Genomic DNA, 72,089 nt, shown 5'->3' with positions numbered 1-72,089 from the left:
AAGTGTTCAAGTGTTAATAGTTGATGTTTAAAAGTGTTCAAGTGTTAATAGTTGATGTTTAAAAGTGTTCAAGTGTTAATAGTTGATGTTTAAAAGTGTTCAAGTGTTTATAGTTGATGTTTAAAAGTGTTCAAGTGTTTATAGTTGATGTTTAAAAGTGTTCAAGTGTTTATAGTTGATGTTTAGAAGTGTTCAAGTGTTAATAGTTGATGTTTAAAAGTGTTCAAGTGTTAATAGTTGATGTTTAAAAGTGTTCAAGTGTTTATAGTTGATGTTTAAAAGTGTTCAAGTGTTAATAGTTGATGTTTAAAAGTGTTCAAGTGTTAATAGTTGATGTTTAAAAGTGTTCAAGTGTTAATAGTTGATGTTTAAAAGTGTTCAAGTGTTAATAGTTGATGCTTAAAAGTGTTCAAGTGTTAATAGTTGATGTTTAAAAGTGTTCAAGTGTTTATAGTTGATGTTTAAAGTGTTCAAGTGTTTATAGCTTGATGTTTAAAAGTGTTCAAGTGTTAATAGTTGATGTTTAAAAGTGTTCAAGAGTTTATAGTTGATGTTTAAAAGTGTTCAAGTGTTTATAGTTGATGTTTAAAGTGTCCGAAGTGTTAATAGTTGATGTTTAAAAGTGTTCAAGTGTTTATAGTTGATGTTTAAAAGTGTTCCGAGTGTTTATAGTTGATGTTTAAAAGTGTCAGTGTTTATAGTTGATGTTTAAAAGTGTTCAAGTGTTTATAGTTGATGTTTAAAAGTGTCCAAGTGTTTATAGTTGATGTTTAAAAGCGTTCAAGTGTTTATAGTTGATGTTTAAAGTGTTCAAGTGTTTATAGTTGATGTTTAGAAGTGTCCAAGTGTTAATAGTTGATGTTTAAAAGTGTTCAAGTGTTAATAGTTGATGTTTAAAAGTGTTCAAGTGTTTATAGTTGATGTTTAAAAGTGTTCAAGTGTTAATAGTTGATGTTTAAAAGTGTTCAAGTGTTAATAGTTGATGTTTAAAAGTGTTCAAGTGTTTATAGTTGATGTTTAAAAGTGTTCAAGTGTTTATAGTTGATGTTTAGAAGTGTTCCAAGTGTTTATAGTTGATGTTTAAAAGTGTTCAAGAGTTTATAGTTGATGTTTAAAAGTGTTCAAGAGTTTATAGTTGATGTTTAAAAGTGTTCAAGTGTTTATAGTTGATGTTTAAAAGTGTTCAAGTGTTTATAGTTGATGTTTAAAAGTGTTCAAGTGTTTATAGTTGATGTTTAAAAGTGTTCAAGTGTTTATAGTTGATGTTTAAAGTGTCCAAGTGTTAATAGTTGATGTTTAAAAGTGTCAAGTGTTAATAGTTGATGTTTAAAAGTGTTCAAGTGTTTATAGTTGATGTTTAAAAGTGTTCAAGTGTTTATAGTTGATGTTTAGAAGTGTTCAAGTGTTAATAGTTGATGTTTAAAAGTGTTCAAGAGTTTATAGTTGATGTTTAAAAGTGTTCAAGAGTTTATAGTTGATGTTTAAAAGTGTTCAAGTGTTAATAGTTGATGTTTAAAAGTGTTCAAGAGTTTATAGTTGATGTTTAAAAGTGTTCAAGAGTTTATAGTTGATCTTTAAAAGTGTTCAAGTGTTTATAGTTGATGTTTAAAAGTGTTCAAGTGTTAATAGTTGATGTTTAAAAGTGTTCAAGTGTTTATAGTTGATGTTTAAAAGTGTTCAAGTGTTAATAGTTGATGTTTAAAAGTGTTCAAGTGTTTATAGCCTGCTAAACTGTTAAAATCTTGAGTTCGAAAGGAGTGTATAAAAATAAAAATAAAGCCATATGTTCATAATGATTATACTTTTTAAAACTGGCTTTTTAGAGGCACCTGTAAGGTTATTTATTTTAGCTAAGAAAGTTTGGACGGAGGTCGAGACGTTTTTATTCTGAACTATATTTGATTTTTATTTTTTCTCCTAAAACAATGCAGGGTTCGTGTTTTTGAATAAAGTGTTTTGCGAGTTTTGCGAGAATTAGTTGGCTGTTGTCTAGAACAGTTTGTATTTTGTTGAATTTCGCGACAGACCAAATTTCACGCAAAGCTACTCGAGGGCTATATGCACTAGCCGTCTCTAATTTAGCAGTGTAAGACTAGAGGGAAGACAGCTAGTCATCACCACCCCGACAACTCTTGGGCAATTTTTTTACCAACGAATAGTGGGATTCACCATCACATTATAACGCTCCCACAGCTGAAAGGGCGAGCATGTTTGTTGTGAATCGGATTATGTCGAATGTCTTAACCAACTGGCTAAGTCATGTCTAGACTATACGAAACTGGATGGAACGTAGCTAGTCAACACCATCTATCGTTAAATGTTGGGCTATTAGAGGACAACGAATAACCGGATTGGTCGTTTACATTATAACACCTTCACAGTTTGAAGGGTGAGCACGTTCGGGAAACCCGCAAGTAGAATGCTCTAACCACCAGACCGTGCCAAGACCGTCAGGAATAAATCATGCTTGCAATACCTACGTTTATATCTAGACTTGATATGACAAGTAAGGGTTTCAGAAAGCATGTCTACCATCTTCCGTAACGGTTTCATATCCAAACATTTTGGAATAAAACTTACAAGTATTTCCTTTCCTTCTGAGACAAGCAGTTTCTAGGATATTGTTATTTATATAAATGTTTTAAGCAATTTTGCATTAGAAATGTTAACTGTCATCGAAGAAATAGCGTATCTGATGATCAAATATTCACCAGCACAACAAATTAAAATTTCGGAATATGAACACAAGTGAGCGAAATGACAGTTAAACCTGCTTTTGTAAAGAAACGATTTACAAAAATAAAAAAATCCACTTAATTGACCGAATTTGTAGTTTAAAATAACAAAAACATCGCAGCTGTAAAAGCTAACTGTGTATAATATTTAAACTATTGAATTTTTCCCAGTTGTTAAAAAAATTATATATATTTCCTATAGTTTAATGTGTTTAGTCCACCGCTGGTACAGCGGTAAGTCGATAGATTTACAACGCTAAAATTAGGCGTTCAGTTACCATCGGCAGACTCAGCAGATAGCCCAATGTGGCTTTGTTCTAAGAAACACACACAGTTATAATACACGAAGTGGTTTTAAATTAATAGTTTGTAAGGAGTCATTTACCTGAGTTATAGAACAGTTAGAATACGCGAACTGGTAGTAAATTAGTACTTTCATAAGGAGTCATTTACCTGAGTTATATAACAGTTAGAATACGCGAACTGGTAGTAAATTAATACTTTCATAAGGAGTCATTTACCTGAGTTATACAACAGTTAGAATACGCGAACTGGTAGTAAATTAGTACTTTCATAAGGAGTCATTTACCTGAGTTATACAACAGTTAGAATACGCGAACTGGTAGTAAATTAGTACTTTCATAAGAAGTCATTTACCTGAGTTATAGAACAGTTAGAATACGCCAACTGGTAGTAAATTAATACTTTCATAAGGAGTCATTTACCTGGGTTATACAACAGTTAGAATACGCGAACTGGTATTAAAATAATAACTTCATAAGGAGTCATTTACCTGAGTTATAGAACAGTTAGAATACGCAAACTGGTAGTAAATTAATACTTTCATAAGGAGTCATTTACCTGGGTTATACAACAGTTAGAATACGCGAACTGGTATTAAAATAATATCTTCATAAGGAGTCATTTACCTGAGTTATACAACAGTTAGAATACGCGACCTGGTTTTTAAGTAACGTTTTCATTTGGAGTTATTTGTGTTAATTATTTAACATTAAGAATACAGGAACTGATTTTACCATTAACTATTTCGTGTGGAGTTCTCTTGACATGGTGAGAAGCCACTTTACATAACGCAGGGGAAACCTACATGCTATTTAACCATATTAATTAGAAAGCTAATTTCCCGATAGTAATAGATAGCGAACTTATGCTTCTCTCACCTAGATGTTTGTAAACACTTTTCCGCTTCAAATTTCATGTAACGTCAATTTTACTACAAGTAATTCTAGTTTCTCTTCTACGAATTTCGTGCAAGGTAAAATGTACATTAAGTACTTCGTGTAGAGTGAAATGCATAATCTGGTTAAAGGTAACTTCCTGTACTAGCTAGTAGTGATGTTGTTACGTATTAAAGTAATTTACGTTGTGATTAAAGTTTAAAAAAACTAAATTTTTTTCAAGATAATCTAGCTCCTCTCATTTCTAATAATGTTTCTATTATTGTACTTTACAACTAACTTAATTAATATTAAGCTTCAAGGCTTATCACGGGTTTTGATACCCGCGGTGATCGCAGCATAGATAGCTCATAGTGTATCTTTTTGCTTAAAAAGAAAACAATTCAAAAATCCAGTTCTTACAGTTAAGACTAAAGCTAGCTATTTGATTATATAAATATTCACGTAACTGACTGTTTGTAAAACACTATGAATAAACATGTTAGCCAGCTTGTTTGTGTATCCGAAGGTTTATGGTTCGCGCCTCGCTACCATTACAAGAAAAGTCCATGCTCTGCACTTTGAGGACGTAGGTGTGTTATAGGAGTGACGAACAAGTACCACTATATGATTCCAACGAATTACCAGTGAGCGGTGTTGACTAGCTGTCTTCGCCTAAGATTAAGGACGGCTAAAGCAGAGAACCCACGAGTAATTTTTCGCAAAGTTCGTTTAATGGAAAAAAGAAAGAAACTGTAATTTTCCCGTCGTGTTGAGAGGGTGAAACGTGACTGTCTTTATAAATTATTTTAACATTCCTGACGCGTCTACTTATTAACCTCTGTCTAAACGAGTCCGTATTTCCTGCGTTGTATTTCAATTTTCCAGTAAATATCTTTCACGGTACCACAGCCTACGTCTCTTATCATTGTTATGTACGATCACTGAAGTAATATGTCTTAGCTGTTGGATACTGCCTGTCAAGCGTTAACGTCAAGCTGTCTCTTTTATAGCAGCTTCACGACATCTAATGGAATACCGGAAATCTAGTCTTCATTTACAGGTTTACCATGAACAAAGATCTCTAAACTTTATCTGGTGAATCTTATTAACAGAATTCAATGAAAGCTGGCCAGTGTTAGAGCTGAACTAAATCTTTAGACTTACATAACTCTGTCTGAAGGTTTAAATTCACATTAACAAGTGAGTGACAAGGACGTCTATGTTAAATAAACTAAGTTATCTCGAAGTTCACGTAATACGTTTAACTCACAACTAATGGCTGAAGTTCAAGTTAAAGAATGAAATTAATGTAGCATTTTAAGTTAGTGTATTCTGAAGGCTAAATAATACTTAATCATTTTACATGTTGTATTATACTACAACCTCAGTAAACAGAGAGTCTACCGTGTATTAAACAAGGGTATAACACCTACCAAACACTGGGGTATCTACTGAGTAATAAACATAGGTATAACACCTACCAAACACTGGTTTATTCACTTTGTATTAAATAAGTGTAAAATCTCTATCAAACACTAGTTTATCCACTGAGTAATAAACAAGGGTATAACCTCTACCAAACACTGGGGTAACTACTGTGCATTAAACAAGAGTGTAACCACTACCAAACACCAATTTGTCTAATGTGTATTAAACAAAAGTGTAATCTCTACCAAACACTGGTTTGTCTGCTGTATATTAAACAAGAGTATAACCTCTACCAAACATGAATTTGTCTACTGTGTATTAAACAAGAGTGTAACCTTTAAAACAATAGTTTGTCTTTTATGTATTAAACAAAGGCATAACCTCTACCAAACATAAATTTGTCTAATGTGTATTAAACAAGAGTGTAATCTCTACCAAACACTGGTTTGTCTGCTGTATATTAAACAAGAGTATAACCTCTACCAAACATGAATTTGTCTACTGTATATTAAACAAGAGTGTAACCTTTAAAAACAATAGTTTGTCTTTTATGTATTAAACAAAGGCATAACCTCTACCAAACATAAATTTGTCTAATGTGTATTAAACAAGAGTGTAATCTCTACCAAACACTGGTTTGTCTGCTGTATATTAAACAAGAGTATAACCTCTACCAAACATGAATTTGTCTACTGTGTATTAAACAAGAGTGTAACCTTTAAAAACAATAGTTTGTCTTTTATGTATTAAACAAAGGCATAACCTCTACCAAACATAAATTTGTCTAATGTGTATTAAACAAGAGTGTAATCTCTACCAAACACTGGTTTGTCTGCTGTATATTAAACAAGAGTATAACCTCTACCAAACATGAATTTGTCTACTGTATATTAAACAAGGTTATAACCTCTATAAACACTGTGAATGAAACAAGGTTATAACCTCTATAAACACTGTGTATGAAACAAGGTTATAACCTCTATAAACACTGTGTATGAAACAAGGTTATAACCTCTATAAACACTGTGAATGAAACAAGCTTATAACCTCTATAAACACTGTGTATGAAACAAGGTTATAACCTCTATAAACACTGTGAATGAAACAAGGTTATAACCTCTATAAACACTGTGAATGAAACAAGGTTATAACCTCTATAAACACTGTGTATGAAACAAGGTTATAACCTCTATAAACACTGTGTATGAAACAAAGTTATAACCTCTATAAACACTGTGTATGAAACAAGGGTATAACCTCTATAAACACTGTGAATGAAACAAGGTTATAACCTCTATAAACACTGTGAATGAAACAAGGGTATAACTTCTGCCACATACTGGTTTTAAACTGAGTATTAAACAAGTGTATAACCTCCATAAAAACACTGGTTTGTCTACTATATACTTAACAAGGATATAGTCTCTGCTAAACACTTATTTCATTGCTGTATAACAAACAAGGGTATAACATATATCAGATATCCGTGAACCAACAGGTAATCTAATGTAATTAAACAATATTTTATTATACATCAACCAACAGGTTGTCTAACATAATTACACAAAGTTGTAATATAGATCAGCGAACAGGTTGTCTAACATAATTAAACAAAGTTGTAATATACATCAACCAACAGATTGGTAACGTAATTAAACAAAGTTGTAATATACATCAATCATCGCGTTATCTTATGTAACAGAACAATGTTAGAACATTCATCAACTCACAGGCTGTCTAATATAACTAAACAATGATGTAATATGTATCAACCAACAGGTTACCTGATGTAATTAAAAACTCTTGTGATGTGCATTAGCCAGAAGTGTATTCATATTTCTACTATGCGTTAAGTAGTGATATAATACGTATAAACCAGTGGTTTGTCAACTGTGCGTTAAGTAGTGATATAATACGTATAAACCAGTGGTTTGTCAACTGTGCGTTAAGTAGTGATATAATACGTATAAACCAGTGGTTTGTCAACTGTGCGTTAAGTAGTGATATAATACGTATAAACCAGTGGTTTGTCAACTGTGCGTTAAGCAGTGATATAATACGTATAAACCAGTGGTTTGTCAACTGTGCGTTAAATAGTGATATAATACGTATAAACCAGTGATTTGTTAACTGTGCGTTAAGTAGTGATATAATACGTATAAACCAGTGGTTTGTCAACTGTGCGTTAAGTAGTGATATAATACGTATAAACCAGTGGTTTGTCAACTGTGCGTTAAGTAGTGATATAATACGTATAAACCAGTGGTTTGTCAACTGTGCGTTAAGTAGTGATATAATACGTATAAACCAGTGGTTTATCAACAATGGTTTAATAGGTATTAACCATTCATTGATAGATTGTTTAGGCAGAGTATTCATGATGAAACTTTGTAGAATGGACGACAACTGTCTCTTGTGAAGAAACAAGTGTAGAGGACGACGTTTCGAAAGTCTTCTGTCTTTCGTCCATTCTACAAAGTTTCATCAGGTGATAACCAATAGTTTTTCTGTTGTTAAACATTGTTATAATACGAATAATCCAGTAGACAGTTGTATAATTTGTATCAATGCCTATATTTACTTTGATCATCATTGTAAAATAATTGTTAATTATATTATGAAGAAAAAGAATATGAAATGTTACTTACACCAGCGAAGAACAACACATTTAATATGAAACGTTACTTACAAGAAGAACAACACATTTAAAGTTGATGTTACTTAATACATCAGCGAAGAACAACACATTTAATACGAAACGTTACTTACAAGTAGAACAACACGTTTAATATGAAACGTTATTTACCTCAGCGAAGAACAACACATTTAATATGAAACGTTATTTACCTCAGCGAAGAACAACACATTTAATATGAAACGTTACTTACAAGAAGAACAACACATTTAATATGAAACGTTACTTACAAGAAGAACCACATTTAATATGAAACGTTACTTACAAGAAGAACAACACATTTAATATGAAACGTTACTTATAAGAAGAACAACACATTTAATATGAAACGTTACTTACAAGAAGAACAACACATTTAATGTGAAACGTTACTTACAAGAACAACACATTTAATATGAAACGTTACTTACAAGAAGAACAACACATTTAATATGAAACGTTACTTACAAGAAGAACCACATTTAATATGAAACGTTACTTACAAGAAGAACAACACATTTAATATGAAACGTTACTTACAAGAAGAACCACATTTAATATGAAACGTTACTTACAAGAAGAACAACACATTTAATATGAAACGTTACTTACAAGAAGAACAACACATTTAATATGAAACGTTACTTACAAGAAGAACCACATTTAATATGAAACGTTACTGACAAGAAGAACCACATTTAATATGAAACGTTACTTACAAGAAGAACCACAAATTTCAGTTTTTATCGTTAGGTTTTTGATAATTTTTGAAGTTCTCTTGTGATACTATATTAATGCATATAAACTTGCAAGTTGTATGATAGTTGTCTATTATATTGTCATATTTTACAGGTAGAAGGTAAATAGCTATGATGTCACTTTAAACGTTTCTCGAGCCTTAAGCGAGAAGTAATCCGGTGGTTACTGAAAAATAACTTAGACTATTCTTAAATAAGGTAGAATTTTTTGTCACAATTCCTATTGCACATATTCATGTTGAGGGCATGTAACATGGCGATAACTCGAAAATAACCTTTGGATATAAAATAAAACAATATTGTGGTAGAAAATAGTTCATAAATATTGTTATTTTTGATAGAGATTCGTATTTAAAACTCTACTTTACAGGACTACAGGTTTCAATACTCCTGGAGAGAACAACACAAATGTTTACAAATCAGGTTTCAATACTCCTGGAGTAAACAACACAAATGTTTATAAATCAGGTTTCAATACTCACGGAGAAAACAACACAAATGTTTATAAATCAGGTTTCAATACTCCTGGAGAGAACAACACAAATGTTTATAAATCAGGTTTCAATACTCCTGGAGAGAACAATACAAATGTTATAAATCAGGTTTCAATACTCATGGAGAGAACAACACAAATGTTTACAAATCAGGTTTCAATACTCCTGGAGAAAACAACACAAATGTTTATAAATCAGGTTTCAATACTCCTGGAGAGAACAATACAAATGTTTATAAATCAGATTTCAATACTCCTGGAGAGAACAACACAAATGGTTATAAATCAGGTTTCAATACTCCTGGAGAGAACAACACAAATGTTTATAAATCAGATTTCAATGCTCCTGGAGAGAACAACACAAATGTTTATAAATCAGGTTTCAATACTCCTGGAGAGAACAACACAAATATTTATAAATCAGGTTTCAATACTCCTGGAGAGAACAACACAAATGTTTATAAATCAGGTTTCCATACTCCTGGAGAGAACAACACAAATGTTTATAAATCAGGTTTCCATACTCCTGGAGAGAACAATACAAATGTTTATAAATCAGATTTCAATACTCCTGGAGAAAACAACACAAATGTTTATAAATCAGATTTCAATACTCCTGAAGAGAACAATGCAGATGTTTATAAATCAGATTTCAATACTCCTGAAGAGAACAATGCAGATGTTTATAAATCAGATTTCAATACTCCTGGAGAAAACAACACAAATGTTTATAAATCAGATTTCAATACTCCTGGAGAAAACAACACAAATGTTTATAAATCAGATTTCAATACTCCTGGAGAGAACAACACAAATGTTTATAAATCAGATCTCAATACTCCTGGAGAGAACAATACAAATGTTAATAAATCAGGTTTCAATACTCCTGGAGAGAACAATACAAATGTTATAAATCAGGTTTCAATACTCCTGGAGAGAACAATACAGATGTTTATAAATCAGATTTCAATACTCCTGGAGAAAACAACACAAATGTTTATAAATCAGATTTCAATACTCCTGGAGAGAACAATACAGATGTTTCTAAATCAGGTTTCAATACTCCTGGAGAGAACAATACAAATGTTTATAAATCAGATTTCAATACTCCTGGAGAAAACAACACAAATGTTTATAAATCAGATTTCAATACTCCTGGAGAAAACAATACAAATGTTTATAAATCAGATTTCAATACTCCTGGAGAGAACAATACAAATGTTTATAAATCAGATTTCAATACTCCTGGAGAAAACAACACAAATGTTTATAAATCAGATTTCAATACTCCTGGAGAGAACAATACAAATGTATATAAATCAGATTTCAATACTCCTGGAGAGAACAATACAAATGTATATAAATCAGATTTCAATACTCCTGGAGAGAACAATACAAATGTTTATAAATCAGATCTCAATACTCCTGGAGAGAACAATACAAATGTTTATAAATCAGGTTTCAATACTCCTGTAGAAAACAATACAAATGTTTATAAATCAGATTTCAATACTCCTGGAGAAAACAATACAAATGTTTATAAATCAGATTTCAATACTCCTGGAGAAAACAACACAAATGTTTATAAATCAGATTTCAATACTCCTGGAGAAAACAACACAAATGTTTATAAATCAGATTTCAATACTTCTGGAGAGAACAATACAAATGTTTATAAATCAGATTTCAATACTCCTGGAGAGAACAATACAAATGTTTATAAATCAGATCTCAATACTCCTGGAGAGAACAATACAAATGTTTATAAATCAGGTTTCAATACTCCTGGAGAGAACAATACAAATGTTTATAAATCAGATCTCAATACTCCTGGAGACAACAATACAAATGTTTATAAATCAGATTTCAATACTCCTGGAGAGAACAATACAAATGTTTATAAATCAGATCTCAATACTCCTGGAGAGAACAATACAAATGTTTATAAATCAGGTTTCAATACTCCTGGAGAGAACAACACAAATGTTTATAAATCAGGTTTCAATACTCCTGGAGAGAACAATACAAATGTTTATAAATCAGGTTTCAATACTCCTGGAGAAAACAATACAAATGTTTATAAATCAGATTTCAATACTTCTGGAGAAAACAACACAAATGTTTATAAATCAGATTTCAATACTCCTGGAGAAAACAATACAAATGTTTATAAATCAGATCTCAATACTCCTGGAGAGAACAATACAAATGTTTATAAATCAGGTTTCAATACTCCTGGAGAGAACAATACAAATGTTTATAAATCAGATCTCAATACTCCTGGAGAGAACAATACAAATGTTTATAAATCAGATTTCAATACTCCTGGAGAGAACAATACAAATGTTTATAAATCAGATCTCAATACTCCTGGAGAGAACAATACAAATGTTTATAAATCAGGTTTCAATACTCCTGGAGAGAACAACACAAATGTTTATAAATCAGGTTTCAATACTCCTGGATAGAACAACACAAATGTTTATAAATCAGGTTTCAATACTCCTGGATAGAACAATACAAATGTTTATAAATCAGGTTTCAATTCTTCTAGAAAGAACACCACAGATTATCCATTGTGCACATCCTGGCTTTGCCAGAAACATAGTTTTACCGGCAATATTATTTTAACAAGTTTGGGGTTTCGATACCAGCTGTGGGTACAACACAGGTAAGCTTTAGTGTAGCTTTTGGTTAATCTCCAAACAAACGTTTACCGCTGTTATTAAAACCATTCTCGTTTCTTAGCTGGATTTCTTATCAATTGATATGGAACATATCTAAGAAACTGATGAGCTAACGTTTGTTTATATTCCTAATTTTCACTGGTTGATCAGAATATTACGAGTACATAGAGGTTGTAATAGGAAACTTGTGCCGTCAAAAGCCATTTTAACTTTGTTTTAACTTTTCTATGAGATTATTTAATAATGGTTTTTTATCTTATTTTAGTTTTATAGTTCCGCTCTGCACACTCCGTTAGTAAAAAGAAAAAAGACTTGCTAACAAAGTTCACAATTCAAACAAATATCTGTTGTTATCTCGGAAATTATTCCAATCAACAAGTATGTAGTGATATCAAAGATAAAGTGAAACAGTTTATATCTTAAGGTTAGCGTTGGACTAAGACTAGACGCTAAGTTAACGTTTTATACCAAGATCAGAGAACTGATAAGTTTTATAGAACTAGAAAACCAATCTATCCCGAGCCTTTCTAGAAAATAAGACGTCTGAGTATTTTCAACACTTGTATCAAAGCGGAAATTGCACACCTATTCTCCGTTAACACCAAGTTTGGTCGTGGACACTTGATAAACTCCTTTGCCCTAGAATTGTGCTACAGTTTTACCACACTATCTTTTGTCCTCGAATGTAGGCTACGTTCTGAGTTAAATGCTTTACGAACTTTCTTTTAGAGAAAATCTCAAATTCTGAGACGTCAACTGAACGATTTTATCTAATACCATAGCTTCCCGCGTTTTTGTTCGAAGCAAGAAATCGTTTATTTTTACATTTACACGAAGAGAAAGGTTATTTACGTATTATAGATGTTAAATTTATCGTGATTTATGGGCGAAGATATGAAATTTTAATCAAGAAATTGCTAGAATTTTTATCATTTATTTTTGGAAATTGTATTTTACTTTAATAGTACACGACGCTTATATATCCTATACAGTTAATTTAACCACACAATATGGCATGGCAAACTAATTGGATGGGAAATAAGCTCCTCTTAAAGTGAGGAGGACACTGCTTAATAAGGAAGCCAAAGCAGATTTTGGAGGACACTGCCCAATGAGGAAGTCAAGGCAGATTTTGGAGGACACTGCCCAATGAGGAAGTCAAGGCAGATATTTCCACAGTATCAGGAGAATATTGTTCAATAGTAAGCTGGTGAGAAATAAGTTTTCCTGAATTATTGATGACGAGAAACCCACTTGACATAAAAATATATCTCAGAACGGTTGGTATGGATATTAACACTTTTATTGAAAAGGAGAAAACAACGTTTCGACCTTCCTAGGTCATCTTCAGGTTAGCCTGAAACCTTCAGCCATACCAGCTGTTCTGAGATACAAGTTTTCCCTCAAGCCAGAAGGGCTTAAAGAAGAAATAAGTTTCCATTATTGTCTTGAAGAAGCCAGAGCAAATAAACTTTTCTTAAGGTCAAGAGGTCAATGAGGAGAAATACGTTTCCATTAATATGAAACGGGCTCAGCTCAATGAGAAAGTCGGGTGAAAAACCTTACACTTATTGCTGTATAAGAAATTAGGGGAGGAAGTTTCTCTGGATGTCAGGAGGTCATCGAGTGTCTTAATGTCATATAGCATGAAGATATAACATGAGTAACGGTTTCAAGAGTTTATATGTTTTATTTAATAATATAACAACTGTTTGATCAGCCCTGTGTTATTTCACATGCATTCTCCAATACTCAAAATCTTTGCCACTCAAAATCTGTCTGTTGTTTCAACGTACAACAAACTACAGGTTACACAGCCATTTTATAGCCAGACGGCTTTACTTCGAGTGGCGCCAATTCGTGTACATATTGGCCTAAACGAGCACTACATATGAACACTAACGTACAAGCTCAGACGTGCAGTGTCATTTAGTTCTACCCATTAAGGTTCTCACACTTACTTCGTACGATAAAATTAATCATTTAGGTAAAGACACGCGAGTATATGAAACACAATTTCATCCTGTATTATAGTCAGTAACGATAAGATGGCGACTCGAAGATTCCATATAGATCGTAGAGAAATGAATGAAATACATATACACTGTAACCTTTATGACATGTTTGTTGACTGGGCAACTTTTACGATATCCGATCAAAGTAATAACCTAACAACAGTATTCATAAGCATTAATATTTGTCTTCGGTACTTCCAATATCATCGCAACTTGTACATCTCAGCTGCCAGAATATTGTTATCAACCAGCTAAACTTAAATTTTGATCGCAACATGTTATACTTTTTAGTTTTTGAAATAACTGTGAAAATCCGAGGAAATCCCGTTTTAATTCTGAAAAAACAACAACAAATCATTTAATCACTAGGGTATGGGTGTTTTGTATAGCAAAGCCACATACGGCTAGCTGCTAGGCTCGCCTAGGGGAATCGAACCCCTGATTTTAGCGTTGTAAATCCGTAGACTTACGAGCGGGGATCAAAGGTATAGGACTTTGCCAATAACATCCTTGACTGTCTGAGAAGTCCAAGAAATCTAAGCATGATGACTCTGGAAAGTCAATAAATGGATCGACTCATAAATAAAGAGCATTATTTGTATATATGTGTGATCAACATCTAAGGATGTCCGGCATGGCCAGGTGGGTTAAGGCGTGCGACTCATAATCTGAGGGTCGCGGGTTCGTATCCCCGTCGCGTCAAACATGCTTGCCCCTTTTAGTTGTGGGGGGCGTTATAATGTTACAGTAAATCCCACTATTTATTGATAAAAAGTAGCCCAATAGTTGGCGGTGGGTGGTGATGACTAGCTTCTAAATTAGGGACGGCTAGCGCAGATAGCTCTCGAGTAGCTTTGCGCGAAAATCAAAAACAAAACAAACAATCTTCTAAGCATTACGGTTAGAATGTGCCTGTTAGATGTTCCTAGTTCTAAGTTTTTTGTTTCAGTATAATACACAAAGTTTAATTGTCTTTTGTTCACTTCGTGTTTTGCCGGTGACTGAATAACTTGATTTGTGTCGTGTTATACCCAGAAAAAACGTGTTATGTTGATGTCAAAATTCAGCGTTATTTCTAAAATACTGACCACAATGTTATTATAACGTAATCAAATAGCGTCATCGCATAAGTAACTATATGTATCGTAAGTTCGTGACGAACACGTATTTTATTATTTGTTAGTAAATACCGTATCGTGAGAATTGGATAGACCCCTTATGAAACTCAGTAAATTAACCGTCAGAGCGATATTTTGACACTACGTAATTGAACTTGTTAGAGTAATTTAACTTAATCTAAGCAGGACTTGCTATCATATACAATAACTCTGTCTCCAGACAGACTGGCCGTTTGATGACAAAAAATATGGTGACTTAATAATTGAATAAACTTAATATGGACCAGAAAGACCGCCAGGTGGCACGCTTGATTGTCTCGTGAACCTCAGATCGATTAATGGTACTGCAACTTAATATCGTCCGACTTCTCTCGGGTTAAACCTAAGATCTATACCACAACATATTGGTACTAATGTTCAGTTTACCGTACCACTGAAATCCACTGCTCTACAGGTTATTAAGAATCGGATATGAAAGGTCTCTCTACCGCAAGGGAAAACTGCTCAAGGCTAAATCTATCCATTATTCTATTTCCTAATAATAAGCTAGCACTGCACGTGGCGTTATGCGTATGAATAGATTATCACCAGTCTTAGTCAGTGAACGTAAAAGGTTACTGAGGTTACTAATCTTTTACGTTCACTGGCTAAGACTGGTGATAATTTATTCTATTCTATGGTGATAATCTATTCATGTCATGTATAAGTGTCTATACAACAGTTAATAACATTTGAATCTGTCCTAGCCAATGTATTAGTGTATCGGTAAGAGTCAGTAAGATGTTATTCTGTTACAGAAATGTAGTAGAGTCTACACAATACTTAGTAAGATGTAATCTGTTCCAGCCATGCATTAGTGTCTGTTCTATAGTCAGTAAAATGTTAATCTGTTCCAGCCATGTATTGATGTCTATATAACAGTCAGTAAGATATTACCGTGTTCCAGCCATGAAGTATGGTCTATACAAGAGACAGTAATATGTTAGCTGTTCCACCCATGTATTAGTTTCTATAAGAGAGTTAGTACGTTTCCTCAATTTCAGTTATTCAGAAGATAGGTCAGCTGGGATTGTTTTAATTATGTACGTTATAGTTAATGTCTGGTTTAGATTTACACTGCATATATATAATATGATAATATGTTCCAGCCTTGTATTGAGTGTGTATACAATAGTTAGTGAAATGGCAATATGTTCCAGCTATGTATTGGTGTGTATACAATAGTCAGTAAGATAATAATATGTTCCAGTCGTGTATTAAGTGTCTATACAATAGTTAGTGAAATGGCAATATGTTCCAGCTATGTATTGGTGTGTATACAATAGTCAATAAGATAATAATATGTTCCAGTCGTGTATTAAGTGTCTATACAACAGTTAGTGAAATGGCAATATGTTCCAGCTATGTATTGGTGTGTATACAATAGTCAGTAAGATAATAATTTATTCCAGTCATTATTAGTGTCTATACAATAGTTAGTGAAATGGCAATATGTTCCAGCTATGTATTGGTGTGTATACAATAGTCAGTAAGATAATAATATGTTCCAGTCGTGTATTAAGTGTCTATACAATAGTTAGTCAAATGGCAATATGTTCCAGCTATGTATTGGTTTGTATACAATAGTCAGTAGGATAATAATATGTTCCAGTCATGTATTAGTGTCTATACAATAGTTAGTGAAATGGCAATATGTTCCAGCTATGTATTGGTGTGTATACAATAGTCAGTAAGATAATAATATGTTCCAGTCGTGTATTAGTGTCTATACAATAGTTAGTGAAATGGCAATATTTCCAGCTATGTATTGGTGTGTATACAATAGTCAGTAAGATAATAATATGTTCCAGTCATGTATTAGTGTCTATACAATAGTTAGTGAAATGGCAATATTTCCAGCTATGTATTGGTTTGTATACAATAGTCAGTAAGATAATAATATGTTCCAGCCATGTATTGAGTGTCTATACAATAGTTAGTCAAATGGCAATATGTTCCAGCTATGTATTGGTGTGTATACAATAGTCAGTAAGATAATAATATGTTCCAGTCATGTATTAGTGTCTATACAATAGTTAGTGAAATGGCAATATTTCCAGCTATGTATTGGTTTGTATACAATAGTTAGTGAAATGGCAATATTTCCAGCTATGTATTGGTTTGTATACAATAGTCAGTAAGATAATAATATGTTCCAGCCATGTATTGAGTGTCTATACAATAGTTAGTCAAATGGCATGTTCCAGCTATGTATTGGTGTGTATACAATAGTCAGTAAGATAATAATATGTTCCAGTCATGTATTAGTGTCTATACAATAGTTAGTGAAATGGCAATATTTCCAGCTATGTATTGGTTTGTATACAATAGTCAGTAAGATAATAATATGTTCCAGTCGTGTATTAAGTGTCTATACAATAGTTAGTGAAATGGCAATATGTTCCAGCTATGTATTGGTGTGTATACAATAGTCAGTAAGATAATAATTTATTCCAGCCATGTATTGAGTGTCTATACAATAGTTAGTGAAATGGCAATATGTTCCAGCTATGTATTGGTGTGTATACAATAGTCAGTAAGATAATAATTTATTCCAGCCATGTATTGAGTGTCTATACAATAGTTAGTGAAATGGCAATATGTTCCAGCTATGTATTGGTGTGTATACAATAGTCAGTAAGATAATAATTTATTCCAGCCATGTATTGAGTGTCTATACAATAGTTAGTGAAATGGCAATATGTTCCAGCTATGTATTGGTGTGTATACAATAGTCAGTAAGATAATAATTTATTCCAGCCATGTATTGAGTGTCTATACAATAGTTAGTCAAATGGCAATATGTTCCAGCTATGTATTGGTGTGTATACAATAGTCAGTAAGATAATAATATGTTCCAGTCATGTATTAGTGTCTATACAATAGTTAGTGAAATGGCAATATTTCCAGCTATGTATTGGTTTGTATACAATAGTCAGTAAGATAATAATATGTTCCAGTCATGTATTAGTGTCTATACAATGTGAAATGGCAATATTTCCAGCTATGTATTGGTTTGTATACAATAGTCAGTAAGATAATAATATGTTCCAGCCATGTATTGAGTGTCTATACAATAGTTAGTCAAATGGCAATATGTTCCAGCTATGTATTGGTGTGTATACAATAGTCAGTAAGATAATAATATGTTCCAGTCATGTATTAGTGTCTATACAATAGTTAGTGAAATGGCAATATTTCCAGCTATGTATTGGTTTGTATACAATAGTCAGTAAGATAATAATATGTTCCAGTCGTGTATTAAGTGTCTATACAATAGTTAGTGAAATGGCAATATGTTCCAGCTATGTATTTGTGTGTATACAATAGTCAGTAAGATAATAATTTATTCCAGCCATGTATTGAGTGTCTATACAATAGTTAGTGAAATGGCAATATGTTCCAGCTATGTATTGGTGTGTATACAATAGTCAGTAAGATAATAATTTATTCCAGCCATGTATTGAGTGTCTATACAATAGTTAGTGAAATGGCAATATGTTCCAGCTATGTATTGGTGTGTATACAATAGTCAGTAAGATAATAATATGTTCCAGTCGTGTATTAGTGTCTATACAATAGTTAATAAGATCACATGTTTGTATACAATAGGCTGTACGTTTCTTCAACTTGAGTTATGCAGACGCTTGGTCAACTAGGATTGCCTTTGAATGTGTACACAATAGTTTATGTCTTGTTTAGATTTACAGTAATTATATATAAATAAGATGTTAATCTGTTCCAGCCATGTATTTATGTCTATAGAAGAATCGGTAAGATGTTAATATGTTTTAGCCATGTATTAGTGTCTATACAAGAGTCAGCGATATGTTAATATTTTCCAGCCACGTATTAGTGTCTGTACAATAGTTAGTAAGATATTAATCAAATCTGTCGTAATATAACATCATGTTGTCGTTCTAATTTTTAGTGAGCAGATATGAGTTTTGAAATTATCTGTAGTGTGGACGTACTAGAACTATCTTTGTTATAGGAATATTTTTGTTGGGTTTTATGATGGGTATCGGATCTTCGGTAAGGGTTCAGAAAGTTTCATGTCACTTGTTCTGTGACAGTATATTTAGCAGAAAGACCTCAACTCAGTTTTATTGTTAGTTTAAGTCTTCATAACACTTCAGTTTAGGCTTACAGATATTAATTTCCAGACTGTTTCTGTATAAAACACCAACAGGCCCATAAGAATGACTTCTAAACAACAGATAACTCGCACATGTACCTTGATTTGTGTCAAGTGCTTGTGTTCCACTGGTGGTCTTTAGAAAGATACAGTTCTAAAGTTGAAATGTTCGCACGCGTATCAGACGATACAGGAAACAATCAATAAGACATTGTTTATTTAGAATGCGACTTGTAGCGGTAAAAGAAACAATTAATTAATTAGATATAACGTGAGTGAATCATTAAATGGAGTCTTTTCTTACCCAGTTACTAAGTTATGACGGCGTGAATAGATCGTTGTTAACTTGGAATGTGACAAAATGTAGACTGATAAGTGATCACTTAGTTATTAAGCTAACTTAGTAAGGAACAAAAATTGTTTATATACATAGAACGTGAATGTGGTGTTAAATGGAGTCGTTGCTTACGTAAGTAAAACTTATGATTATTTTAAACAATCGCTTAGTAAGTCTTAACTATATTTAATACATTATTTTACACTTAAAATATGAAGACAACACGGGATGTTATTTAATTAACACTGCTACGGTGTTAAACAAATCATGGTTCACTTGAGTAGGAAGACGTAGTGATAATAAACCTTATCTGGGATGTTTAGACGATAACTGAGACGAGTGTTATATTGGTGACGTCATTCCATGATGGTAATGACAGACATTCATTACGTACATCATGTATATTTAGAGGTGTTCTGCTTGGGAAATGTTCTATTTCAAAAAACGCGAATATTTCATCTAAATCCATTAATATATCTTACTGTATATGTATAGCAGAAACTACCATTAACGTGTCGGTTTTTCTATGTATGCCTATCTGAATAATTGTGAGATTTTCTGAGAATCAAGGTAGTTTGATAAACGTTCTTTGTACGACAGTATGTTCTGGAAGATAAAGTGTGAGGACATTTATCACAGTTTATATAACGAATGATTAAACGTAATAACCTTATACGGGTGAAGCCGGTGAACGTGTGATATAAATGCAGAATGGAACCTAAAGTCACAAACCTGCCAATACATCAGACTGACATTGTTTATGTTGTTTCACCAAGATGGTGTGGTAACAAAATACAAGGTTCTTATTCCTCTCGGTGGTTCTTAGAAACAGCAATTAGAATTAGACTTTTAGACACTCTTCTAGCAGATAGAAACCTCTGATCAAAGGAGAAATACAAACCAGCACAGTAATGACTAAAGACGATCCAATATGATGTTATTACTTAGAATAATTATAATACATCGATCCATAAGGCTAGTATCCAAGCTATTATTAACAGTATTAATTAGAATACATTGTTTCATTAGTTCGGAACACTTGCTATTATTGACAGTATTAATTAGAATACATTGTTTCATCAGTTCAGTACACTTCTTATTATTGACAGTATTAATTAGATTACATTGTTTCATCAGTTCAGTTCACTAGCTATTATTGACAGTATTAATTAGAATTCATTGTTTCATCAGTTCAGTACACTAGCTATTATTGACAGTATTAATTAGAATACATTTTTCTTCAGTTCAGTTCACTAGCTATTATTGACAGTATTAATTAGAATACATTTTTCGTCAGTTCAGTACACTAGCTATTATTGACAGTATTAATTAGAATACATTGTTTCATAAGTTCAGTACACTAGCTATTATTGACAGTATTAATTAGAATACATTGTTTCATAAGTTCAGTACACTAGCTATTATTGACAGTATTAACTAGAATACATTATTTCATAAATTCAGTACACTAGCTATTATTGACAGTATTAATTAGAATACATTGTTTCATAAGTTCAGTACACTAGCTATTATTGACAGTATTAATTTGAATACATTGTTTCATAAGTTCAGTACACTACCTATTATTGACAGTATTAATTAGAATACATTGTTTCGTCAGTTCAGTACACTAGCTATTATTGAGAGTATTAATTAGAATACATTGTTTCATCAGTTCAGTACACTAGCTATTATTGACAGTATTAATTAGAATACATTGTTTCATAAGTTCAGTACACTAGCTATTATTGACAGTATTAATTTGAATACATTGTTTCATAAGTTCAGTACACTACCTATTATTGACAGTATTAATTAGAATACATTGTTTTATCAGTTCAGTACACTCGCTATAATTGACAGTATTAATTAGAATACATTGTTTCATCAGTTCAGTTCACTAGCTATTATTGACAGTATTAATTAGAATTCATTGTTTCATCAGTTCAGTACACTAGCTATTACTGACATTATTAATTATAACGCATTTTTTCACCAGTTCAGTACACTGGCTATTATGGACAGTATTAATTAGAATACATTGTTTCATAAGTTCAGTACACTAGCTATTATTGACAGTATTAACTAGAATACATTGTTTCATAAATTCAGTACACTAGCTATTATTGACAGTATTAATTAGAATACATTGTTTCATAAGTTCAGTACACTAGCTATTATTGACAGTATTAATTTGAATACATTGTTTCATAAGTTCAGTACACTACCTATTATTGACAGTATTAATTAGAATACATTGTTTCGTCAGTTCAGTACACTAGCTATTATTGACAGTATTAATTAGAATACATTGTTTCATCAGTTCAGTACACTAGCTATTATTGACAGTATTAATTAGAATACATTGTTTCATAAGTTCAGTACACTAGCTATTATTGACAGTATTAATTTGAATACATTGTTTCATAAGTTCAGTACACTAGCTATTATTGACAGTATTAATTAGAATACATTGTTTCGTCAGTTCAGTACACTAGCTATTATTGACAGTATTAATTAGAATACATTGTTTCGTCAGTTCAGTACACTAGCTATTATTGACAGTATTAATTAGAATACATTGTTTCATCAGTTCAGTACACTAGCTATTATTGACAGTATTAATTAGAATACATTGTTTCATCAGTTCAGTTCACTAGCTATTATTGACAGTATTAATTAGAATACATTGTTTCTTCAGTTCAGTTCACTAGCTATTATTGACAGTATTAATTAGAATACATTGTTTTATCAGTTCAGTACACTCGCTATAATTGACAGTATTAATTAGAATACATTGTTTCATCAGTTCAGTTCACTAGCTATTATTGACAGTATTAATTAGAATTCATTGTTTCATCAGTTCAGTACACTAGCTATTACTGACATTATTAATTATAACGCATTTTTTCACCAGTTCAGTACACTGGCTATTATGGACAGTATTAATTATAACGCATTTTTTCACCAGTTCAGTACACTGGCTATTATGGACAGTATTAATTAGAATACATTGTTTCATCAGTTCAGCACACTAGCTATTATTGACAGTATTAATTAGAATACATTGTTTCATGAGTTCAGTACACTCGCTATTATTGACAGTATTAATTAGAATTCATTGTTTCATCAGTTCAGTACACTAGCTATTATTGACAGTATTAATTAGAATACATTGTTTCATCAGTTCAATTCACTAGCTATTATTGACAGTATTAATTAGAATACATTGTTTCATCAGTTCAGTACACTACCTATTACTGATATTATTAATTAGAATTCATTGTTTCATCAGTTCAGTACACTAGCTATTACTGACATTATTAATTAGAACGCATTGTTTCTTCAGTTCAGTACACTAGCTATTATTGACAGTATTAATTAGAATACATTGTTTCGTCAGTTCAGTACACTTTCTATTATTGACAGTATTAATTAGAATACATTGTTTCTTCAGTTCAGTACACTAGCTATTATTGACAGTATTAATTAGAATACATTGTTTCGTCAGTTCAGTACAGTTGCTATTATTGACAGTATTAATTAGAATACATTGTTTCATAAGTTCAGTACACTAGCTATTATTGACAGTATTAATTAGAATACATTGTTTCATGAGTTCAGTACACTAGCTATTATTGACAGTATTAATTTGAATACATTGTTTCATAAGTTCAGTACACTACCTATTATTGACAGTATTAATTAGAATACATTGTTTCGTCAGTTCAGTACACTAGCTATTATTGACAGTATTAATTAGAATACATTGTTTCGTCAGTTCAGTACACTAGCTATTATTGACAGTATTAATTAGAATACATTGTTTCATCAGTTCAGTACACTAGCTATTATTGACAGTATTAATTAGAATACATTGTTTCATCAGTTCAGTTCACTAGCTATTATTGACAGTATTAATTAGAATACATTGTTTCTTCAGTTCAGTTCACTAGCTATTATTGACAGTATTAATTAGAATACATTGTTTTATCAGTTCAGTACACTCGCTATAATTGACAGTATTAATTAGAATACATTGTTTCATCAGTTCAGTTCACTAGCTATTATTGACAGTATTAATTAGAATTCATTGTTTCATCAGTTCAGTACACTAGCTATTACTGACATTATTAATTATAACGCATTTTTCACCAGTTCAGTACACTGGCTATTATGGACAGTATTAATTATAACGCATTTTTTCACCAGTTCAGTACACTGGCTATTATGGACAGTATTAATTAGAATACATTGTTTCATCAGTTCAGCACACTAGCTATTATTGACAGTATTAATTAGAATACATTGTTTCATGAGTTCAGTACACTCGCTATTATTAACAGTATTAATTAGAATTCATTGTTTCATCAGTTCAGTACACTAGCTATTATTGACAGTATTAATTAGAATACATTGTTTCATCAGTTCAATTCACTAGCTATTATTGACAGTATTAATTAGAATACATTGTTTCATCAGTTCAGTACACTACCTATTACTGATATTATTAATTAGAATTCATTGTTTCATCAGTTCAGTACACTAGCTATTACTGACATTATTAATTAGAACGCATTGTTTCTTCAGTTCAGTACACTAGCTATTATTGACAGTATTAATTAGAATACATTGTTTCGTCAGTTCAGTTCACTTTCTATTATTGACAGTATTAATTAGAATACATTGTTTCTTCAGTTCAGTACACTAGCTATTATTGACAGTATTAATTAGAATACATTGTTTCGTCAGTTCAGTACAGTTGCTATTATTGACAGTATTAATTAGAATACATTGTTTCATAAGTTCAGTACACTAGCTATTATTGACAGTATTAATTAGAATACATTGTTTCATGAGTTCAGTACACTAGCTATTATTGACAGTATTAATTAGAATACATTGTTTCGTCAGTTCAGCACACTAGCTATTATTGACAGTATTAATTAGAATACATTGTTTCATCAGTTCAGCACACTAGCTATTATTGACAGTATTAATTAGAATACATTGTTTCATCAGTTCAGTACACTTGCTATTATTGACAGTATTAATTAGAATACATTGTTTCATTAGCTCGGAACACTTGCTATTATTGACAGTATTAATTAGAATACATTGATTCATGAGTTCAGTACACTCGCTATCATTGACAGTATTAATTAGAATTCATTGTTTCATCAGTTCAGTACACTAGCTATTATTGACAGTATTAATAAGAATACATTGTTTCTTCAGTTCAGTACACTTTCTATTATTGACAGCATTAATTAGAATACATTGTATCATAAGTTCAGTACACTAGCTATTATTGACAGTATTAATTAGAATACATTGTTTCGTCAGTTCAGTACAGTTGCTATTATTGACAGTATTAATTAGAATACATTGTTTCATAAGTTCAGTGCACTAGCTATTATTGACAGTATTAATTAGAATACATTGTTTCATAAGTTCAGTACACTAGCTATTATTGACAGTATTAAATTGCATACATTGTTTCATTAGTTCGGAACTCTTGCTATTATTGACAGTATTAATTAGAATATATTGTTTCATCAGTTCAGTACACTAGCTATTATTGACAGTATTAATTAGAATACATTGTTTCATAAGTTCAGTACACTTGCTATTATTGACAGTATTAATTAGAATACATTGTTTCATAAGTTCAGTACACTTGCTATTATTGACAGTATTAATTAGAATACATTGTTTCATAAGTTCAGTACACTTGCTATTATTGACAGTATTAATTATAATACATTGTTTCATAAGTTCAGTACACTAGCTATTATTGACAGTATTAATTAGAATACATTGTTTCTTCAGTTCACTACCTATTATTAAGATTATTAATCGTAATTTCCGTAATATCTCACGAGGTTCGTTTCTGTTTGGATAATTACGTTATATTTAAACACATGAATTTATCGAACAATTCAGAATTATCCCATTCAAAAACAATAAAATTTAATACACATATTAATTATTTCAGTATCTACCTATATAAATATAATATATAGTATTGTCTGTTTTATGTTCATGTTACTATTTTGTTATAAAATATTTTCGTCGGTATCATACATATTGGTAAAGTTTCGTTATTGTATGATGCTTGGGAAGATATACATTTTCAGTTTTGTATTTTGTGATTTTCGGTTTTTATGGGAGTTTTAGCTTTTTTTGTTTTACCCCAAACTCTCTTACTGCGGTTGGAGTTTTTGTGATTCTATAGGGAGAGATACCCTGAAGTTCAGTTATGTTTTATGCTCGGCGGTTTTTATTGGCGTGTTTTTTTTCTCATGACTTTGCCCTCTGTTTCTGGATATTCACCAAATCTAACATTGAGGTTTATTGATTTCATATGCAAGTTACGGTTCACATTCGTAGTTTTAAGAAACGCGAACACGTCCATTAAAAACTTCAGAACATATAAGGAAAGTAACTTTTTTACCTTAAGATAACCTTTGATTAGTCATGAATTTATATGACTTCTGTCCTTAACTAACTATCTGTTTCGTACTTTGATACTGGTTCCTTCTCCTGAATATAAAACTAAGCCATCATACCTTTTGTTTGTTTTTGTATTTTGCACAAAGTTACACAAGGGCTATCTGCGCTAAACGTCCTCAGTTTAGTAGTGTAAGGCTAGAGGGAAGGCAGCTAGTCTTCACCACCCACCGCCAATTCTTGGGCTGGTCTTTTACCAACAAATAGTAGGATTTACTGCAACATTACAACGCCCCACTCGGCTGAAAGGGCGGGCATGTTTTGTTCGACAGGGATTCGAACCCGCGACCCTCTGATTACGAGTCGTACCCCTTAATCCACCTGGCCATGCCGGGCGCCATCATTACTAGAAACACTTTTCCAAATTTCAGAGTTCTGTTTTTTCCTCTGTTACTGATACATTTAACATTTAGTTACAAGCATAACAGAGGTTATACTTATAAAACCCAACATCTGAATCAGTCAGAATACTCGTGTTATTTCTATTCTGACAAGTGGAAACGAAAGTTCAATATTGAGTGTGATACGTGATGTTCTGTAAGGAAGCCACCTTTCCCCCTTACTGCAGTTCATTAGTTGATCTAATTTAACCAGACGTCAAAGTGAATGATCGGTTGTATCAGGTAGATTTTGAACAAGATTAAGCAGTTTGTTTTGTGTATTGATACTAACCGCATTCTACAGAACCTCTTAATGATAACAAGATATGGTAACAACGGGGATTAAATAACCACAAGTTAACACTTTCCTCAACTAACACTTTCAGACACACGGCAACTTGATTAAACATTAATTTTAAAGGTTCGATACTGAACTTGAACCACTTCCTTCAGGCTAAAAGTCGTTCATCATTTTATTAGAAACAAGGGTAAAATCAACAATAAAAACTCTGGTAGATTACAAGCGCACATCTTTGGTCTTTCTTGTATTGTGTCTCACCAACGACGAACCTTACTGACATACATTGTTCACAGATATTCTTCTGGATTCACTGGGATATTATCAGGCATATTTCCCGGATACACTAAAATTACGGTTTCAGATATTTTTCTGTGTCCACTAAATAATTTTCCTTTAATTGCGTGTTTTCGGCCCTCTTACCGGAACCTTCATTGGACAACACAAAACTGGAAAATACAAATTTGTTTTCCTGTGAAACACTTCTTTCAAGGCACGTGTCGAAGAAATAATGATCGTAATTGTTGTTTCCTTGTGTTTATTATATTCAAATAATTTATCACTATTAATTTTCTTACACAAAGAGAATGGAAGGCGTTTACATTTTCGAGGTTTTAATGTTTTCAGTTTGTGTAAGAGTTTAAGCCTTTTTTTATTAACACTCTACTCGTCATGAATTAATGCCAGAGGTAAGAACTGTTGCTTAGACACCTGCCTTTTAAATTGTTTTAAAAATAAACAAATGTATATTGTTAAGTTCACTGTTGCCCAATAAAAACTCACAAGCATTTAACTAGAGATAAACCCATGTGTATTTTATAGAATACTATTTCAGTAAGTTGATAAATTCATTGGATTCAATAGGATACATCACGACAGTTTCAGATATTTTTAAAGACTACTATACGACCATCTTGGCAGTTCTTAATTCAGTGTTCAGATTATATACATCAATTTAAAATTTATAACACTGCATAACAGTTACATTGGATATTACAGATGACTAGAAATGTTTGGGACAGTACCGGGTTTAAAAATTGCATCCTAAACCAATCCGAACCAGCGCCATCATCAGTAATGGGGGATACGGTTACGAAAGAGATCCTTTCAGCTCCAAAAAGTCATTGTGGAAAATTTGAGCATATATCTTGGTACCTTTGCTATTACTAAAATAATAAACAATTGTTTTATGTTGGATAATGATAGATCAAGCGCCACACCTCGAAATCAAAGTTTATTTCCGAAAAAAAAGAGAGAAAATGAAGACACGACGATTGATCCCATACTTGTCGAGTTTCTCTCGTGGGATCCAAAGTTTCTTTCGTGCCTTTAGTAATTTAAATACGGTTTAGAAAATCGATGTACATCTATAGTAGAGAAGCTGCTGAAAGCTTATCAAAAGGTAAGTTTCATCTCTCCTTCCTTTTGCAAAAGTTTGTTATGATGAAAAACATAACGTCCGAAAGAGTGTGTAATATAACCACCAGATTGGGCACGATCGACCCTATTAAATGGAACATAGAGGGCGGGATTCACTCTTGGTATTCTGTGGAGAATAAAAGATCCACCATAGTCCACAACCTCTCCGACAAAGGTTTGTTGAAGATGGACCAGAATATCCATACATCAAAGTACTGTGACTAAACTTGCAAGTTAAAGAATTGTTCAAAGCAGAATCCTCGATAAAGGTTGGGGGAGGGGAAAAACATACATTTCTTTGTGTCACATAAATCCTTTATGAATTCGAATGTTGTTATAGATATAATGATTCTAGAAAAGAAACACATTGGATCGCCATCCGTTTATTCCGACAATAAGATATTTTTTTTTCCTCACGAAAGAGAAAAATAATGTTTTTCTGGTATAAAATAATCGCTTTATGTGATCTCCCTAAATCAAATATAAACACCGAAATATTTATCGATATTTATCTTGTTGCTATGGTGCGTTATAACAAAACATAAGTTTTAACAATAAAAACGTATTGTTAAGATACGGCACAAACTGTAAGAAAATATAACAGTAAAGAAATTCGAGGCGAGTCATAGAGAAAAAACAAATAAACGTATTAATAATTTTAAACTACATATTTGTAAAATCTCGTTTCACATGGATAAGACGGTAATTATTTGTATATATAAATACTGTAACTCAAGGTTGATTTATTCAGCGGGAATCAGGAAGTTATCGTCTCCATACGACAGCGAAGAATATATAAACACTTAGAAGGTTTGTTTTTTCTAGTTACAACGTATTTGGAAGTCACGTCTGTAACAGACAATATGAAATAATCACGTGATACATTACAGCCTTGTGGCAATGACACTCGACTCGCGAGTTAGAGAACGAGCTCACCCTTTTAGCTATGTGGGCGTTATGATGTAACGGTCCATTCTACTATTTGTTGGTAAAGAGAAGATCAAAGTTGTCTGAGGGTGGTGTTGACTAACTAACTGCTAATGTACAGACAGCCCTTGAGTATCTTTGGGCGAAATTGTGAAAACACAAAAATACTATATTGTAAATATAAAAGCTCTTAGTATTCGACTTACTACGTTTCTAAACACTGATTTGTTAACTGATTGACTGAGTTTCTGCAATTAAGCACAAGGTTACAAAAGAGGCTAACTGTGCTCTGCTCACCACGAGTATCGAAACCCGGTTTCTAACAGTGTGGGTCCGTAGAAGTAGATATACCTATGCACCACTGGGGAGCTTCTAAACACTGTCTTTATAATTTACCCCATTAAGGATTTTAAGAATTAGAACAGTATATAACAATATTATTCCAATGATCCCGTATATTTGTTACATTCATTGTCGACTACGCATTTCGCTCAATCCAGAGCTCATCAGGCCAGCTGAGGCGGGTTCGAAGCCTCCTCACATCAAATATGCTCGCCCTTTCAGCTGTGGGGGTGTTATAATGTGCAGTCAATCCCAATATTCGTTGGTAAAAGAGTAACCCAAGAGTTGGCGGTGGGTGATGATGATTAGTGGTCTTCCCTCTATTCTTACACTGCTAAATTAGGGACGGTTAGCGCAGAAATTCCAAACAAACTAAACCAATCAGATCAGTTGGGTTACAAATTTGTGAGAACGAGAGTTGTGGTACGAAGACTTTTTTACAAGCTGGCAAATCACAATTACCGTGTTATAATTCTGCTTACCAGTACATATTAAGAGCATGCGTATTAAAATTTTACGGAAGCAAAATTACGCAGGCGCATTATACACTTCACAACAACAAGCCTGCCCGCGTCAGAGAACTGTAAAACTCAGTAACAAGTCACTACAATTGCACTATTAGTGATAAAATAACAACATCAGAAGCTTCAAGTTTTCAAAAAAGGTGTGATTTTAGGTCGTAGAGTAAAATTATAAGTTTATTTATCGGTAGTATTTAGTACAGTAAAGTTTAGTCCTAACGAAACTTAAAAACGTACACAGGTTACAGTGTTATCTTTTTATCTAACTTAGGCCTAACAATAGTTGAGGTTTTATAAAGTACTCCTGTATATACAACTGGACTTTTAACAATTCCATGGATAAGATTTCAGTTCTTCGTCTTATTATAGACAGACATCCTGTGTCAAAATAAGTACTTTTGCATCAATTATAATAATTTAACATGAACATTTTTGAGGGCTGTAATAGTAAATTTAATAGCCACAAGACATAAGTATTAGCCCTATTATACTTTTAAACACTACATTCTACATCTAGTCTCTCAATATTATAAAGAAATAGAAGGGTGTATAATAATAGTTTAATATATTTGTGAATAAATACATATTTACGTCTACCTTCCCGCTGGTATGTAAATTTGAAGTGATACGAAACTTTCCTTCTGGTCATAAGTTCTGGGTATCTCTGACCGGACTGTTTAGTTCGTGTCTCATCAGGTTTTGTCGTGACTGGTCAAGGATATATCCAGTCAAACACATGTAAATATTTATCTTCTAACCTTATTGGTTGTTCGACATTACATCTTCTACAGCGTTTTAGCTCAATACAGTTTTAAAGATTTATTATCATACCGTTAATTACTGGTGACATGAGCCACTAAGCCTTTCAGAAAACTGCGTTCAGAACCTACATACACTAAACTTGTACCACGTTACGATACGCTGGTTTGATGTTTCAGACCGTGATGTGCGTGTCCAGATCGTTCGTCAGCGTGCTAAGCCTATTAGCTTGGATAAGAGCTACGTTCGGAATTTTCTGAGATGGCATTAAAAATTCAACAACGGGAATCAATAATATACCAAGAAAGGTATCCTGAACTGTACCATGGGTCTCATATCGGATTACGGTATAAGGCTGGATCGAAGTGGAGGTAACTCCACAGTTGAATAAGAACAAGACAATAGAATAACTGTTCATCCCTTTATCGAGTTAAACTATCTTGTTGTTTGACAGGAAGGCAGATAACGAACTACCTGGGGTGTACTTACTGAAAGGATCGAACCCTTATATCCCAATCATCCATTTCAGTACCTGCAAACGAGTTAACCACTGTACAATAACCGGTGTTTGTAAATCACCATCTGGCTTCTTCAGCTGTATATATGGTGAGAGCTGATAGATATAGAAATATTTTCAGTGTACCCCGCCCCTCAGACGTATATATTTTAAAACACATCCTTGTAATTCTTAAGTAAGATTATGGAAAACGATATGTATTTGAGAGTAAAGGTGTAATTAGGTTTAACAATTTGATTTTATTTCAAACATTGTCAGAAACATTTGACAATTTAATCGTTAAAATTTTGATTAAAAAGTTAATTTACTTAATACTGAAACTCAGTTACGGTTCAGTTTTATGGTTGATAGTAGATTGTTTAATAATGTACTAACAAGTATTCTGTGATATTAGGTAGCCTTCGTATAGTTTAGCGCGAAATTCAAAACAAAACAGGTAAGACAAACTTTCTGTGCCATGGATTTGACTGAAATATCTCTGTCTTATGTGTTTTTTTTTCTAAACGTGTCCTCTCTTTTTTCGCGAACTAGTTATTGTTTCGCTAAAATGAAATTTAGTATACATTATAAGCTACAATAAAAATTCCGAAATTAATTTTTAGAAGTTTAGAAAATGAAAAATATGATAATTCAAACATTAACTAATTTAAAAAAAAGAAAATTAAATAAAGCAGAAAACATTCAATTCTGGAACAGATTGAAGTGTTTCTACACAACACGAGTTAAGTGTTTATTATTCCGTTCACTCCTACACTGCAATGAATTCTATTTTAACCCTTATATGCACCCCCCCACAATTTCTAGTTTAGTCCTTACACCACAACAATTTTTAGTTTACTCCTTATACCACACCAATTTCTAGTTTACTCCTTATACCACACCAATTTTTAGTTTACTCCTTACACCACAACAATTTCTAGTTTACTCCTTATACCACAACAATTTCTAGTTTACTCCTTATACCACAACAATTTCTAGTTACTCCTTACACCACAACAATTTCTAGTTTACTCCTTACACCACAACAATTTCTAGTTACTCCTTACACCACAACAATTTCTAGTTTACTCCTTATACCACAACAATTTCTAGTTACTCCTTACACCACAACAATTTCTAGTTTACTCCTTACACCACAACAATTTCTAGTTTACTCCTTATACCACAATTTCTAGTTTACTCCTTATACCACAATTTCTAGTTTACTCCTTACACCACAACAATTTCTAGTTTACTCCTTATACCACAACAATTTCTAGTTTACTCCTTATACCACAACAATTTCTAGTTTACTCCTTACACCACAACAATTTCTAGTTTACTTTTTACACCACAACAATTTCTATTTACTCCTTACACAACAACAATGTCTAGTTTACTCCTTACACCACAACAATTTCTAGTTTACTCCTTACACCACAACAATTTCTAGTTACTCCTTACACCACAACAATGTCTAGTTTACTCTTTACACCACAACAATTTCTAGTTTACTTTTTACACCACAACAATTTCTAGTTTACTTTTTACACCACAACAATTTCTAGTTTACTCCTCACACCACAACAATTTTTAGTTTACTCCTTACACCACAACAATTTCTAGTTTACTCCTTACACCACAACAATTTCTAGTTTACTCCTTACACCACAACAATTTCTAGTTTACTTCTTACACCACAACAATTTCTAGTTTACTCCTTACACCACAACAATTTCTAGTTTACTCCTTACACCACAACAATTTCTAGTTTACTCCTTACACCACAACAATTTCTAGTTACTCCTTACACAACAACAATGTCTAGTTTACTCCTTACACCACAACAATTTCTAGTTTACTCCTTACACCACAACAATTTCTAGTTTACTCCTTACACCACAACAATTTCTAGTTTACTCCTTACACCACAACAATTTCTAGTTTACTCTTTACACCACAACAATTTCTAGTTTACTTTTTACACCACAACAATTTCTAGTTTACTCCTTACACCACAACAATTTCTAGTTTACTCCTTACACCACAACAATTTCTAGTTTACTCTTTACACCACAACAATTTCTAGTTACTCCTTACACAACAACAATGTCTAGTTTACTCCTTACACCACAACAATTTCTAGTTTACTCCTTACACCACAACAATTTCTAGTTACTCCTTACACCACAACAATGTCTAGTTTACTCCTTACACCACAACAATTTCTAGTTTACTCTTTACATCACCACAATTTCTACTTACTCCTTACACCACAACAATTTCTAGTTTACTCCTTACACCACAACAATTTCTAGTTTACTCCTTACACCACAACAATTTCTAGTTACTCCTTACACCACAACAATTTTTAGTTACTCCTTATACAACAATTTCTAGTTACTCCTTACACCACCAGAATTTCTAGTTTACTCCTTACACCACCAGAATTTCTAGTTACTCCTTACACCACCAGAATTTCTAGTTTACTCCTTACACCACAACAATTTCTAGTTTACTCCTTACACCACAACAATTTCTAGTTACTCCTTACACCACAACAATTTCTAGTTTACTCCTTACACCACAACAATTTCTAGTTCACTCCTTACACCACAATTTCTAGTTTACTCCTTACACCACAACAATTTCTAGTTACTCCTTACACCACAACAATTTCTAGTTTACTCCTTACACCACAACAATTTCTAGTTTACTCCTTACACCACAATTTCTAGTTTACTCCTTACACCACAACAATTTCTAGTTACTCCTTACACCACAACAATTTCTAGTTTACTCCTTACACCACAACAATTTCTAGTTTGTATCTCAGAACGGCTGGTATAGGTGTTAACACTGTTATTTATACGGACGGAACAACGTTTTGACCTTCTCAGGTTAAGAAAGAGAGAATTTGCAAGTGACCTTTGATGGATACATATCTTAGGGACGCAGTATAAAAGGGTACGGGATTATAGGGGGCGTTTCAAGTGGATGTTAGGTTGTTAATTAGTATAGGTATAAAGATGTTCCTTTTATTGGTTTAATGTTGGTTTTAGTTGCTGTATAAGTTGGGCGTTTTTGATTTTGTGTTTGTTTATATTTGTTTCCCTACTTTATATGATTGTTCTCCATGGTTAGATTGTGTTTATTTGATTTGCAGTGTTCAAAAACGAGTAAAGGTGTTTTTTTTTTGTTCTTTGAATCTTGTTTCCATTTTTTTCCTTGTTTCTCCAAAAAAGAAGTCGTGGCAGTTATCACATTGTATTTTATAAATTATGTTGTGTTTGTCAGTGTAGTTGTTACATAGTATAGACTTTAGTTTTGTACCTGGTTGTTGAATATATTTGGTTTTTACTAGAATGTTGTGTTATAAGTTTTGTTTCCAAATGTTGGTTATTTGTTCGCTGATGTCATGAACATATGGTATACAGCAGTATAAGGTTTTGTAGTTTGATGTATCTTGGGATTTGTTGTTGGTCAAGGTGTGTGTGTGTATTTGGTTTATTAATATGTTGAGTTGTTGTTTCATGTCCCATAACTGCTTGTTGATCACGAGAAACCCACGTGAAATAAAAACGTGTTAATACCCAGACCAGCCATTCTGTGACCCGTAACTGTTTGACATTCAGGCTATCTGACGTCAAATGCTTGAAATGAAATTGTCGATAATATCTTGAGATATTCTAGACATATTTACGGACGTTTTCAATGTATGTGGTTATTTGATATGATATGTCATCGGGGTACCCTGTTCTTCAAGGAATAAGTCGATCAGTTTACCATGTTAGGTAGGAGCTTTATCAGTTATTAAATCCAAGAGAAGAGTGTGTGTTTTCTTAAAGCAAAGCCACATCAGGCTATCTGCTGATCCCACCGAGGGGACTCGAACCCCTGATTTTAGCGTTGTAAATCCGGAGACATATCGCTGTACTAGCAGGGGTGCTCCAAGAGCAGAAAAAGTCGTATAATAAAAACATCATATCTGGTATTACTGGTATTATTGGATGAATTCTTCATAGTAGCGTAGTGTGACGAATCAGTTCGTCTTACCACAGTGGTATGTTTGTTCAGTTTTTATAGGGTAGTGGAAAATATCGCTAAAAGTCCCCTAATATTTGTATCGTGTAGCTGATCTGAGTTTTCTTTTTAAGAAGGAATGAAATATTAGTTGAGCCAGTATAAATCATTGTTTATAGTCACTTCCATAGAAGTGTCCTGGATACATAATATTCATATATACAGCATTCTATACGATATCTTCCTGCTACGTTTCCCTGTAGACTAGCGATCAATGCTGGCTGCTGTAAAGCCACAATGACGAAGAAACGAGTTATTGATAGAAAAGGAAGGATCCCTCTTTATTTAATTAGGGGCCGTTTCTGTTGTGCGTTAGTTCTTATTTCTTAATATGTTCTCCCGGAAATATTACTGGAGTTAACGAAAAGCGATTGCTCGATGGTGCGTAAAGATCATGGGAAAAGGGGAGGGTGTCACCATTAAGACAGAGCCCGCGCTCGTGCATCTATCACGAGAGTATCGATACGCCTTAGTGATTGGGAAGTATCACAAGTATTATCTCTAATAGTGAAACTTGTATTCTCTAGTGGATGAAACATTATAATAACAAGAAATGTGCCTTCTTAATATATTCACATTTCGAACACGTTTTCGTTTAAAAATGTATTTCTATATTAAAATTAAAATCTTTCAAAAGAATGTCTTTAAACGTTCATAATTTCAATTTGTTTTTCTTTCAGGAATAATAACTATAAATTTGTTGTGTTTTTACATCTCATGTATTTCAGTATTACTTGATACGTGAATACCTCTGATGGATCCACTTCACTGTAGTAAGAATCTTTATTTTAGGTTACTTGATACGTGAATACCTCTGATGGATACGTTTTACTGTGGTAAGAATCTTTATTTTAGGTTACTTGATACGTGAATACCTCTGATGGATACGTTTTACTGTAGTAAGAATCTATATTTTAGGTTACTTGATACGTGAATACCTCTGGTGGATCCACTTTACTGTAGTAAGAATCTTTATTTTAGGTTACTTGATACGTGAATACCGCTGATGGATCGGGTAGTAAGAATCTTTATTTTTGGTTACTTGATACGTGAATACCGCTGATGGATCGGGTAGTAAGAATCTTTATTTTAGGTTACTTGATACGTGAATACCGCTGATGGATCGGGTAGTAAGAATCTTTATTTTAGGTTACTTGATACGTGAATACCGCTGATGGATCGGGTAGTAAGAATCTTTATTTTAGGTTACTTGATACGTGAATACCGCTGATGGATCGGGTAGTAAGAATCTTTATTTTAGGTTACTTGATACGTGAATACCGCTGATGGATCGGGTAGTAAGAATCTTTATTTTAGGTTACTTGATACGTGAAGCTACTTGAATGCCGTCTGCGCTGGCCATCCGTAATTTAGAATTGATAGACTATAGGTAGTCAACACCACCCATTACTACATCTGTAATTACTTTTTATCAACGAAAAGTGGGGTTGACACTTACATTACACCGCCTATACCGCTGAAAGGGCGAACATGTACATGACAGAATTCGAGCTCGCGGCCCACAAGTAGCGAGTTGATTCCTGTAGCCGCTAAGCTTTGTTGAGCATCGTCGTAATAAAAATAATACCAAGGTGATACACTGATCATTAGGCTTATTTTATACTGTACAATGTAATATTTACTGTATACTGTAGAATTTCGTTTCTTTTGTTTCGAATTTCGCGCAGCTACTTGAGGGCTATCTGCGCTAGCCCTCCGTAATTTAACAGTGTAAGACTAGAGGGAAGACAGATAGTCATCACCACCCACCGCCAACTCTTTTACCAACGAATAATTGGATTGACCGTCACGTTATAATGCTCCCACGGCTGAAAGGGCGAGCATGTATGGTGTGACGAGAATCCGAATCCGCGACCCTCGGATGACGAGTCGAATTCCTCAACCATCTGGCCATACTGTAGAAAGTTACATTACTAATGGAGTCAGCTATTTACATCACCCTGTCACTCTACATTGTTCAAACTAACATTTACTGAGTTACCCTAAAACCATTGTTAATTTGATCTAAGATTTAAAGCATTATTATTGTTGTTGTTGCTATTATTGTTATTATTATTATTGTTGTTGTTATTATTATTATTGTTGTTATACTTATTATTATTGTTATTATTATTATTATTGTTCTTGTTATTATTCTTATTCTTATTATTGTTCTTATACTTATTATTATTGTTTTTATATTTATTATTATTGTTCTTGTTATTATTATTATTGGTATTGTTGTTATTGTTGTTAGTATTGTTGTTATTGTTATTATTATTGTTGTTACTATTATTGTTATTATTATTATTATTGTTCTTGTTGTTATTATTGTTATTATTGTTGTTGTTATACTTATTATTATTGTTGTTGTTGTTATTCTTATTATTATTGTTCATATATTTATTATTGTTGTTGTTGTTATTATTATTGGTATTGTTATTGTTGTTGCTATTATTGTTATTATTATTATTATTGTTGTTATACTTATTATTATTGTTATTATACTTATTATTATTGTTGTTGCTATTGTTGTTATTATTATTATTGTTGTTATACCTATTATTATTGTTATTATACTTATTATTATTGTTGTTATTATTATTATTGTTGTTGTACTTATTATTATTGTTGTTGTTGTTGTTATTATTATTATTGTTATTATTGTTATTGTTGTTGTTATTATTATTGTTGTTAGTATTGTTGTTATTGTTATTATTATTATTGGTATTGTTGTTATTGTTGTTGTTATTATTATTGTTGTTAGCATTGTTGTTATTGTTATTATTATTATTGGTATTGTTGTTATTGTTATTGTTGTTGTTATTATTATTGTTGTTAGTATTGTTATTGTTATTATTATTGTTGTTGTTATTGTTATTATTATTATTATTATTGTTATTACTATTATTGTTATTATTATTATTATTGTTCTTGTTATTATTGCTATTATTATTATTATTGTTGTTATACTTATTATTATTGTTGTTGTTGTTATTGTTATTATTATTATTGTTGTTGTTATTTTATTATTATTGTTATTGTTATTATTATTATTATTGGTATTGTTGTTGTTGTTATTATTATTGTTGTTAGTATTTTTGCTTTATTATTATTGTTAGTATTGTTGTTATTGTTATTACTATTATTGTTGTTAGTATTACTATTGTTGTTACTGTTGTTGTTATTGTTTTTATTATTATTGTTGTAATTATTATTATTATTATTATTATTGTTGTTGTTGTCGTTATTGTTATATTGTTATTATTATTATTGTTGTTAGTATTGTTATTGTTATTATTATTGTTGTTGTTATTGTTATTATTATTATTATTATTGTTATTACTATTATTGTTATTATTATTATTATTGTTCTTGTTATTATTGCTATTATTATTATTATTGTTGTTATACTTATTATTATTGTTGTTGTTGTTATTGTTATTATTATTATTGTTGTTGTTATATTTTTATTATTATTGTTATTGTTATTATTATTATTATTGGTATTGTTGTTGTTGTTATTATTATTGTTGTTAGTATTTTTGCTTTATTATTGTTAGTATTGTTGTTATTGTTATTACTATTATTGTTGTTAGTATTACTATTGTTGTTACTGTTGTTGTTATTGTTTTTATTATTATTGTTGTAATTATTATTATTATTATTATTATTGTTGTTGTTGTCGTTATTGTTATATTGTTATTATTATTATTGTTGTTGTTTTTGTTATTGTTATTATTATTGCTGTTGTTTTTGGTTGTTGTTATTGTTATTATTATTGTTGTTGTAATTATTATTATTATTATTGTTGTTGTTGTCGTTATTGTTATAATTGTTATATTGTTATTATTATTATTATTATTGTTGTTGTTATTATTATTATTATTGTTGTCATATTTATTATTGTTGTTGTTATTATTATTATTATTGTTGTCATATTTATTATTATTGTTATTATTGTCATTGTTGTTGTTATTATTATTGTTGTTAGTATGGTTGTTATTGTTATTGTTGTTGTTATTATTATTGTTGTTAGTATTGTTGTTATTGTTATTATTATTATTGGTATTATTGTTATTGTTATTGTTGTTGTTATTATTGTTGTTGTTGTTATTGTTATTATTATTATTATTGTTATTACTATTATTGTTATTATTATTATTATTGTTCTTGTTATTATTGCTATTATTATTATTATTGTTGTTATACTTATTATTATTGTTGTTGTTGTTATTGTTATTATTATTATTGTTGTTATATTTATTATTATTGTTATTGTTGTTATTATTATTATTGGTATTGTTGTTATATTTATTATTATTGTTATTGTTGTTATTATTATTATTGGTATTGTTGTTGTTATTATTATTGTTGTTAGTATTGTTGCTTTATTATTATTGTTAGTATTGTTGTTATTGTTATTATTATTGTTGTTGTTATTGTTATTACTATTATTGTTGTTATTATTACTATTGTTGTTACTGTTGTTGTTATTGTTTTTATTATTATTGTTGTTCTAATTATTATTATTATTGTTGTTGTCGTTATTGTTATAATTGTTATATTGTTATTATTATTATTATTGTTGTTGTTGTTATTGTTATTATTGTTGTTGTTTTTGGTTGTTGTTATTGTCATTATTATTATTGCTGTTTTTGGTTGTTGTTATTGTTATTGTTATTATTGTTGTTGTTTTTGGTTGTTGCCATTGTTATTATTATTGTTGTTGTTTTTGGTTGTTATTGTTATTGTTATTATTGTTATTATTATTGTTGTTGTTGTTATTGTTATTATTATTGTTGTTGTTGTTATTGTTATTATTGTTGTTGTTTTTGGTTGTTATTGTTATTATTATTGTTGTTGTTGTTATTGTTATTATTATTGTTGTTGTTTTTGGTTTTTGTTATAATATTAGTTGTTGCCATTTGCCGATTTTTCTACTCGCCTACTTCCTTGTTATATCCATTTATAATACTAAATACTCAAATAAAACTTAATAACACAATAAACGTAAGTGAACTTCTGACAGGATGAACAAGTCTATTTAGATTAGCTCAGCTGTTCAATTCCTCGAGTTGCAATAAGTTTCTTACCGTTCTTGAGCCTCCCCTAGAAATTGAATCACACAAAATGCAGAAAATGATAACACTTACTAAGTATTGGTACTTCTACGTTTGTGGGAATATTGTCGGACAATCGAAATAGCCTTTTGTTTTATGGAAGGTTTGAGCGGATTTTTATCTTTCGTAAAAATAGAAAACTGAGAAAACTGTTTCTAGTTAAACACAAGAGCACACAATGAAATATCTGCTTGCTCCGGGTAAAGAAATCCACTGTCTATCGTTGTAAGACCTCAGGTATACCGCTATATCACTGGAAGACAATGAAAGATTGATAACACATGTTATGCACTTGCTCCGAGTATATCACATAATAAGTTCATTCGACAGATTCTGGAGAAATAAACATAAACCTAGTACTGAGATTTAACGTTGTATATTTACTGAGATTATTCTTGAAACATTTTCCAAAGTCCTAAAAAATACAAATTATTTACGTTTGGGATGTTGGTAAGTATGAAGCAACATACTGGGCTAAGAGTGCTGTGCCCATCACTGTTATCAAAACCATATTTTAGTGTCATAAGCCTACAGATGTCCCTCTGGTTGCAACAACTTGTTTAAAGACACAATCTATATATTTTTATTAACTTTCAAAGATTTTTGATTAACTGTTATGTCATTAGGTATTTCTGTTTCTGTAGTAATAATGTAGATTATATGTAAAATCACTACCAGGTCATTATGTGGATATCCATACTTAAAATCATCAAGTCATGAGATGGATGTTTATATGTCAAATCAGGTCATGAGATGGATGTCCATATGTCAAATCAAGTCATTTACAATATGTCCATATGTAAAATCATCATCAGGTCTTGAGACAGATGTCCATATGTCAAAACATCAGGCCATGAGGTGGATGTCCATATGTCAAGTCATCATCAGGTCATGAGATAAATGTCCACGTGTGAAATCGTCATCAGGTCATGAGAGGGATGTCCATATCTCAAATCATCAGGTCATGCGATAGATGTCCATATGTCATATCATCATCAGGTCATGAGATTGGTGCCCATGTGAAAATGCATCATCAGATCATGAGATGGATGTCCATATGTTAAATAATCAGGTCATGAGATGGATGTGATGGATGTCCCTGTGTAAATGCATCATAAAGTCATGAGATGGATGTCCACGTGTCATATCATCATCAGGTCATGAGATGGATGTCAACCTTTCATTGGTTGTAACCATTCTCTCTGGTTCCGAATGGCAGATAAAGCAAAGGACGACGTTACACATATGCTTCATCATAATAATTAGATTTCAAATCTTTGTTGGGGTATGAGGATTTACCATCCGCCTAACGACGTCGAATTTACGAACTTCGTTTCGTTAGGGCAACTAAGTTGATCATACGTACGTTTTGAGAACCGCAAGAAAAACCCAAGTTTTTTTTATTTAATGATTCGTTCATGACGAGCTCCTTATTAAATATTACGGGATCTGTTAGATTTCTTTCTACCTAAGTAAATGATTCCTAGGAACTACATCTCAGATGTTTCTTTTATACCTCTCACGAAATGGTAGTTCTTCTGTTGCAGTTGAACAACATCTGAGACGGGGCTTTTTTACTGAAGTATTATTGAAAAGCATGAACGCGCCATGGGATATTTGAGTCAAAAGATGGAGTTAGAGGTATGCATATCGGTAATTACAGTGTATCCTTCAGGAAAGAGTTTGGAGGTACAATAATAACGTAATTAATAATACAATAATTGGGATTTAGAAGGACTAAATAATTAAACTGTCTTATTAATGAAATAAACGATAAGAGAATTGAGAGATCGGTGGTAACCATAAGGAACTGGAGGTAATAAAATCATGAAATAAGCTTTAAGGAAAATCAGAATCAGTATTTATTTATTTAAGAAAATAGGAAGTCCGAAAATTAGTAAATAAACTTAAGAAATGTGTTATGAACTCATACGCGAGTTAAAAATCAATGTTTTTAACATTCCATCAACGTGTTAGACAAATCACTTTAAACGGTATTTATACTATTTTATATTTAAGTACGTGGACTATCAAGGTCCGAGACAATATCTCTGGATAGAGATTTCTTTAATAATAGCAAATATTGCAACTGCAGTTGTAGTGGACGAAATGCTTTGCAGTTTAAAAGAAATAAAAATTAAATGTGTAATACCCACCGTGTTTGAAAAATACGTGAAACTACAGCTGGATTGTCTGGATTTGAAAATAAAAAACGTAACATTTAAAGATGGATTGCTCTGTATTTGAGAAAAAAAAACACGTGAAAGTAAAAGATGGATTGTGTTTGAAAAAAACATAAAGGTAAAAAATAGAATGCCCTCTATTTGAGACAAAATGCTAATATAACTGAAAAGCAAAGCTATACTAGTTATCGTAATTCTATGTGAGTTTGGCAGTTTCCATGGAGATAATTTTTATATATATATCCGCAACCTTTCTCGGAATATTTAAACATAAATGGTTTACACTTAAACCCTATAAGTTGAGATGACGAAAATCCCATAAACTATAAAGAAAACACAAACAAAACTGTACTCACAACAACCCTATTTCCCAAATTACAGGAAGAAAACACAGAGGATGAGAGGACTGAGTGAGACTAGTTCTGCAGAATATCATATAAATCATTTTCCTTTATTCGAATCACTTGCTTTCAGTGATTCCTATAATCTCTCATAAGATATATTGCCTTAAGCCATTCTTTCGTAACACATGTATACATATGTATGAAGACAGAGACATCAGTTTGGTTTGAATGATTTCTGTTGATGTTCTCTGCGTGAATTTCATTCAATCCGTCCTCTTCTTTAAGGAATTATAACTTATTATTTTTTGTGGTCTACAAAAATATTAAATTCTAGAGAAGGTTGGATGTTAGATGAGTCATAACCAATAGTAACCTTTGCATAACTCTTGATACGTTAAAGTTATATATATCTTAACCCCAAACTATACAATTGGCTAGATACTCTGTGGCACCACGAGTATCAAAACTTAGGTTTTAGAGCTAGAAGCCTTCAGAATTATCTCTGAGCAACTGAGAACCGTGTTATTTCAGGATGAATATTTAAAAAATTAAACGCCGATAAATACAGTTTCTGTAAATGTTATTTTCACGTGGAGCGAAAATAATTATTTAAATATGTGTACCAATACAATATTAATAAACTCGACAAATTTGTCTATAACTCAGGAAAAGATGTAAAAATTTGAAATCTTATAAGAAATAGGATCCTTCCTCTAAGCCTATCTTTTAGACTTTTAACTCCGACCAACGTTTTTTCTTTTCTATCCCCAAGAAACACTTTCCAGTATAATTATTGGCATTCTTTCAAAGGGATCTTTCTAGCATCTCAGATTAGCTGTCACTCTTACAAACATAGCCTCCCACTAGTACAGCGGTAAGTAAGTCTACGGATTTACAACACTAAAGTCAAGGATTCGATTCTCCTCGGTGGGCTCAGCAGATAGCCCGATGTGGCTTTGCTATAAGACGTCACACACACACGTTTATGAAAAAGGCCCCGGCATGGCCAAGTGTGTTAAGACGTTCGACTCGTAATCCGAGGGTCTCGGATTCGAATCCCGGTCGCACCAAACATGCTTGCCCTTTCAGCCGTGGGAGAGTTATAATGTGACGGTCAATCCCACTATTCGTTGGTAAAAGAGTAGTCCAAGAGTTGGCGGTGGGTGGTGATGACTATCTGCCTTTTCTCTAGTCTTACATTGTTAAATTAGGGACGGCTACAGCAGATAGTCCTCGAGTAGCTTTGCGCGAAATTCAAAACAAACATCTTCACCATTCTATTAGTATTACTTCAAGTAGCGTATATTTACAGTTCTTCACCATTCTATTAGCATTACTTCAAGTAGCGTAGATTTACAGTTGTTGACACCCTTCTCTGAGAAGTAATTCCAACAATATAAGGTCGTTTGAATAATTAAAATTCACAGTCATTGTTTTCTTTTCCCAAGAAAGTAGTTCAACAATGGAGGTTTAGTCACTGCACATTTTTCGACAATGCAGATTCTAATTTTTTATCCTTATTTTAAACAAATGTCTAACAAAAGTTCAAAATTATCAATTTTCACCCTTCCAGAAAACTTGTATTTTTACTGACTCAGATACGTCAACCAATAGTGATTTACGATCAGGAGAAACCCACTTGAAGTAAAAATTTATCTCAATACGGCTGGTATGGGCATTAAAAGTTTTATTAAAACAAAGTACAGGACAACGTTTGAACCTGAAGATGACCCTAGAAGGTCGAAATGTTGTTCTTTTCTTTATTTTAATAAAAGTTTTAATATCCATCCCAGCAGTATTGAAATACAATAATGGTTTGCGTTAATAGTGGGTAATTACTCAGCAATGTCGTCGTGTAACCTTATTATTTCGTGATTGTGAGAGAAACAAAACGAACAGATACAGAACAATAACTGCTTCGCTCAACAAATCAGCTCAAATTACTGCATAAACAAAGATCGTATTTAAATGTGTTGTAAGTAAATGTGTAGTCAGTGGGCTATTCAACAAATAGTGCAAAATTGATTACTTGAATCGTTGAACTGTTGAGCTGATAGAGAAATATATCGATCTTTTCCGTTAGAAACTGGGGGAAATCGATTACAATATGCTTGAGTTAAATGCAGACTTTCTTATAACGTAATAACTTCGAAGTTTCTTGTCACATAAAAATAAAACAAAATAATAAATGTTATAAAATTACTTTTTAAATTAAATTTATGAAATTTCGACCCCAGGAAGATCAGAAAAAAATGTAGAAAAAAAGACTTTTACACTTTATATATTTTACCAATGACTACTCTAATATTAAACAGTTGTGTATATTAACCCTGACGAAGCTACAAAGGAGAAACGTTGGTTAAAATAATAATAAATGCGTTATATATTTTAAAAAATATGTGATATTAAAAATGGTAACTGAACAGTTTTGTACGTATTTGTTCTAGAGACAGAGCAGAGAATCTAACTAGTGGGCTAGACACAAAAATTCATTTGTAAGACAATTAAAATGTTTTACATTAGTGTTGCAAAGTTTGTTCACCTCGAATTGATTTTTGTTTGTTTTAGTGCAAAGCTACACAGTTGAATATTTGCGCACTGTTTATCACAGAGAATCGAACCACGAATTTTAGCGTTGTAAAATCACCGCTGATTTACTAGAATCTAAGGAAAGCGTACACACTTGCTCAATAGATAAGGCACAGAAAATACATTGGTGTTATTAATGTTTTCAACAAACAAGTGTAACGTTGTTCTAATCATTTTCAAAACGTTCTCTTCACTTGTATATCTTTATTCCAAATGAAGGATAATCAGTAACTAGAAAGTCTCGGACTTTGGTAACAAGATGAAAGATGAAAAAGTGAGATATATTTTAGTTTTCCCTCAAACATTTGTTGTTCTGCCTTTCTAATAAACGTTCATGATTTACAGTCATGTGAAAAAGTTAGGACACCCTATGAAAGCCTGTGTATTTTTGTAACATTTTTGGATATATAAATATATAATCTAAATTTGAACAATACTGAGAGATTATAGGAATATAACTAAACAATTAAAACTGAAGAAAAGACTTTTCAAGATCTTCTGTAAATGTAATTCTTCAAAAATGCATATTCTAACTGAGGAAAAAATTAAGACACCCCCACATTTATTCCAACGTAAAATGGCTCAACTCACACACAGGTGTATCACACCAGGTGCATGTGATTAGAAGATCGTTACTCAGCATTTTAAATGAGGCTTGCCCTATTTAAACCTCAAACATTTAGTTTGGTGTGCTTCTGACTGTTGAAGTGAGAGTGAGCACCATGGTGAGAGCAAAAGAGCTGTCTGAGGCCTTCAGAAAGAAAATTGTAGCAGCTTATGAGTCTGGTGAGGGATTTAAAAAGATCCCAAAAGATTTTGAAATTAGCCATTCCACTGTCCGGAAAATAATCAACAAGTGGAAGGCTTTCAAAACAACTGCCAACATGCCCAGGTCTGGTCGTCCAAGCAAGTTCATCCCAAGAGCAGACCGCAAGATGCTAAAAGAGGTCTCCAAACACCCTAACATGTCATTACGGGACCTACAGCAGGCTCTGTTGATGTGAAAGTGCATGCCTCTACAATCAGAAAGAGACTGCACAAGTTTAACTTGCACGGGAAGGTGTGCAAGGAGGAAACCTTTGCTCTCTAAGAGAAACATCAAGGCCAGATTGAGGTTTGCCAGAGAAAATGTAGACAAAGACCAGGACTTCTGGAATAATGTTCTTTGGACAGATGAGTCCAAAATTGAATTATTTGGACACCAGAACAGAGGACATGTTTGCCCTAAACCAAAAGAGCATTCCAGGAAAAGAACCTCATACCAACTGTGAAGCATAGAGGTAAAAGTGTCATGGTTTGGGGCTGCTTTGCTGCAGCAGGACCTGGACAGCTCACAATCATAGAATCCACCATGAATTCTACTGTGTATCAGAGGGTGCTTGAGGATCATGTGAGACCATCTGTAAGAAAATTAAAGCTGAAGCGGAACTGGACCATGCAACACGACAATGACCCAAAATATACCAGTAAATCCACCAAGGACTGGCTGAAAACTAGAAATGGAGAGTCCCGGAATGGCTGAGTCAAAGCCCAGATCTTAATCCCATTGAGATGCTGTGGGGTGACTTGAAACGGGCTGTACATGCAAGAAACCCCTCAAACATCTCACAGCCGACAGAATCCTGCATTGAGAAGTGGGGCAAACTTTCTTCAGACCGATGTCAGAGACTGGTGGATGGCTACAAGAAGTGTTTCACTGCAGTTATTTCAGCCAAAGGGGGTAACACTAGCTATTAGGGGGTAGGGTGTCCTCACTTTTTCCTCAGTTAGAATATGCATTTTTGTTGAATTACATTTACAGAAGTTCTTGAAAAGTCTTTTCTTCAGTTTTAATTGTTAAGTTATATTCCTATAATCTCTCAGTATTGTTAAAATTGAAATTAAATATATATATATCCAAAAATGTTACAAAAATACACAGGCTTTCATAGGGTGTCAATGTCACTAGTACTTAGGGTTCATAAGGGATTATCTGTTAAATCAACGTCACTAGTACTTAGGGTTCATAAGAGATTATCTGTTAAACCAACGTTACTAGTACTTACGGTTGATAAGATATTATCTGTTAAATCAATACCTTGTATGTTTTACAAGTTCATAAGAGATTATCTGTTAAATCAACGTCACTAGTACTTACGGTTCATAAGATATTATCTGTTAAATCAACACCTTGTATGTTTTACAAGTTCATAAGAGATTATCTGTTAAATCAACGTCACTAGTACTTAGGGTTCATAAGATATTATCTGTTAAATCAACGTCACTAGTACTTAGGGTTCATAAGATATTATCTGTTAAATCAACACCTTGTATGTTTTACAAGTTCATAAGAGATTATCTGTTAAATCAACGTCACTAGTACTTAGGGTTCATAAGATATTATCTGTTAAATCAACACCTTGTATGTTTTACAAGTTCATAAGAGATTATCTGTTAAATCAACGTCACTAGTACTTAGGGTTCATAAGATATTATCTGTTAAATCAACACCTTGTATGTTTTACAAGTTCATAAGAGATTATCTGTTAAATCAACGTCACTAGTACTTAGGGTTCATAAGATATTATCTGTTAAATCAACACCTTGTATGTTTTACAAGTTCATAAGAGATTATCTGTTAAATCAACACCTTGTATGTTTTACAAGTTCATAAGTGATTATCTCTGAAATCGACGCCATTAACACGTTTAGTAAGACTATCTATTAAATATTTGCTGTCTGCTAATAAAGCTGAAACATCATAATTTCCATGCAGAAATTGCACTGTCATGTGCAATGTCATTTATTGAGAAAAAAGGTATTGTAACCAACGGAAACTTAATGCCAAGAGGCTGAGATGTCAACAGAAAAAGCCCGATATTTGATACCAAGAGATGTCGCTCCAGTGAGAAGGAAATCGTTTCGTCAACAACGGGATAGTTTGATTCTTGTTTATTCAACCGTCCATCGTTTTTTCGGCGAAGTAAGACCAAGCAGAAAACCTATTATATGACATGGTCTACCAATAGTGGTCGAGTGACGCGTGTCCTTATACATGATTCGTCATTCTTTCGACAAAAATCAAACTGAACAGCCGATTATATTGGATTTCCTTTCGGCCGTATAGCCATTATGTTTTTACTGATATAAATATATCATTATAGGTGGCTAGAGATAACGAACAACGTGGCAGAATTTCCTGAAAAATCTTTCTAATACGATTCTTGTATTTTGTTAACATTCTCTAAAACGTTTGTAAGATAAAACAATAAATTTACATCTTTTGTTTCAGATTGTTTTATTCAAAAGATCAAAGACTGTACACTTTTGGTTGTTTTAAGACAGAATAATAACTGTAGACTGTATACTTTTGGTTGTTTTAAGACAGAACAATAATTGTAAACAGTATATTTTTGGGTGTTTCAAGACAGAATAATTACTGTAGACAGTGTATTTTTGGTTGTTTTAAGACAGAACAATAATTGTAAACAGTATATTTTTGGGTGTTTTAAGAAAGAATAATTACTGTAGACTGTGTATTTTTGGTTGTTTTAAGACAGAACAATAAGTGTAGACAGTGTATTTTTGGTTGTTTTAAGACAGAACAGTAAATGTAGACAGTGTATTTTTGGTTGTTTTAAGACAGAACAATAACTGTAGACTGTATGCTTTTGGTTGTTTTAAGACAGAAGAATAAGTGTAGACTGTATATTTCTTGGTGTTTTAAGACAGAACAATAAGTGTAGACTGTATATTTTTGGGTGTTTTAAGACAGAACAGTAAGTATAGACTGTATATTTTTGGGTGTTTAAGGCAGAACAGCTAAGTGTGTAAGAGTAAGTTCACCAACTTACAGTTTAATCTTTTTTTAAAACCAAGTAGAAAAACTGCCGAGAAATAGTACACTCATTCACACACCTGTAGGATTAACATATTGTCGCTAGATGGCGCTCTCATAATGCTTTAAAATTTTACCTTCTTTGTTTTTGCCTTTTGTTAAATTTTACTTAATGTTATATGTTGTTGTTTTTTTTATAAAATACGAAACTACAATCTAGGTGATATGAACTCTGCCCACAAATTGATTTACCGATTAGCCGCTAGGAGGTTCTACCTTCATATATAGAAGTTTGTAAAGAAAAAAAATATATTTAGTTTTACAGTTTTTTGGAAATGGATTCCTTTCTCTATATTAGTAGTAGTTTGTTTCATTGTTGAAAGTTCTGAGAAAAAGAACGAATTGAATGGACAGTTTTTAACCTTATCTGGATTTTGGTTTTCGTCACTTCCAATAAATGGTTTTACATTGCACAAAGGGACTTCCGTTTGACATAATGTTGTAACTAATATTCCTACTTTGTAGGAACCGGCACCTGACATGCAAGCCCAGCAACGTGATGTAACGGTTAATTAATGTATTTTTGAAGATTAGATCAAATTAAAGGAGCAAAATGGTAAGTTAATTGATTACATGTTGTTCTTGAAATCGATATAACTTTACAGAAATTACACGATAAATTACTTGATAAGACAATAATCATATGTATCTTGAACACTACTGAAAATTTGAATGTAATAAGATCTCAGACTAATAAGCCCAAAGAAAGAGATGGTTACACTTGAAATGTGTATAGAAATGAAACAATTTTCCTTAAAGCCCAAAGAAAGAGATGGTTACACTTGAAATGTATATAAATAAAACTATTTTCCTTAAAGCCCAAAGAAAGAGATGGTTACACTTGAAGTGTATAGAAATGAAACTATTTTCCTTAATGCCCAAAGAAAGAGATGGTTACACTTGAAATGTGTATAGAAATGAAACTGTTTTCATTAAAGCCCAAAGAAAGAGATGGTTACACTTGAAATGTATATAAATAAAACTATTTTCCTTCAAGCCCAAAGAAAGAGATGGTTACACGTGAAGTGTATAGAAATGAAACTATTTTCCTTAAAGCCCAAAGAAAGAGATGGTTACACTTGAAATCTATATAAATAAAACTATTTTCCTTCAAGCCCAAAGAAAGAGATGGTTACACGTGAAGTGTATAGAAATGAAACTATTTTCCTTAAAGCCCAAAGAAAGAGATGGTTACACTTGAAATGTGTATAAATAAAACTATTTTCCTTACCCTGGAACATGCTGGCCTTCCTACAGCACGTTAAGTTTATGTTTGTATTTCTAAATACATTTAACATGTCAAGGAAAGGTGTCGTTGTTGCTGGCCCACACAATGATTTATCTAGGACCTGGCATTGAAACCCAACTTTTAACGTTATAAACCTGCAAACTTACCGTTGAACCACCAGTAAAATTCCCTCTTAAGAGGTCTGTCTTCTAGACGTTAAAACAAATATCTCAGAGCCACACTCTCTACAACTATATATACTTGCACGTGTAAGACAGGATACCTCATTGATTTGGCTTCAGACTCTGGCCTCGTAGCTTGCTCGCGAAATACTGTTATGTGAGACACTTTATTCCAATCATACCTAGTTGTGCTGTTGTGTAAGACACTTTATTCAAGTCACACCTAGTTGTACTGTTTTCAGCCTGTGATGGAGTGACATTCCCCTGTGAGAGACATAACGTGTCATAATTTTTATTCTCTTGTACCAATAAAGCCAGAACTTAGCACCGATTCCTTCTGGATAAAGGAGTTATTTGACAAGCTACAACTATTAATCAATTTTTACATGTTAATTGATTATAACATATTCAGTACATCATTATAAAGGTGACTGTCTAAAAATAAAAAATTCACTTTACATTAAAAGCGGAAGTTCGTCCAACAGAATGAAGTCCCTTGTGGCAGACGAGAAAAGAATGTCACTGGTCTCGTGCGTTAGGTACGCGTCATTACCCAGAAACACTGTATCTCGTCAATTATCATAAGTGGTACATGATAGCTTCTAGAGGTATCAAATAGCTATCATTTATAAAAGTACGTATTTTTTTAATTTAAAATTAATGTCTCTAATTTTTATCTTATTTGTTTAATATTCCTGAACTGTTGCTATGGAGTTTAGAGAACCATATTTCTTCACATTCATTCATTTTCAAATCTTTTCTCACACCAACACTCGATTAACTCGGAATCTTTTATTTCGAACTATATAATACATTTTGAGAAACATTTTTTTCATTAAAGTAGTTCACAAGCGTTGTGACATGAAATCTTTGATACGTGAATATCCAAATAAAAACACGTCATGTGACAATATCCTGCCGAGGTTTTTGCGGTATGGTTATATAGTGTACATGAAGAGCATGATAAGTTATTATATACTGATTAATGAGTCAAACAAAAGAACAATATCATATCTACTTGTAAGCAGTATTAGACACGTTCTGGAAATGCTTATCAGACGGGTGTTAAAAGCCATAGTCAGACACGTGCTGAAAGTGAGTGACGTCACAAAATCTTTTCTTTATCTATTTAATGGACAGTGCCAATATCATTCCTTTATTCAATGCATATAGATACCGACAACATTCCTATGTTTAATACCCGGCATGGCCAGGCGCTCAACTCGTAATTTGAGGGTCGCGGATTCGAATCCCAGTCGCACCAAACATGGCCGACCTTTCAGTCCTGAGGGCGTTGTAATGTTCGATAAATCCCACTATTCTTTGATAAACGAGTAGCCCAAGGGTTGGCGGAGGGTGGTGGTGACTAGCTGCCTTCCCTCTAGTCTTAAACTGCAAAATTGAGGGCGTCGAGCGCAGATAACCCTCGTGTAGCTTTGAGCGAAATTAACAACACACAATCCTATATTTAACGCTAGTTGAGACTAGTAGTGGAAACACCTTTAACACCATTTAGTATCGACACGAAATCGATATAACACCGAAAATATTTTCATGTAAAGGAATTTCCCTATACAACCATTCCAGTTACCAGGTTCATTTCACGCTGGCGATGTCATTTTTAAGTGCTAGCTGGGTGACAAGCACGTGTTTAGGTTACATACTTTTCAATTCTAACTTCACTCAAAGTATCTGTCGTGTTAACTCAGTGGGTTCTTACTGCTAGAACCAAAATCCAAATATAACCTTCAGTTGGTATTTAATTGGTTTTAAACCTAGGAAAAAAAGTATTAAAATCACAGAATATATTTTTACATCACTCGGATCCTGTAGAGGGAGTTTTTCTTAAGATTATCATCAGAAACACTGATCCTAAACATAGAATAACGTTAGAAAAACTAAACCTAAATATAGAATAACATTACAAACATTGAACCTAAACATAGAATAACATTAGAAACACTAAACCTAAACACAGAATAACATTACAAACATTGAACCTAAACATAGAATAACATTAGAAACATTGAACCTAGTTGTGACAAACACAGAATAACATTAGAAACACTAAACCTAAACACAGAATAACATTATAAACACTAAACCTAAACATAGAATAACATTACAAACATTGAACCTAAACACAGAATAATATTATAAGCACTAAACCTAAACACAGAATAACATTAGAAACATTGAACCTAAAACATAGAATAACATTAGAAACACTAAACCTAAATACAGAATAACATTATAAACACTAAACCTAAACACAGAATAACATTAGAAACATTGAACCTAAAGCACAGAATAACATTATAAACACTAAACCTCAACATAGAATAACATTATAAACACTAAACCTAAACACAGAATAAAATTGTAAACACTAAACCTAAACACAGAATAACATTAGAAACATTGAACCTAAACATAGAATATTATTAGAAACACTAAACCTAAGCACAGAATAACATTATAAACACTAAACCTAAACACAGAGTAACACTTTCTACATTGAACCTAAACGTAGAATGTTATTAGAAACATTAACCTAAACATAGAATAACATTATAAATACTGAAAGTAAACATAGATTAACACTGAATATAAACATAAATTAACAACTGAAACACTGAACCTTAACATCATTTAGCATCAGAAAAACTGAAACCAAACATAGCTTAACAGCAGAAACGCTAAACCTAAAAATAGCTTTATGTTACACACATTTAACCTAAACATATTTATCTAATGTCCCTCGCGTGATCTTTATTTATTTTATAATAATAAATTAATTTCTAACTACACTTTGTAGAGAATCCAACGTTTCAATCAACATTTCCTTTAGAGACAATCTATTGTATTATATTTGTGAAGGCTACGTGAGCTTAGAAAGTTATCTCCCAATATGTTATTAAAATAATAAAATTCTATTATCTAGCACAAACAAGAGAGAATAAGATAATCTCATAAATCATCCGCTAAAGAAATGGTATGTTTCAAAAACCGCTGACTTGTTTTGTAACTCTGTCTGTAGCTGATACAATCTTGTATGATTTTATAACAAATTATAATTTCTTATCTCATTGGATCATGCAAGTAGGAAGGAACAGAGATGTAACGTAGTACATAACGTATTCTCGTTGTCAGTTTCCATAAGATAACGGCGACTTCTTTCAAAAACATAACAAACGAATACATTTTTCAATCACAGATGAGGTTGAAACTTTTGTTTTAAAGAAGTGTAGAACCTCAGCGACATCTACAGACGTGTAACAACAAGCACCATGCAACGTGGGAAACGAAAACAATATATTTCGCTCTTCAAGTTAATGGATGGTTATTAAAATGTTTTTTTTTTTTTTCAACTTAGCGAAATGATGTTCTTTCATTTTTCTGAGGCATTAACCAATCTGAATTATTGTTAACTAATCTGAATTATTGTTAACCAATCTGAATTATTGTTACTTGGAGAAATGAAACATGTACTAGAAAACAACAAATAGTAAGAAGCGTGGTTTGGCCTGTTAATCTCAGATAAAAACCTTGTATTTCCGAACACTAGATGACCCGGCATGGTCAGGTGGGTTAAGGCGTTCGACTCCCGGTCGCACCAAACATGCTCGCCCTTTCAGCCGTGTGGGCGTTATAATGTTACGATCAATCCCATTATTCGTTGGTAAAAGAGTAGCCTAAGACTTGGCGGTGGGTGGTGATGACTAGCTGCCTTCCCTCTAGTCTTACACAGCTAAATTAGGGACGGCTGGCGCAGATAGCCCTCCAGTAGCTGTGCGCGAAATTCAAAAACAAACAAACCAACTAACCAAACGCTAGATATCTGTTAACCTTCGAAACGTACGGCGACAATCACACATTTAAAATAATTTGAACGACATTCGTCACAACCGGAATACTGTCACAAAACAAATATTGCTTTAATATCTTAGTAAGTAAATATTACTCTATTTGATTAAGTTTCTGCATATTACAAATTATGAACCTAAACTTCAACGATATTTTTTTCAAAATATCAGATATTATGATCAGTGACATATTTTTGAATTCGAGAATTACGCACGTGAGTCAATAAAGTTCAACTCAAATATTCAACAGTCAGTAAAGTTTTCTCCTCTAATCAAGAAATAAATAATAATAATGACGTCATAAGCCCCCATTGGCTCAGCGGTATGTCTGCGGATTTACAACGCTAAAAACGGGGTTTCGATACCCGTGGTGGGCAGAGCACAGATAGCCCATTGTTTAGCTTTGTGCTTAATGCAAAACAACAACAATGACGACATAATGTGAGAAGAAATGACGTTCAATAGAACGTCGAATATCAAATAACTGGTTTTTATTACTTTTGTTCAGTTAGGCTTACCAGTAGCTGCAATGGTTTCTGTTAGGTTTAATATTAACGTAACTGTTTTTTTTTATTTCAGGTTTAGTAGAAGTTAAAATTATATTTATCAGTTGTGTGTTTTAAGGCAGAAAAATTTATAGTTAAGTAATTTGACGAAAAGGTTCTCTAATGCGAAAGACAATAAATTATATTCGACACGACGAAACTATTAGGGATCCATCAGTGTTATAATTCAAACTTTATATCATTTCCTTAGAAACATTAAAAACCTAAGATAAAATTTATGTTGCTCTAAAGGAAACAGAGTTAATAATCTTAACTAGCAGACTTATCGTAAGGAAATTTAAGTAATATATGCCCTAAAATAACATGTCAAAATAACTCAACAATTCCAACTTCCAGTTTTTATCTGAGTGCTTTGAATATCTAGATTTACTTTATGTCAGTTAGAAGCTGATATTTTCAAGCCAAGGAAGGATCTAACTCGTGTTATACCTTCTCTCTATCCATCTTAAACAGACATAACGTGAATCACTGGAATTTCTAGAATTGATCGCGGGTCTGTAAAGATTTCAGCAGAAGTTAACGATGCACTAGTAAGTCCATTGTTCTCGCCAGCATTGTCCGGATCTTGACCAATAAAATAAATACCATCTTCATGTACTTGGACTTGAAAGTTGTAAGAGTTCTAATATAGTGACATCCTATATCTCAGCTAAAGATGGCATTACTTCTTGACATCAATATTTAATCCGAGGGTCTATGTAAGAGTATTCTAGTAACCTGAACATCACATCTCAATTTAACCAAACGATAACAAGAAGTGGTAAATATATGTTTTTTAAAAACCACATCTTACAAGCTTCACATTTTATATCTTTGTGGAAATAACCACACGCTTTTCAGATATCAGCTTGCTAACAGAGATATACTTATCTGTAGAGAGGCTTCATCCATAGTAACAGGATTTTAAATAAATTATAATAAACAACAGCGACATATTACCCAAGTAACAAACAGCGGTTTATCTTCTACTACATCTGTCAAAAGACAAGTAACAAACAACGGTTATCTTCTACTACATTTGTCAAAAGACAAGAAACAAACAGCGGTTTATCTTCCACTACATCTGTCAAAAGACAAGTAACAAACAACGGTTATCTTCTACTACATCTGTCAAAAGACAAGTAACAAACAGAGGTTATATTCTACTACATTTATCAAAAGACAAGTAACAAACAGCGGTTATCTTCCACTACATCTGTCAAAAGACAAGTAACAAACATCGATTATCTTCCACTACATCTGTCAAAAGACAAGTAACAAACAACGGTTATCTTCTACTACATCTGTCAAAAGACAAGTAACAAACAGAGGTTATATTCTACTACATTTATCAAAAGACAAGTAACAAACATCGGTTATCTTCCACTACATCTGTCAAAAGGCAAGTAACAAACAGCGGTTATCTTCTGCTACATCTGTCAAAAGACAAATAAAAATATCGGTTATCTTCTACTACATCTGTCAAAGACAAGTAACAAACAGCGGTTATATTCTACTACATCTGTCAAAAGACAAGTAACAAACATCGGTTATCTTCTGCTACATCTGTCAAAAGACAAGTAACAAATATCGGTTATATTCTACTACATTTATCAAAAGACAAGTAACAAACAGAGGTTATATTCTACTACATTTATCAAAAGACAAGTAACAAACAGCGGTTATCATCCACTACATCTGTCAAAAGACAAGTAACAAACATCGATTATCTTCCACTACATCTGTCAAAAGGCAAGTAACAAACAGCGGTTATCTTCCACTACATCTGTCAAAAGACAAGTAACAAACAGCGGTTATCTTCTGCTACATCTGTCAAAAGACAAATAAAAATATCGGTTATCTTCTATACATCTGTCAAAAGACAAGTAACAAACAGCGGTTATATTCTACTACATCTGTCAAAAGACAAGTAACAAACATCGGTTATCTTCTGTTACATCTGTCAAAAGACAAGTAACAAATATCGGTTATATTCTACTACATTTATCAAAAGACAAGTAACAAACAGCGGTTATCGTCTAGACATCTGTCAAAAGACAAATAAAAATATCGGTTATCTTCTATACATCTGTCAAAAGACAAGTAACAAACAGCGGTTATATTCTACTACATCTGTCAAAAGACAAGTAACAAACATCGGTTATCTTCTGCTACATCTGTCAAAAGACAAGTAACAAATATCGGTTATATTCTACTACATTTATCAAAAGACAAGTAACAAACAGAGGTTATATTCTACTACATTTATCAAAAGACAAGTAACAAACAGCGGTTATCTTCTATACATCTGTCAAAAGACAACAAACAGCGGTTATCTTCTACTACATCTGTCAAAAGACAAGAAACAAACAGCGGTTAGCTTCCGCTACATCTGTCAAAAGACAAGTAACAAACAGCGGTTTTCTTCTACTACATCTGTCAAAAGACAAGTAACAAACAGCAGTTATTTTCTACTACATCTGTCGAAAGACAAGTAACAAACAGCGGTTATCTTCTACTACATCTGTCAAAAGACAAATAACAAACAACGGTTATCTTTTACTACATCTGTCAAAAGACAAGTAACAAACAGCGGTTATCTTCTACTACATCTGTCAAAAGACAAGTAACAAACAACGGTTATCTTCTGCTACATCTGTCAAAAGACAAGTAACAAACAACGGTTATCTTCTACTACATGTGTCAAAAGACAAGTAACAAACAACGGTTATCTTCTACTACATTTGTCAAAAGACAAGAAACAAACAGCGGTTAGCTTCCGCTACATCTGTCAAAAGACAAGTAACAAACAACGGTTATCTTCTACTACATTTGTCAAAAGACAAGAAACAAACAGCGGTTAGCTTCCACTACATCTGTCAAAAGACAAGTAACAAACAACGGTTATCTTCTACTACATTTGTCAAAAGACAAGAAACAAACAGCGGTTAGCTTCCACTACATCTGTCAAAAGACAAGTAACAAACAGCGGTTATATTCTACTACATCTGTCAAAAGAAAAGTAACAAACAGCGGTTATATTCTACTACATCTGTCAAAAGACAAAAAACAAACAGCGGTTAGATTCTACTATATTTATCAAAAGACAAGTAACAAACAGCGGTTATCTTCTACTACATCTGTCAAAAGACAAGTAACAAACAGCGGTTTTCTTCTGCTACATCTGTCAAAAGACAAATAACAAATATCGGTTATCTTCTACTACATTTGTCAAAAGACAAGAAACAAACAGCGGTTAGCTTCCACTACATCTGTCAAAAGACAAGTAACAAACAGCGGTTTTCTTCTACTACATCTGTCAAAAGACAAGTAACAAACAGCAGTTATTTTCTACTACATCTGTCGAAAGACAAGTAACAAACAGCGGTTATCTTCTACTACATCTGTCAAAAGACAAATAACAAACAACGGTTATCTTTACTACATCTGTCAAAAGACAAGTAACAAACAGCGGTTATCTTCTACTACATCTGTCAAAAGACAAGTAACAAACAACGGTTATCTTCTACTACATCTGTCAAAAGACAAGTAAGAAACAACGGTTATCTTCTACTACATCTGTCAAAAGACAAGTAACAAACAACGGTTATCTTCTACTACATTTGTCAAAGAGACAAGAAACAAACAGCGGTTATCTTCTACTACATCTGTCAAAAGACAAGTAACAAACAGCGGTTATCTTCTACTACATGTGTTAAGACACAAGTAACAAAACGGTTCGTCTTCTGCTACTTCTGTTAAGACACAAGTAACAAAACGGTTTATCTTCTACTGCATGTGTTAAGACACAAGTGACAAACAACGGTTTATCTTCTACTACATGTGTTAAGACACAAGAAACACAACGGTTTATCTTCTACTACATCTGTTAAGACACAAGTAACACAACGGTTTATCTTCTACTACTTCTATTAAGACACAAGTAACAAACAATGGTTTATCTTCTAGTACATCTATTAAGACACAAGTAACAAACAATGGTTTATCTTCTACTACATCTGTTAAGATATAAGTAACAAAACGGTTTATCTTCTACTACATGTCTTAAGACACAAGTAAGACACAACGGTTTATCTTCTACTAATTCTGTTAAGACACAAGTAACAAAAAGGTTTATCTTTTACTACATGTGTTAAGACACAAGTAACAAACAACGGTTTATCTTCTACTACATTTGTTAAGTCACAAGTAACAAACAATGGTTTATCTTCTACTACATCTGTTAAGACACAAGTAACAAACAACGGTTTATCTTCTACTACATGTGTTAAGACACAAGTAACAAACAACAGTTTATCTTCTACTACATGTGTTAAGACACAAGTAACAAACAACGGTTTATCTTCTACTACATGTGTTAAGACACAAGTAACAAAACGGTTTATCATTCTACTACATGTATTAAGACACAAATAACAAACAACGGTTTATCTTCTACTACATCTGTCAAAATACAAGTAACAAACAACGGTTATCTTCTACTATATCTGTCAAAAGACAAGAAACGAACAGCGGTTACCTTCTACTACATCTGTCAAAAGACAAGTAACAAACATCGGTTATCTTCTACTACATCTGTCAAAAGACAAGTAACAAACAGCGGTTATATTCTACTACATTTGTCAAAAGACAAGAAACAAACAGCGGTTAGCTTCCACTACATCTGTCAAAAGACAGGTAACAAACAGCGGTTATATTCTACTACATCTGTCAAAAGACAAGTAACAAACAGCGGTTATATTCTACTACATCTGTCGGAAGACAAGAAACAAACAGCGGTTATATTCTACTACATCTGTCAAAAGACAAGTAACAAACAGCGGTTTTCTTCTGCTACATCTGTCAAAAGACAAATAACAAATATCGGTTATATTCCACTACATTTATCAAAAGACAAGTAACAAACAGCGGTTATCTTCTACTACATCTGTCAAAAGACAAGTAACAAACAGCGGTTATATTCTACTACATCTGTCAAAAGACAAGTAACAAACAGCGGTTATATTCTACTACATCTGTCGGAAGACAAGTAACAAACAGCGGTTATATTCTACTAAATCTGTCAAAAGACAAGTAACAAACAGCGGTTTTCTTCTGCTACATCTGTCAAAAGACAAATAACAAATATCGGTTATATTCCACTACATCTGTCAAAAGACAAGTAACAAACAGCGGTTATCTTCTGTTACATCTGTCAAAAGACAAGTAACAAATATCGGTTATATTCTACTACATTTATCAAAAGACAAGTAACAAACAGCGGTTATCGTCTAGACATCTGTCAAAAGACAAATAAAAATATCGGTTATCTTCTATACATCTGTCAAAAGACAAGTAACAAACAGCGGTTATATTCTACTACATCTGTCAAAAGACAAGTAACAAACATCGGTTATCTTCTGCTACATCTGTCAAAAGACAAGTAACAAATATCGGTTATATTCTACTACATTTATCAAAAGACAAGTAACAAACAGAGGTTATATTCTACTACATTTATCAAAAGACAAGTAACAAACAGCGGTTATCTTCTATACATCTGTCAAAAGACAACAAACAGCGGTTATCTTCTACTACATCTGTCAAAAGACAAGAAACAAACAGCGGTTAGCTTCCGCTACATCTGTCAAAAGACAAGTAACAAACAGCGGTTTTCTTCTACTACATCTGTCAAAAGACAAGTAACAAACAGCAGTTATTTTCTACTACATCTGTCGAAAGACAAGTAACAAACAGCGGTTATCTTCTACTACATCTGTCAAAAGACAAATAACAAACAACGGTTATCTTTTACTACATCTGTCAAAAGACAAGTAACAAACAGCGGTTATCTTCTACTACATCTGTCAAAAGACAAGTAACAAACAACGGTTATCTTCTACTACATCTGTCAAAAGACAAGTAACAAACAACGGTTATCTTCTACTACATGTGTCAAAAGACAAGTAACAAACAACGGTTATCTTCTACTACATTTGTCAAAAGACAAGAAACAAACAGCGGTTAGCTTCCACTACATCTGTCAAAAGACAAGTAACAAACAACGGTTATCTTCTACTACATTTGTCAAAAGACAAGAAACAAACAGCGGTTAGCTTCCACTACATCTGTCAAAAGACAAGTAACAAACAACGGTTATCTTCTACTACATTTGTCAAAAGACAAGAAACAAACAGCGGTTAGCTTCCACTACATCTGTCAAAAGACAAGTAACAAACAGCGGTTATATTCTACTACATCTGTCAAAAGAAAAGTAACAAACAGCGGTTATATTCTACTACATCTGTCAAAAGACAAAAAACAAACAGCGGTTAGATTCTACTATATTTATCAAAAGACAAGTAACAAACAGCGGTTATCTTCTACTACATCTGTCAAAAGACAAGTAACAAACAGCGGTTTTCTTCTGCTACATCTGTCAAAAGACAAATAACAAATATCGGTTATCTTCTACTACATTTGTCAAAAGACAAGAAACAAACAGCGGTTATCTTCTACTACATCTGTCAAAAGACAAGTAACAAACAGCGGTTTTCTTCTACTACATCTGTCAAAAGACAAGTAACAAACAGCAGTTATTTTCTACTACATCTGTCGAAAGACAAGTAACAAACAGCGGTTATCTTCTACTACATCTGTCAAAAGACAAATAACAAACAACGGTTATCTTTTACTACATCTGTCAAAAGACAAGTAACAAACAGCGGTTATCTTCTACTACATCTGTCAAAAGACAAGTAACAAACAACGGTTATCTTCTACTACATCTGTCAAAAGACAAGTAAGAAACAACGGTTATCTTCTACTACATCTGTCAAAAGACAAGTAACAAACAACGGTTATCTTCTACTACATTTGTCAAAAGACAAGAAACAAACAGCGGTTAGCTTCCACTACATCTGTCAAAAGACAAGTAACAAACAGCGGTTATCTTCTACTACATGTGTTAAGACACAAGTAACAAAACGGTTCGTCTTCTGCTACTTCTGTTAAGACACAAGTAACAAACAACGGTTTATTTTCTACTACACCTGTTAAGACACAAGTAACAAAACGGTTTATCTTCTACTGCATGTGTTAAGACACAAGTGACAAACAACGGTTTATCTTCTACTACATGTGTTAAGACACAAGAAACACAACGGTTTATCTTCTACTACATCTGTTAAGACACAAGTAACACAACGGTTTATCTTCTACTACTTCTATTAAGACACAAGTAACAAACAATGGTTTATCTTCTAGTACATCTATTAAGACACAAGTAACAAACAATGGTTTATCTTCTACTACATCTGTTAAGATATAAGTAACAAAACGGTTTATCTTCTACTACATGTCTTAAGACACAAGTAAGACACAACGGTTTATCTTCTACTAATTCTGTTAAGACACAAGTAACAAAAAGGTTTATCTTTTACTACATGTGTTAAGACACAAGTAACAAACAACGGTTTATCTTCTACTACATTTGTTAAGTCACAAGTAACAAACAATGGTTTATCTTCTACTACATCTGTTAAGACACAAGTAACAAACAACGGTTTATCTTCTACTACATGTGTTAAGACACAAGTAACAAACAACAGTTTATCTTCTACTACATGTGTTAAGACACAAGTAACAAACAACGGTTTATCTTCTACTACATGTGTTAAGACACAAGTAACAAAACGGTTTATCATTCTACTACATGTATTAAGACACAAATAACAAACAACGGTTTATCTTCTACTACATCTGTCAAAATACAAGTAACAAACAACGGTTATCTTCTACTATATCTGTCAAAAGACAAAAAACGAACAGCGGTTACCTTCTACTACATCTGTCAAAAGACAAGTAACAAACATCGGTTATCTTCTACTACATCTGTCAAAAGACAAGTAACAAACAGCGGTTATATTCTACTACATTTGTCAAAAGACAAGAAACAAACAGCGGTTAGCTTCCACTACATCTGTCAAAAGACAGGTAACAAACAGCGGTTATATTCTACTACATCTGTCAAAAGACAAGTAACAAACAGCGGTTATATTCTACTACATCTGTCGGAAGACAAGAAACAAACAGCGGTTATATTCTACTACATCTGTCGGAAGACAAGAAACAAACAGCGGTTATATTCTACTACATCTGTCGGAAGACAAGAAACAAACAGCGGTTATATTCTACTACATCTGTCGGAAGACAAGAAACAAACAGCGGTTATATTCTACTAAATCTGTCAAAAGACAAGTAACAAACATCGCTTATCTTCTACTACATCTGTCAAAAGACAAGTAACAAACAACGGTTATCTTCTACTACATCTGTCAAAAGACAAGTAACAAACAACGGTTATCTTCTACTACATTTGTCAAAAGACAAGAAACAAACAGCGGTTATCTTCTACTACATCTGTCAAAGACAAGTAACAAACAACGGTTATCTTCTACTACATCTGTCAAAGACAAGTAACAAACAACGGTTATCTTCTACTACATTTGTCAAAAGACAAGTAACAAACAACGGTTATCTTCTACTACATTTGTCAAAAGACAAGAAACAAACAGCGGTTAGCTTCCACTACATCTGTCAAAAGACAAGTAACAAACAACGGTTATCTTCTACTACATCTGTCAAAAGACAAGTAACAAACAACGGTTATCTTCTACTACATTTGTCAAAAGACAAGAACAAACAGCGGTTATCTTCTACTACATCTGTCAAAAGACAAGTAACAAACAACGGTTATCTTCTACTACATTTATCAAAAGACAAGTAACAAACAGCGGTTATCTTCTACTACATCTGTCAAAAGACAAGTAACAAACAACGGTTATCTTCTACTACATTTATCAAAAGACAAGAAACAAACAGCGGTTAGCTTCCACTACATCTGTCAAAAGACAAGTAACAAACAACGGTTATCTTCTACTACATTTATCAAAAGACAAGAAACAAACAGCGGTTAGCTTCCACTACATCTGTCAAAAGACAAGTAACAAACAACGGTTATATTCTACTACATCTGTCAAAAGACAAGTAACAAACAACGGTTATCTTCTACTACATCTGTCAAAAGACAAGTAACAAACAACGGTTATCTTCTACTACATTTGTCAAAAGACAAGAAACAAACAGCGGTTAGCTTCCACTACATCTGTCAAAAGACAAGTAACAAACAACGGTTATCTTCTACTACATTTGTCAAAGACAAGAAACAAACAGCGGTTATCTTCTACTACATCTGTCAAAAGACAAGTAACAAACAACGGTTATCTTCTACTACATTTGTCAAAGACAAGAAACAAACAGCGGTTATCTTCTACTACATCTGTCAAAAGACAAGTAACAAACAACGGTTATCTTCTACTACATTTGTCAAAGACAAGAAACAAACAGCGGTTATCTTCTACTACATCTGTCAAAAGACAAGTAACAAACAGCGGTTATATTCTACTACATCTGTCAAAAGAAAAGTAATAAACAGCGGTTATATTCTACTACATCTGTCAAAAGACAAGAAACAAACAGCGGTTAGATTCTACTATATTTATAAAAAGACAAGTAACAAACAGCGGTTATCTTCTACTACATCTGTCAAAAGACAAGTAACAAACAGCGGTTTTCTTCTGCTACATCTGTCAAAAGACAAATAACAAATATCGGTTATCTTCTACTACATTTGTCAAAAGACAAGAAACAAACAGCGGTTAGCTTCTACTACATCTGTCAAAAGACAAGTAACAAACAGCAGTTATTTTCTACTACATCTGTCGAAAGACAAGTAACAAACAGCGGTTATATTCTACTACATCTGTCAAAAGACAAGAAACAAACAGCGGTTAGATTCTACTATATTTATCAAAAGACAAGTAACAAACAGCGGTTATCTTCTACTACATCTGTCAAAAGACAAGTAACAAACAGCGGTTTTCTTCTGCTACATCTGTCAAAAGACAAATAACAAATATCGGTTATCTTCTACTACATTTGTCAAAAGACAAGAAACAAACAGCGGTTATCTTCTACTACATCTGTCAAAAGACAAGTAACAAACAGCAGTTATTTTCTACTACATCTGTCGAAAGACAAGTAACAAACAGCGGTTATCTTCTACTACATCTGTCAAAAGACAAATAACAAACAACGGTTATCTTTTACTACATCTGTCAAAAGACAAGTTACAAACAGCGGTTATCTTCTACTACATTTGTCAAAAGACAAGAAACAAACAGCGGTTAGCTTCCGCTACATCTGTCAAAAGACAAGTAACAAACAACGGTTATCTTCTACTACATTTGTCAAAGACAAGTAAACAAACAGCGGTTAGCTTCCACTACATCTGTCAAAAGACAAGTAACAAACAACGGTTATCTTCTACTACATTTGTCAAAAGACAAGAAACAAACAGCGGTTAGCTTCCACTACATCTGTCAAAAGACAAGTAACAAACAGCAGTTATTTTCTACTACATCTGTCAAAAGACAAGTAACAAACAACGGTTATCTACTGCTACATCTGTCAAAAGACAAGTAACAAACAACGGTTATCTTCTACTACATGTGTCAAAAGACAAGTAACAAACAACGGTTATCTTCTACTACATTTGTCAAAGACAAGAAACAAACAGCGGTTAGCTTCCACTACATCTGTCAAAAGACAAGTAACAAACAACGGTTATCTTCTACTACATTTGTCAAAAGACAAGAAACAAACAGCGGTTAGCTTCCACTACATCTGTCAAAAGACAAGTAACAAACAACGGTTATCTTCTACTACATTTGTCAAAAGACAAGAAACAAACAGCGGTTATCTTCTACTACATCTGTCAAAGACAAGTAACAAACAGCGGTTATATTCTACTACATCTGTCAAAAGACAAGTAACAAACAGCGGTTATATTCTACTACATCTGTCAAAAGACAAAAAACAAACAGCGGTTATCTTCTACTATATTTATCAAAAGACAAGTAACAAACAGCGGTTATCTTCTACTACATCTGTCAAAAGACAAGTAACAAACAGCGGTTTTCTTCTGCTACATCTGTCAAAAGACAAATAACAAATATCGGTTATCTTCTACTACATTTGTCAAAGACAAGAAACAAACAGCGGTTATCTTCTACTACATCTGTCAAAAGACAAGTAACAAACAGCGGTTTTCTTCTACTACATCTGTCAAAAGACAAGTAACAAACAGCAGTTATTTTCTACTACATCTGTCGAAAGACAAGTAACAAACAGCGGTTATCTTCTACTACATCTGTCAAAAGACAAATAACAAACAACGGTTATCTTCTACTACATCTGTCAAAAGACAAGTAACAAACAGCGGTTATCTTCTACTACATCTGTCAAAAGACAAGTAACAAACAACGGTTATCTTCTACTACATCTGTCAAAAGACAAGTAAGAAACAACGGTTATCTTCTACTACATCTGTCAAAAGACAAGTAACAAACAACGGTTATCTTCTACTACATTTGTCAAAGACAAGAAACAAACAGCGGTTATCTTCTACTACATCTGTCAAAAGACAAGTAACAAACAGCGGTTATCTTCTACTACATCTGTTAAGACACAAGTAACAAAACGGTTTATCTTCTGCTACTTCTGTTAAGACACAAGTAACAAACAATGGTTTATTTTCTACTACATCTGTTAAGACACAAGTAACAAAACGGTTTATCTTCTACTACATGTGTTAAGACACAAGTAACAAACAACGGTTTATCTTCTACTACATGTGTTAAGACACAAGAAACACAACGGTTTATCTTCTACTACATCTGTTAAGACACAAGTAACACAACGGTTTATCTTCTACTACTTCTATTAAGACACAAGTAACAAACAATGGTTTATCTTCTAGTACATCTATTAAGACACAAGTAACAAACAATGGTTTATCTTCTACTACATCTGTTAAGATATAAGTAACAAAACGGTTTATCTTCTACTACATGTCTTAAGACACAAGTAAGACACAACGGTTTATCTTCTACTAATTCTGTTAAGACACAAGTAACAAAAAGGTTTATCTTTTACTACATGTGTTAAGACACAAGTAACAAACAACGGTTTATCTTCTACTACATTTGTTAAGTCACAAGTAACAAACAATGGTTTATCTTCTACTACATCTGTTAAGACACAAGTAACAAACAACGGTTTATCTTCTACTACATGTGTTAAGACACAAGTAACAAACAACAGTTTATCTTCTACTACATGTGTTAAGACACAAGTAACAAACAACGGTTTATCTTCTACTACATGTGTTAAGACACAAGTAACAAAACGGTTTATCATTCTACTACATGTATTAAGACACAAATAACAAACAACGGTTTATCTTCTACTACATCTGTCAAAATACAAGTAACAAACAACGGTTATCTTCTACTATATCTGTCAAAAGACAAAAAACGAACAGCGGTTACCTTCTACTACATCTGTCAAAAGACAAGTAACAAACATCGGTTATCTTCTACTACATCTGTCAAAAGACAAGTAACAAACAGCGGTTATATTCTACTACATTTGTCAAAAGACAAGAAACAAACAGCGGTTAGCTTCTACTACATCTGTCAAAAGACAAGTAACAAACAGCGGTTATATTCTACTACATCTGTCAAAAGACAAGTAACAAACATCGGTTATCTTCTACTACATCTGTCAAAAGACAAGTAACAAACAACGGTTATCTTCTACTACATCTGTCAAAAGACAAGTAACAAACAACGGTTATCTTCTACTACATTTGTCAAAAGACAAGAAACAAACAGCGGTTAGCTTCCACTACATCTGTCAAAAGACAAGTAACAAACAACGGTTATCTTCTACTACATCTGTCAAAGACAAGTAACAAACAACGGTTATCTTCTACTACATTTGTCAAAAGACAAGTAACAAACAACGGTTATCTTCTACTACATCTGTCAAAAGACAAGTAACAAACAGCGGTTATCTTCTACTACATCTGTCAAAAGACAAGTAACAAACAGCGGTTATCTTCTACTACATCTGTCAAAAAGACAAGTAACAAACAACGGTTATCTTCTACTACATTTGTCAAAAGACAAGTAACAAACAGCGGTTATCTTCTACTACATCTGTCAAAGACAAGTAACAAACAACGGTTATCTTCTACTACATTTATCAAAAGACAAGTAACAAACAGCGGTTATCTTCTACTACATCTGTCAAAGACAAGTAACAAACAACGGTTATCTTCTACTACATTTATCAAAAGACAAGTAACAAACAGCGGTTATCTTCTACTACATCTGTCAAAAGACAAGTAACAAACAACGGTTATCTTCTACTACATTTATCAAAGACAAGTAACAAACAGCGGTTATCTTCTACTACATCTGTCAAAGACAAGTAACAAACATCGGTTATCTTCTACTACATCTGTCAAAAGACAAGTAACAAACAACGGTTATCTTCTACTACATCTGTCAAAAGACAAGTAACAAACAACGGTTATCTTCTACTACATTTGTCAAAGACAAGTAACAAACAGCGGTTATCTTCTACTACATCTGTCAAAAGACAAGTAACAAACAACGGTTATCTTCTACTACATTTGTCAAAAGACAAGTAACAAACAACGGTTATCTTCTACTACATCTGTCAAAAGACAAGTAACAAACAACGGTTATCTTCTACTACATTTGTCAAAGACAAAGAAACAAACAACGGTTATCTTCTACTACATCTGTCAAAAGACAAGTAACAAACAACGGTTATCTTCTACTACATTTGTCAAAAGACACAAGTAACAAACAGCGGTTATCTTCTACTACATCTGTCAAAGACAAAGTAACAAACAACGGTTATCTTCTACTACATCTGTCAAAAGAAAAGTAACAAACAGCGGTTATCTTCTACTACATCTGTCAAAAGACAAGTAACAAACAGCGGTTATCTTCTACTATATTTATAAAAGACAAGTAACAAACAGCGGTTATCTTCTACTACATCTGTCAAAGACAAGTAACAAACAGCGGTTTTCTTCTACTACATCTGTCAAAGACAAATAACAAACATCGGTTATCTTCTACTACATTTGTCAAAAGACAAGTAACAAACAGCGGTTATCTTCTACTACATCTGTCAAAAGACAAGTAACAAACAGCGGTTATTTTCTACTACATCTGTCGAAAGACAAGTAACAAACAGCGGTTATATTCTACTACATCTGTCAAAAGACAAGAAACAAACAGCGGTTATCTTCTACTATATTTATCAAAGACAAGTAACAAACAGCGGTTATCTTCTACTACATCTGTCAAAAGACAAGTAACAAACAGCGGTTTTCTTCTACTACATCTGTCAAAAGACAAATAACAAACATCGGTTATCTTCTACTACATTTGTCAAAAGACAAGAAACAAACAGCGGTTATCTTCTACTACATCTGTCAAAGACAAGTAACAAACAGCGGTTATTTTCTACTACATCTGTCAAAGACAAGTAACAAACAGCGGTTATCTTCTACTACATCTGTCAAAAGACAAATAACAAACAACGGTTATCTTCTACTACATCTGTCAAAGACAAGTAACAAACAGCGGTTATCTTCTACTACATCTGTCAAAGACAAGTAACAAACAACGGTTATCTTCTACTACATCTGTCAAAGACAAGTAACAAACAACGGTTATCTTCTACTACATCTGTCAAAGACAAGTAACAAACAACGGTTATCTTCTACTACATTTGTCAAAGACAAGTAACAAACAGCGGTTATCTTCTACTACATCTGTCAAAAGACAAGTAACAAACAGCGGTTATCTTCTACTACATGTGTTAAGACACAAGTAACAAAACGGTTTATCTTCTACTACATCTGTTAAGACACAAGTAACAAACAACGGTTTATCTTCTACTACATCTGTTAAGACACAAGTAACAAAACGGTTTATCTTCTACTACATGTGTTAAGACACAAGTAACAAACAACGGTTTATCTTCTACTACATGTGTTAAGACACAAGAAACACAACGGTTTATCTTCTACTACATCTGTTAAGACACAAGTAACACAACGGTTTATCTTCTACTACTTCTGTTAAGACACAAGTAACAAACAATGGTTTATCTTCTACTACATCTATTAAGACACAAGTAACAAACAATGGTTTATCTTCTACTACATCTGTTAAGACACAAGTAACAAAACGGTTTATCTTCTACTACATGTCTTAAGACACAAGTAAGACACAACGGTTTATCTTCTACTACATTCTGTTAAGACACAAGTAACAAAAGGTTTATCTTCTACTACATGTGTTAAGACACAAGTAACAAACAACGGTTTATCTTCTACTACATTTGTTAAGACACAAGTAACAAACAACGGTTTATCTTCTACTACATCTGTTAAGACACAAGTAACAAACAACGGTTTATCTTCTACTACATGTGTTAAGACACAAGTAACAAACAACGGTTTATCTTCTACTACATGTGTTAAGACACAAGTAACAAACAACGGTTTATCTTCTACTACATGTGTTAAGACACAAGTAACAAAACGGTTTATCATTCTACTACATGTATTAAGACACAAGTAACAAACAACGGTTTATCTTCTACTACATCTGTCAAAATACAAGTAACAAACAACGGTTATCTTCTACTATATCTGTCAAAAGACAAGAAACGAACAGCGGTTACCTTCTACTACATCTGTCAAAAGACAAGTAACAAACATCGGTTATCTTCTACTACATCTGTCAAAAGACAAGTAACAAACAGCGGTTATATTCTACTACATCTGTCAAAAGACAAGTAACAAACAGCGGTTATATTCTACTACATCTGTCAAAAGACAAGTAACAAACAGCGGTTATCTTCTACTACATCTGTCAAAAGACAAGTAACAAACAGCGGTTTTCTTCTGCTACATCTGTCAAAAGACAAATAACAAATATCGGTTATATTCCACTACATTTATCAAAAGACAAGTAACAAACAGTGGTTATCTTCTACTACATCTGTCGAAAGACAAGTAACAAACAGCGGTTATCTTCTATACATGTGTCAAATGACAAGTAACAAACAGCGGTTATCTTCTACTAGTTCTGTCAAAAGACAAGTAATAAACAGCGGTTATCTTCTACTACATCTGTCAAAAGACAAGTAACAAACAGGGGTTATCTTCTACTACCTCTGTCAAAAGACAAATAATAAACAGCGGTTATTTTCTACTACATCTGTCAAAACACAACTAAAAACAACGGTTATCTTCTACTACATTTATGAAAAGACATGTAACAAACAACGGTTTATCTTCTACTACGTCTGATAAAATAAAAGTAACAAAACGGTTTATCTTCTACTACATCTGTTAAGACACAAGTAACAAACAACGGTTTATCTTTTACTACATGTGTTAAGACACAAGTAACAAACAACGGTTTATCTTCTACTACACGTGTTAAGACACAAGTAACAAACAACGGTTTATCTTCTACTACATCTGTTAAGACACAAGTAACAAAACGGTTTATCTTCTGCTACATCTGTTAAGACACAAGTAACAAACAATGGTTTATTTTCTACTACATCTGTTAAGACACAAGTAACAAAACGGTTTATCTTCTACTGCATGTGTTAAGACACAAGTAACAAACAACGGTTTATCTTCTACTACATTTGTTAAGACACAAGTAACAAACAACGGTTTATCTTCTACTACATCTGTTAAGACACAAGTAACAAACAACGGTTTATCTTCTACTACATGTGTTAAGACACAAGTAACAAACAACGGTTTATCTTCTACT

At 32.6% G+C, this 72,089-nt stretch overlaps 1 long non-coding RNA gene across 1 annotated transcript; it reads left to right on the top strand.

The window, feature by feature from the left end:
- The first annotated feature begins 30,057 nt into the window (after positions 1-30,057).
- Positions 30,058-55,874, top strand: LOC143241937 (uncharacterized). The gene is made up of 3 exons (XR_013022351.1): positions 30,058-30,146; positions 49,923-50,013; positions 55,753-55,874. It is a non-coding gene; the product is annotated as an uncharacterized LOC143241937 (long non-coding RNA).
- The last annotated feature ends 16,215 nt before the right edge of the window (positions 55,875-72,089 follow it).

This window comes from Tachypleus tridentatus, unplaced genomic scaffold (genome assembly GCF_004210375.1).
Source record: "Tachypleus tridentatus isolate NWPU-2018 unplaced genomic scaffold, ASM421037v1 Hic_cluster_1, whole genome shotgun sequence".
NCBI lineage: Eukaryota > Metazoa > Arthropoda > Merostomata > Xiphosura > Limulidae > Tachypleus > Tachypleus tridentatus.
The sequence above is the reverse complement of the archived record's forward strand: the minus strand, read 5'-3'. Positions and strand labels throughout refer to the sequence as shown.